General features: G+C 39.5%; 3 protein-coding genes across 5 annotated transcripts; 1 reads left to right on the top strand and 2 right to left on the bottom strand.

The window, feature by feature from the left end:
• The first annotated feature begins 4,295 nt into the window (after positions 1 to 4,295).
• On the top strand, positions 4,296 to 53,616 carry veph1 (ventricular zone expressed PH domain-containing 1). Its single transcript, XM_055226157.1, has 14 exons — positions 4,296 to 4,433; positions 5,120 to 5,338; positions 6,947 to 7,121; positions 14,430 to 14,593; positions 15,650 to 15,859; positions 18,214 to 18,434; positions 19,221 to 19,415; positions 19,538 to 19,926; positions 21,603 to 21,742; positions 22,598 to 22,732; positions 34,419 to 34,536; positions 49,325 to 49,464; positions 52,718 to 52,771; positions 53,396 to 53,616. The coding sequence occupies exons 1-14, from the start codon at positions 4,296 to 4,298 to the stop codon at positions 53,576 to 53,578; spliced, it is 2,481 nt and encodes an 826-aa protein (XP_055082132.1). The 3' UTR covers positions 53,579 to 53,616.
• Positions 8,116 to 11,082, bottom strand: ptx3a (pentraxin 3, long a). Its single transcript, XM_033977518.2, has 4 exons — positions 10,848 to 11,082; positions 9,820 to 9,979; positions 9,345 to 9,739; positions 8,116 to 8,975 (listed from the first exon to the last, which is right to left on the bottom strand). Exons 1-4 carry the CDS (start codon positions 10,987 to 10,989, stop codon positions 8,326 to 8,328), a joined length of 1,347 nt encoding a protein of 448 aa, XP_033833409.1. The 5' UTR covers positions 10,990 to 11,082; the 3' UTR covers positions 8,116 to 8,325.
• A 4,084-nt stretch (positions 53,617 to 57,700) lies between the features above and the next one.
• ccnl1a (cyclin L1a) lies at positions 57,701 to 64,210 on the bottom strand. Of its 3 annotated transcripts, XM_033976503.2 has the most exons (10): positions 63,871 to 64,210; positions 63,563 to 63,637; positions 63,166 to 63,275; positions 61,665 to 61,785; positions 61,514 to 61,578; positions 59,664 to 59,763; positions 59,484 to 59,588; positions 59,141 to 59,397; positions 58,969 to 59,067; positions 57,701 to 58,855 (listed from the first exon to the last, which is right to left on the bottom strand). In XM_033976503.2, exons 1-10 carry the CDS (start codon positions 64,108 to 64,110, stop codon positions 58,426 to 58,428), a joined length of 1,602 nt encoding a protein of 533 aa, XP_033832394.1. In that variant the 5' UTR covers positions 64,111 to 64,210; the 3' UTR covers positions 57,701 to 58,425. The 3 variants fall into 3 exon arrangements, 2 of the variants coding, with proteins under 2 accessions (XP_033832394.1, XP_033832395.1); XR_004542117.2 differs by lacking the exons at positions 57,701 to 58,855; positions 58,969 to 59,067; positions 59,141 to 59,397 and adding an exon at positions 61,108 to 61,121 and having other exon boundaries at positions 59,570 to 59,588; positions 63,871 to 64,170; XM_033976504.2 differs by lacking the exons at positions 57,701 to 58,855; positions 58,969 to 59,067; positions 59,141 to 59,397; positions 59,484 to 59,588; positions 59,664 to 59,763 and adding an exon at positions 60,405 to 61,121 and having other exon boundaries at positions 63,871 to 64,170.
• Positions 64,211 to 65,217: the final 1,007 nt, after the last annotated feature.

The following is a 65,217-nucleotide window of genomic DNA, read 5'->3' on the forward strand; positions in this document are numbered from 1 at the left end:
ACATGACATAAACTCCCATCTATTGCGCACCTGTTGCGCCCTGTGCCCTGTTGAGCCACACGATGGCGCACGCTGCAGTCGTGTCGGTCAGGGCAGAAGAGGCTCCGAGGCTCTCTGTTTGGGGAACTTGAAGCTGTGTATGAATTTGTGTTGATGTGCTGGATGTGGGAGACCGCCTGACAGGCTATTGTTACCGCCACGCCGCCTGTCCATGCGCCCTCGACCCAGGTAAGCGTCCTGACTTTGAACTGAGGCTGTACTGTAGTCTACCTTCTGAAGCACTTGAAACGCGTTGCTCGGGGACAAATACCAACCACATTCCTTAGATGTCGCGAAAGTAGAATGGATTAGGCGATATAACTGGCAAAGTCCCAAAACTCCAAATTAACTCAAAAAGAGAAAAAAGAAACAAACGCATGCAATCGCATATGGGATAGTGGAGTGTGTGCATTAAGATTAGAATTAAGATATTGCCATCAGCCTAAAACAGTTGATTAACAACCTGTGTAACACGGCAGATACACGAGAATCATTAGAGTATTCAGACAGAGAACACCGTTAAAGTAATGAGTGCTGAGTAAGAGGGGTCCCAGACGCTGTGCTCCACCTGCTGTAGCTGCAGGCGGTGTGTCTGTCCCGCTGTCTCCCGTGCTCTGTGCGCCCACTGCCCATGTTTCAGCGTAAATACCGCGGAATGTGTGAGAGCATGAGCTGCGCTTTCCGTTGCATACAGCTCACATTTGATCTGGCCATTCTCCTCTGCGTTTATCAAACAGAGAGGACTCCTCAAGGTCATCTGCTGCAAAACAGATGGCGATGTCCCGGGAAAGGGCAGGCTCGTGTTAAGTTTATGCGCATTAATCATTTTGCGTTAGGCTGTAGGTCAGATGGGCTTCCTCAAGGACTGACTACAAAACTACTCTGTGTGACTGTTGTCACTGCTCACCCACAGGTAGCCTGTAACTTCAACATCATTTACTTATTTGCTTGACATTTTCGCTGATTTAGTATTCATGTGTGAAGAAGTGCAACTACAAGGCTTTACGGGTCGTCTTTATTTTAAACCAAAAGAGATGTACACAAGCTATGTAAATGAGATATAAACCATTTAATCCATGTTTGCGGCCCAAAGCTGGTGTCACTTCATCTCTGGGACTCTGAAGTTTGAGCTGTAGACATGGAAGTAATGAATAATGAATGGATTATGGAGGGATGACTTGGTTGAGTGCAATAATACACTTTTTCTCAATGCACGTACTGTTTCACAGTGTCTAGCAAAAAGAGGCCACTTCCTCAGGCAGCATGCCATTTCTGATTATATGATAAATACAAATTACATCTACAGCATGGAAATGAGACAAGACATTACAAACATTTAGACTGTTTTGTACTAGACTGGGGCTGATTTTCAATGCAGAAGTTCTCGGTCCTCTGATGATGATGGAATGAAAAAAACAACAAAAGCAAGTTGAAGCAAAGCTCCAGTGTGTTGTTTTTTTTTATCTGGCCTGATCCTTTTGGCTGCTGTCAGAGCTGCTCTTCTTGGCTCTTTGCAAAGAGACGTGTGTAAGTGTCACAGCAGCAGTCTCACAGCCTCTGAGACTCGGAGGAGCAGTGTCTATGTTTGCCAGTCTCCTTTATTTCCCCTTCTGTCTTTACAAGCATGCATCCTCAATATGCATTTTGTTGTTTCTCTTTTGCACAGTTGCATTATTTGTGAATCCTTCTCATATATCTCAAAATAGGGTTTAAAATAAAGAGTCAAGTTAATTATATGACATGAAAATTACAGAATGAGATCAGTTATGAGGGTGGTATTGCATTTAACTGCATTTAGTCCCAAGTTGTCCTTTGAGGTCACAGCAACGGCCAGCAGGGCATCTGGAGTAAAATGGCCCAACTCCTTGTGTACCCCATCTTGGCTCATCTTGTTGGAAATTTGTCCCATCCCATCCCTAGTAACGTTTGAAAAGCAAATTTAAACTTGAGACTTCTTGAGATCTCATAACCCAGCCCCCCTACTCGCTTCACCCAAATTCCACATCGTCATTATGTGCATTCATTAGAAGCTGGAGTGAGTGAGTTTGGCAGAAAGAGCCAGAAATGCACATTACACAGACTCAGTGAGATGTCCAGAGAAAAGAGCAGAGTGTTTTGGGAGCTGCTCTTCATCTTCAGTCTGTGTGTTGGAGCAGGTGCATGCCACACAGACAGGGCTGAGTGAGCAGAGAAAGAGCGGGGAGCAGGGGACGGGAGCAGGGGACAGAGGAGGGGGCTGTGTCTTATAGGTCCTACAAAAGAGCCAGTGTTTCCTCCAGGGCTCTGTCAGACTGAGGGGCGGAGAAAAGAAACCTTCAGCCCCATCGTCCTTATGTAGCCTCCCCTCACCCACTGCCACCATCATAAATAAATACTACCATAGCATTCATGTAAACATGAGAGTTCATAGCGTGTAGTGGACGCTTTCCTGATGTGCGTGCATCTTTAAAAGCCACATTCCTGAGCTCAGTGAGCCATAGCCTGTGATTAATAGTAACCAGTGGATGGTTAAAACTCAAATTCCTCAGGATCATTGCGACTTAAGTACACTGGTCCATGGTGAACATTGAAGTACACTTGTACATAAAGTCACAGCATTGTTATGACTCTGTGAAAGTCCATTACACATTCTTAACACTAACACTTTCTGTTGATGTTGCATTCTGGCATTTTATTATTACAAAGGAATTATACAAGATTGTGATGCCTTCACGCTCTCAGTCTGCTTATCTGACACTAATTTTCCCTGAAACATGTGTCTGTGGTTGTCAGATGAAGTGTGTGAAACTAACAGAAGCACTGTCAAACATTTTAATGAATATTTCAAATTACGTTTGAAATTGGATGAATATGCTCTATATGTATTTCACATAACCCATATATTGAAAATGTGTTAGTATAGTAAAAGTTATTTCCTTGATAACTGAGCATGTAACAAAATGCTGTAGTCGCCATCAAAGGGAACAGCATTTTTCTGGCACAGTTAGTACTAAAATGAATGCTAAAACAGTGACTTCAAGATGTGTTATTAGCAGAAGAGGTATTGTACTCAGCAGCTGAAATGTGTAAATGACCAGAACAACCCTAGTGAATGTGGCCTTAGACAACACAGCACTTTCTGAGGAAGGATGGCACCATAACATTACATCAGAATGTTGAAACACAAAAATGGAGGATTACTCATTTATGGAACGTGATAGCATGGTTGAACTTAAATTAATTCAAGCATAACGTTTGCAGCACAGGATAGTGTTTAGTGCATTGGAGCTGTGTGTGGCCTTTCTTTTAGCTCTGTTTTTATGGTTGTTTCATTGTCTGAGCCTCATAAGTAAAAGAATTCCAGCTCAGTGTCCTGGTAATGGGCCTGCAGCCTGGCACAGGAGATAGCAGGTTACACCACTACTACTACTACTACTACTACTACTACTACTGTTGTTCTTTGAGAAGATGGCTGATGGTAGGAGGTAATGGAGAGAAACCAATGCCAAACTGATCTAAGGGAACACAGGCTCAGGTGTGTCTTATTATTATTATTTTATTAAAACAAAAATTTTCTGTTTTTCTTTTCTGTCTGTCTATGTACAATCCCCTGTCTGACTTCAGTGGTTCTCAAAGCGTTAATGTTTTAATGTTTAAATAAGGTTCACAGGAAAAGCGATAATGGCAGGTGAATGGTTAACATCTGAATTTGCACAACACTATCCCCATTCATAATACATTAAGGATACTATGCACTGGGCAAAGCACAGAAAATGGAATCAAAATGGAATCTTACTATGTTTTTATTTTTACTTTTTTCATTATGACCATTTTAAAATCTGGCAATACCCTCCCTCCTTTTTGTCTTTCTGTGCTTATCACATATGAACCTACTTCTGCTGTGCTCAATTTTGGTATTTCTGTTTCAAATGTCTTTCACCAATAGGCTGTTTCTGAATTTTTCCCTTATAGTGGAGTGAACCCAAGAAAATGCCCTGTCCTCCTGGGCTTTTCATACAGGCCTATGACAGAGAGAAGATGTAAGTAAACCAACACAACAAATCAATGTAAACATCAATACAGCAATAGAAAGGATTGGTCATCCCTGGATGCCTCAGTGTGAAAGGATTCTAGTCTTTCAAAGAGATACACATATTAACACAGCCTAGATATGATAGCTGAATATATGTTTTCCGTCCAGTGCTGTGGCATGATGACCATAAATGTGCTTTGTTGTCCACACCAGGCATATGCAGCCACAGTGAGGGGGACTGAGGATGCACCAGTTGTTCAGCCTGGTGCTGGGCCAGAGGGACCTGTCCAGAGCAGGGGACCTCTTCTCTTTGGAGGACGTGGACATCGAGGATTGTCTGTCTCAAGCTCTGGACCAAATTAAAGCCATCTCTTGCTCTGCTGTCAGTTTCTATCTCACATTTCACTCTTGTTTTGGTACTGCAAATGATTCCTCTGTAATAACAACAACCAATTGTTCAATTACAGGTGTTTTAATGATCAAAAATATCTTGAAGAACACCACAAAATGCTATTATTATATTAAAAATATTTTCTCCATCAGGATAATATGCACTAAATTTCATAGTACTTTCTTTTATATGTTTTGTTTTATATGTTGCCTTATATCTGTGTAATCCCTCAGTTGTCCAGATAGGTTCCATAGTGGTCCATGGGCATTTACTAGTCTATGTGCTCTTATACTTGTTCTGATATGGCTCAAGATCATTCTAGAGATATTCAGGTTCATTTCTTTCCTGTGAATGTGACTTTTTTGTGTCAATACTTGCTCAAATGAGTATACAATTTTGATACTAGTCTTAGTATCGATTAATATCTGTTTTTTGATACTTTTGACAATAGAGCTTGTGCATGATCTCGTCACATGAAATAAATATGTAGCAGTTCTGAAAATACATTAGTTTAGGATAGCCATTTGGTTGCGTCACTACTCTCAGATTCGCTGTATGGTATTTGTGCATAAAAATATAGATGCCACCTGCTAAGATTCTATCCCAACCTGGATGAACATAGAGCCTTTTTCAGATTTTGCTACCAGTCCATAACAGTTGTTCACCTTTTCTGACAGGATTATTTGACCAGCGACAATGACCAGGCCGTGGTGGAGATCTGTATCACCCGCATCACCACCGCGATAAGAGAGACAGGCTCCATAGAGAGACACAGTACTGCTCTGGTGGCCCTGTGGGAGTCCTGTCTGGAGCATAACCTCACTCCACAGCGGGAAAGCACAGAGGACACACCTCATGCTAAGATCGCTTCGGACATCACCAGCTGTATCCTGCAGGTATGACAAGAGTATACTTACAGAAGCAGGACCAAGCATTCTGAATAATACATCAACGACATGCAAAGTGAGATTTTGCATAACTCAGCCAGAGGTCTTTCAAATGTAAATGTGAATCTCCTCTCATTTTTCCCATAAGAGTTTCACTGCTAAAAGGCAGAAGCATGCTTTTTGCTTTTTACGAAGAACTAAAAATGTGTTTAATACCTCTAATAGCTGATCCTCGTGAAAAAGCATGTGCTTAAATAATGGTACTCAGATACACTCAAATGAAAGTGACTTTTTGGCATGAATCTGCTAAGCGTAGCATTTGATGGTATTATATATGGGCTCTGATGCCAACCTTAAACCTAATCATCTATGCATTAAGAAAGGCATTTTGTTGGATCGGACCACCAGAAGAACCATTTTGAAGCAACAGCCATAGACATTACTTTTTGTCCAATCAGGGACATTGTTGGATGAGAACCTGGTGGAAGAAATTGTATGACTAAGCCAGACAGTTGTTAATCATGGTTCAAGACACTTAGAGTTGACTTACTTTGCACCTGTAAACTATCCAAGAGATCGTCACCAATCAGAACCAGAGTTCATCTATGCTGCCTCGATGTGTTACCTACTAAATTTCTAAAGTCTGTGCTCAATACTTTGCTGTCACAACTCGTTTGCATAGTTAACATGTCACTTCAATCTGAAACATTCCCAAGAGCTTTGAAAATTGCGTTTATCAAGCCTCTCCTAAAGAAGAGCAGTCTTGATGCCACAATATTGAACAATCACGGACCAATCTCGAATCTGCAGTTTTTAGGCAAAGTCGAACTTGACACTTTTTTGAGGACTTTGCTTATTAACTTTCTCCAAATGAACAACTCATTTGATGTTTTCCAATTAGGTTTTAGACATGGGGAATCAGTGTTTTAAAACCTGGAACAATCTTATGGAATATGTGACACAGGTCACTACTTTGACAATGTCCAGGCTCAAAATAGTTGTGTTTAACTGCATATGACTGAAAGGTTTTTATTCTGCACTCTTCTGTTTTAATGTTAATTTTATGATGATTATTTGTGATTATTTATGTTTTGATTTGTGTGATTTTAATTATTCTGTAAAGCACTTTAAATTACTTTGTGTACAAATTGTGCTGTACAAATAAACTTGCCTTGCCTTCAATACAAGAGTGAGAGATGGGACTGAGAAACACATTTCAAGAGAGCTTAGATATTACCATCATTCTGCACTACCATCTAGTGTCAGAATATTGGTACAGCATCATAGTATGTTCCAGGAATGTAACTGCATTCTTGTAATTAACATGCAGGCTAGATTGTAATAATTTATTTTCTGTTCTAAATTTTATCCATTTTAAATTCAGTGGACATCATAAAAAAATTGGAAAGGGATTTGCTATATATATTTAAAAAAAAATCAAATTGTCCTTTTGGGGGTGCTAAAGCCCAACAGTTGTTTTTTTTTTTTTTACTTCTGTCTGCTTGTTGGACCTGCTCATGAGAGCTGTGTGATGACTGATTATAGGTTTAAAAGTCTGAAACAGAGGGCATATGAAGTACCCTATCATCATCTCCTATGATACATGTGTGTGCACAGAACTACAGCTGCCCCTCGGTGATGGCTTTAGCAGTCCCTGTGGCAGTGCGCTTCCTCCAGAGAGGGAACAAGGAGCTGAGCCGGAACATGTCCAGTTACCTCTCTCTAGCCGCCATCGCCAAAGCAGATCTCCTGTCGGACCATGCAGAGGCCATCACCCTCAGTGTGCTGGGAGGTAATACATTTACTGCACTTTGGGCTTTATACCTTTGTCTCCTGTAAGGAACTTTGCTTAGAGATGACATAAACATACAGACATAAAAACACTGCATCTTGAAATAATATATTGCAGTTCTGTAAAGCTCAGGAATTAATTTAATATAAATACAGTATTACAAAAGTGAACATGGCTTTTATGCACTAATTGACAAAATTTTCTCATTTGGATATTTCCAATGATGTATTAATATTAACAATGATGGCAGTGAACAGTTATTGGAGTTTTAGTCCCTTTATTTGAAATGTGTGACTGTAATAGAAGTGCTTTACAACAAAAATGAAGATTTTATACTATAAAGCAAGCATAACGGTAACTGTTTTAATTATGTACAACATACATTCATTTTTAACATTAAACAGAAGCTTAACATATTTACAATATATATTACAAGAAAGTTATTTAGGTTGTAAACATTGACCTCAGTTTTTTTAATTCTCTCTGACAACTTAACAGTTAAACCAAAAAACACAAACATTTGAGATTAACTTAAAAAAAGAAAAACAAACAGCTTTAATTAAATGAATACAGAGAAGCCATCTTTATAGTTATTAGTTTGGTCTTACTAGTCAGCAATGGTTAAATGGAGGCGTATTCAATACAGCAGTGATCTATCACAATGTTATTTACAATAATACCACAAGTACTTCACTGTCACCATCTACGTGTGTTTAATACCAACTGAAGAAAATCTTCAAACAATACAAATGAGACTACCCCTAAAATTAGGAATATAATACAAGATAAAAGACCATTAATGCTTTGCCTCATTATGTTTCACAATGTTTAGAGATATTATGGCTTGCCTCTCATTGTCCTGCTCCTTTAAATCCCTTTTGTATAAGCACATCTTTTTGTGTCAGTGAATTAAATCTTTGGTAAACGTTTCTCTTCTAAACCAGCATCATTGTAGAGTTGAGTTTGTTTGGGGCTTAGTCCCATTAGTGGTTACTATTAGCAGTCTCTCACAGTTTTAGTTTCCTCTGAACAGCACATGCCATTTACAGAAGCTTTGCAGCATATTGTTCATTGTAAAAGTGTTGCATACACCTTTCTTAATGTAGTTTATAGTGATATATTGTCTTCACTCTTAACGTGGCAGCTTATCGTGATGTTGCAGGAGTCACATTGATTGTAATTGTTGTGTTTGCACATGAGTCTGTTAGTGGATGAACTGAGCTCCACCATGTGGCACCATCTCACTAACACCCCATGCCACCACATTGCCCCTGTGGCCACAGCTTTGGTTGTCCAGTTGACCAAGCTGAGTAATCTCTTCTTCTGACAGCACCCTGTCCCATATATTCACTCCAGTCATCTTCCCCGCAAAAGCAAGCTTATGGTCAAAGCCCTCTTCAAAACCAGGCACCCCACGTCCACCACAGCAGCCATTCCTCTCCTGTCCCAACTGCAGCGAACCTCCTTGAGGTATGACATGTCCTTCAGCCACTCCAGGTATAACCACCGCCCTTTGACCATTCACCCAGAGGCTGGCTTTGCCCTGCTCAGAGGACCAAGCTCCACACAAGTGGATCCACTGGGAGGTTCCTCCTGGCTTCAGCACTCCACTGGCCTCCACCAGATGAGCCTCTCCCCCCACAGTGAGCTGGGCCGCGTCATGGCTGAGCAGCAGCTCAATCTCATATGGGTTCCGTCGATTTCCATATGATAACAGCACTGTTTTGTTGGAGACGGCATTTGGCTTCACCCAAAGACAGGCAGTGAAGGAGGAGAGTGATAGTGGAATCTCTGGTATAACTGAAGTGTAGATACGCCGTGAGCGCATGGGAAAGAGAAGTGCCATGTCACAACCTACAAAACACATGCATTTATTTTAATACAATGAATATTAAAAGCTTTTGTATTGAAGTAATGGAAATATAAATGATACTAGAAGAAAAATGTGCTACTCCACAGCCGTGTGTGCTAAGAGTTGCTCTACACTTGTGCTTTGTCACTACTCAGACCATCATCTCTGGTTAGAATATATTGCTATTTGACCAAGTTGAGACACCTGGACAAAGATACAGGGGGTATCATTTGTTATCACACATGTGACCTACGTATGTCAAATAGACAGAGATAATGAATGTAAGCGAAGGTTTTTTTTGGAAGCCACGTTGTGGAGGTAAAGACACAGATTGTTGAAAGGAAGCAAAAGTGAGAAGATGTATATCTTGCCTCCAGGTAAGTATCTTTGCTTCAGTGATGACAGCACCTCTTCCAGATCTGTCCTTGACTGCTGTAATGCTCCAAGTGTTGCTTCGAGATGTCCCTCTTGGGAAGCGACCTCTTGCTCCTGGTGCTGGTTTGAATGCTGCAATCCCATCTTTGAATGTGGCCCACTGAAGCAGCTGCTCTCCAGCTTCAACAGGCGAGCTGTTTGAGACTGAGCTGTGGAGAGGAGCTGCTGTAGGACTCGCTCCAGCTGGAGGTTTTCAGATTTCACATTAGTATCTTCATGTGGTTTGAGACGGTCCAGCATGCCTTTAAAATGGTTGTCCAGCTGAAGGGACACTTTTGTACCAGCTGCCTCCACTGCTGCACCACAAGAACCACCATACTGAGCTACAAATCTATTCAGTGGAACAAAGAACAATCTTGAAGCAACTACCAGTATCTTAAATCTTCAAACACAATTTTGTTGTCAACTGACCTGAGCATCTCCTGCCGTAGAGAGTCCATTTCCACCTTAATGATGTCATCGGCATACTGGAGCAGCATGTTCTCTCTCATTTGACTGTTCTCCAGCATTGAAAACATCTTGTCCCATTTGCTCAGGTCGGGTACACTGCAGGGTACTGTGCTTGGTGTGGCTGTAGACACACAAAGATGTATCAGTGTCTACTGTGAGCATAAACCAGAGAAAATAATATTGTAAAAGAGAATGAGTTCAGTGATGTGCTGAAGAGGAAAGGGGAAGAGGAAGCTCTGTGTGTTTGTGTTTAGGAGGAGGGGATTTGCCTGTTTGACTAAAACATCATGAAGAAGCTCTAAGACAAGGTGGGAGGTAGAACAGCCTAGGAGTGAATATCTTTGTCACACACTGTTCTTATTACCATCTGAGCCTCTTAAACTCTGTTACCAAACATATTCTGAAGGTACAGAGGCCCGCTGGGTTTATTTTGCCTGCCTGTCTATAAGGTTTAAATTAATTAAGGCTTCATGCATCCTGTGTGCTGAACCTTAAAACATATAAACATATTTAATTAGAACATTCAAACACTTGAGCTTGTAACAAATGACAAAATCGACATGACCTCCTAAACCTAACTCCTTCGTTTGGAACATGAAAATTACTTTTCTTGTTCTAAGATAACATTCTTCCTTTTATGTTTCCTGCCTGATCACACCACACTGCTCTTTGTACTTATTTCACTACATATGCAGCAGTTTCAGGACGCTCTATGCTTCTGATATTGTTCACAGCTGGTAGCAGTTGTCTTATTTCTGTAGTGTTGGCAAACTTTATGCTGTTTTCCAGAATAAATCATAAATCAATAGCAAATAATTAAGTATTTTTAGGTATAGTTTGATCCATCAGACTCAGTTTCGCTACATTTACACTGCTGATAGAAGCACCTGTGTCACAAACTAATACCACATGTTTCTTCTCTCTATACTATTAAAACATGCACATAGTTTACAGTAACAGTATTCATATTGATATATTCATATACTTACATTCTGTTGTCTCTGCTTCTGTGATTACATTGTAGAAAGGATCCGCATAGTTGACCTCTATATCATCTTCATAGATGGCCAGTGCTACACACAGGCACAGTGAGAGCACGTGCAGTGCACGGGCCAGTCTGCAGTGGGACATGATGCTTCTCTTGTGTGTGTGAGTTGAACAGAGTGAGAGGCGTTCTTCACTCTCTTTTCAACAGTTCGCCCCCTAACCCAGGACTCGGCCCTCCTCTTAATCACTCCCCTCCCTCTTCCTTTCCTCCCATTAAATGCTGAGCAATCCTTGGCAGGAAGCCCAGCTATGTAGAGTAGCCCAACAGTACAGAGGGGATGCTCGAGTCCTGTTTACTGTGCAGTGATGTACTGCACGTGATCAACACATACATGTCAGAGCCTTCAATAGTGGGTCTTTATATGAAACAGTGTACAGCACCAGTCAGTGCTGTACAGTTTTAACAAATTATCGTTTATACTGATTTGATTCACCAAACCTGTCCTTTTGCATTTTTCCTGTCAAATTTTTATATAGCGCTTTTCCACCTTCAAGGCACTTTACATCAATTCACAGCCACATTCATACACCGATGATACATAGACTGGGGGTGAGGTGGGTTAAGTGTCTTGCCTATTCATCTGTGGGAGCTGGAATTGCACTGTCAACCTGTGGGTCAGTGGTTCAGACCAATGATGTTGATGTATGTTGAGATCAGGAGTTGAACTTTCGTATCAGTGAACAGACACTCTACCAACTGATTTTTGGCTCATTATGAAAAGAGTGTGACTAGGCAAAGTGGGATCAGTTGTGATTTGTTTGAGTTGTTTGTATAAATGTGCCCAAAATGGTGATGGTTAAGGAATTCTTCTGAACTCCATCATGAAATTTCCAATGCAATGCAAACACGTTTGACCTGAATTGTTCTCAACTGCACTCATATAAGAAATTAAGTAATCTTCATCTGAAATTTACAGGAAATTGAGAAAGTATTTTTGAATTTCTCTCCTTGTGCAAACACTTGGCCCTCACAGGCAGAAGTATACACAGGCTTGAGCTGTGAGTGAGCCAGTGAGTAATGCGTCGTTGGAGGTAGCTGATGTCGTAATCTAAGTCCACAGCAGCTCCTGCATATCACACATGTGTGGGGGAGGGGCGGTGAACACAAACCTTTTTTTTCAGATTTTAGTCCCATGCAGAGATGTGTGAGGTTCTCCAGGTGAGTTAGGGTTTGTGTTCTGAGGACTGTTATAATCTTAATGTAGTCTTGATTTACATGGTTAAATAATTACCAGTCTTTGTTGTTCCCGGGTCTGAAATATTAGAAAATGGTACATGTTTTTATATAGCACTTTTCCACTTTCAAGGCACATAAAATGTTCATCCATTCACATTCATACACAAGTGTACAGCGACAGGACCTATGGCTCAGTGGTTGAATATTCTAGCAACTGAGCTGAGAAAACACAAACCAAATTTAGCTGGAAAGGGTGATGGGAACATTATACCTCTCGTTATCCTGTTATGAGTTTACCCAAATTTTTCCTTCTGAAGTTTGCTCGCGCAGTGGAATATGAGACAACCATCGTCTCAAATTAATAATGGATCTTTTAAATCGCCACAGGAGAATCCCAAAAATCACAATAACATATTATATTTGTCCAGGTGGTAACCACTTGGCCACATTCTTATTGTAGTTCTGGCACAGGAAATCCATTGATAGCCATCAACTTAACAATGTCCTTTTTTTAAAAGATAAGAACAAACAGTTATGAATTAGTTTCATCCATAAATTTGTTATAGACACATTGAGATGAATGATGTAGAAGTTATTTAGGTGAAAGGGGAGAATGGTTGGAGCTTTGTAGAACTTGGCTTGTGTCTCTGTGTACAGCATGATCCCATTCAAATACATCTGGCCGGCCCTTACACATTTAGGGCTGATACTTTATGATATAGAAATAAAATATGCTCATGTAACATGTGTTTCTGTTATCAGTATCATTGTTAAACTGGACAGTGTCCATCTGGAATATTTGCATTATGTTTATAGAAGTACAGGGGGTTCCCCTTGACACAAAATGCACAGAATCCTGAGGAGGTGTGCTTTCTGGGAGTGGTTTGCCCAGTGTTTAGATTTAACAGTCTTTGCACCTCTGCCCACCTGAGGTTAGCTGAGCTGCTTGATGAACGACTCGTGGGACAAATGTACATTAAACCACAGTTGGAACTTGCTATGGAAACCATGTTTTAGTTTAAACATCCCCTATAAAACACAGCTTTTGCTGAGCTCTGCATCTTCACAAGAACACTTCTTGCATAATATTCGTGTCCACATTTTACAGCATCGCAAACTTTGAACACATGAGAAGTATTGAATTTCAGTTCATACATACAGTGTTAGTTTTTGTTGGCTGTACATTTTTGTGGGTGTTTTTGTTGCCTTCTGTAAATAACATTATAATTTTCAGAAACAAGACAAGTCAAGCCATAGAGAACAAACATTACTTTCTGCACATGTTCACCTGACTGTGCACGGAAAGGTTAGCTCTATAAATTTTCCCCAGCTCCTGTACAGACCTTGTGTCCTCTAGCCTTTAACATTCCATAACAAATCTTTAAAACGTACAGGGCACATGTACTTGTTATTACCAGCTTCCCTTCTACACCTCTTTACCACTTCTGTCGGACTGTATGAATGTTTCTGCCATAATTTAGCACATCATGGTATAGCATAACACAAAAATGCACATTGAAAACCTAGCAACAAGGCATATTTCTATAGGTGCACCATCCTGATGATTTTCAACACTATAGCTACATACCAAAGGTGCACATAACTCACTGGTTTACAACTAGAGGAAATTACTACAGTAGACACAATTATTATAGTATTATCGTCAAAATTGTAATCATTCATATGGGCATTATAATCTCTTGACAATGCTACTCTGAGCTGTGTGTACTCCCCTTGAATTAAGACAGTTATTTGTGTTTTCTGCACTGAAGTACCAGGCGGTGATTCAAATCCTGCTGATAACCCAGGGAGAAGTCAGAGCTTCAAAAGAAACATGCATGTTGTTAAGGTCAGACCATAATATCGTCCCAACCCTAGAATAGAAGAAGAAACAAAACTTTGCTGTTATTCATGGGCCAGAGCTACATTAAAACAAATAAACACTTCCAGTATTACTTTACATTTTAGTTAAATTGTAAATGTGTAACTTTGTGCCCTGTTGGCTTACAGAGTTACCACTTACCACTCATTGTCAAGAATGCTTGGTTGGATTGTCATCTGTTTTTGTGACCCAAGGTATTTACTTTGAAATGTCATGAGCCAAAGTTGTGCAGAGGGAATCCTTCAGAGTTGTTTGTACATGAGTCAGCTGCCTTAGGTAATTCAGCAGCTTTTGTTGTTGTTTTATAAAGGCGTTTATTTATCCTCATGGTATCATTGTCATATTACAGCTTGATTTTTCTGGCTTGTGTTTCAGTTATCTCACTCCAGGGAACATGTGTGTTTCAGATTCCCATTTGTACTTTGAATGAAAACTCTGCTGCACTAATTAACTCTTCCCTGGCAGGTAACCACATGCTACTGCGGGTCCTGCCATCGATCTACCCCAGACAACCAGATGTCCTGCACCGTCACCTGGGCAACCTGACGGACATGATGCCAAGGCTCCAGCCACCAGAGCAGCAGCATCTGCTGAGGCTCATTCAAATGGTGGCAGAGCAGCACCCACTAGTGAGCTTTGTTTTTGTTTTTAAAACCAATGCCAGTATAAAAAAAACTGTGTTTTAAGACCATTCCTGTTAGTTAAAGAGGGTATTATGCAAAATCGATTTTTGTACCATGTTATGCCATTGCTCCCTCATCAAAAACATGCCTTTGTGATCTCTCCCAGGCCCAATTTGAACCCTCCTTAAAGATTCTATGTAATGCTCAACCCACAAGCCTACATCCTCCATGCTCGCACGTGACAATCCTCCATAAATATATAAAAACACAATGCAAAACTGCAACTTGACAAACCTGATATGATGTGCAGTAGTTTCATTATTAAACATGTTAATATGTTGTTTTTTGGTGAATATAGCATTTTCAAAACAATAAAAGGTAACATAGCGATCTAAAAAGCAGTTAATACCCCAATGAAGTAAAATACCCCCTTTTTAATGTAAACACAATAACACACCAACATGTTTAATAAAAGAATATTTCCACATGACAACTACAGGACATGTATCTGAAAATAACTGATTATTCATGTGTATAATGCAAAACATTGTGTTCTACAAAATGACAAGTTTACGCAATGGTATTAGCAACCAAGTAGTTTCCCATAAGAGTTGAGTATAGAAAATCCTGTCTTTCATAAATGGGAAAGTACTATGTAATATGAAAATCTCCAATGCTGAATAAAATACTTTTAGTTTTGGAGAAACACAGCCAGCCATCTGGAGTAGTTCAGATGATCACCCCCAGCAGCTTCATGACTGCAAATCTGTCCACTTTGACTTAGCGGAACATCTCTGTCATTCCAGCTTAACACAAGTATATGTGAGGACATGTGAGTTATTTCCGTTTCATTGTGTAACCCATGAACAACCCTACATGCATCTCTCTCTCAGTCCTGTGTATCCATTTATTTAAGCAGATGAATGAACACACTTAATGTACATTTCACATATTTTTCCTTGTAAGTATAAAACGTATTAAATAAATCCTTATAATAGCGGTGGCATTGTGCTGTCTTTAAGTCGATATAAGTGTCATATTTTGACCTGATTTGTTTTTCAGATGCTGAGCCCCCATGTCCCTGCTCTGGTCAGTTACCTTCTGGACCAATCTCTAGCAGAGGCTCTTTTGGGAACACTGGTGGATGTTTCTCAGGCCAGTCCCTCGTCATTGGTCAGCTTTCTGCCTGCACTACGGGTCATGGCTCATCAGTGCCCAAATTTTTTGGGGCACATTTCCAAAATGTATGGTGCTGTGGGCATTATTAATGAGGTACATACACACAAAGTAATTCAGTTTCTATACACAACCAGAAAGATTGACTCAGTGTAATGATGTTTTTTTTTCTGTGTTATGCAACTCTACCGCAAGTCAGTTTATAAAAGTACTTCAATCTGAGTAGTTAGTATTGATGAGAGACTGAGCACGCTTTAATTAGCTAAGTACATTTACAGAAAACTCATGACTCACTCAAACTCACTCATGTAGCTGCATGTATACAGCTGTAGAATCAGTCCAGCTCACTGATGAAAATGTTGTTTTGTGAATCTATAGAACCTCACTCAGTCTGGGTGAAAGGTCAAATCACCACCACCACCACCATTATTATAATTTACCATCTTTGAGTGATTATCTGCTTCTTATTAGTTACATGGCAACCTAACAAACGTATGCTGTCATAGGACCCTAAGGCTGCAGTGACCCCAGTGGGTGGATATGGCAGTATCATACACTTATTATGGTTGCGTCTTACTCTAGGCTCTACAAGAACACTCCAATGACATTTAAAGAAAAAGAAAAATTCTTAACAATGAACTGCATTAAGAGTAGGGGGCCAAATAGACATGCCTAATTTATCAGGAGTACCATCAACACTAATAATGCTTTGGATTATTTTAACATCCTCAAAAGCTCCTTCCCCTCAATCTTCTTGTCAAAAAAGTTGCCAACGATTGCATTTGCCCACTCGTGCACATGCTCACACATGCACACACAGTTGTGTCCTGCCTTTCCTCACATTGGAACCATTTTAGAAAATAAGTTGCTGTTTTCTGGGAAATGCCTCCACGAGGCCTCCTGGCGATGGCAGCACAGAGTGCCTCCTCTGGCTTAGAATTTGTTCCATTTTCCCACTTACTCGATTTTAATATGATTACACAACTGCATTTACCCCTTAAGGGAATTAATCTGTATAGTTTTTCAAGTCACAATACCAACCAGTATCTTGGTTAAGATTGACCACATGGGTATAGACACGAGGCTAATATATTAAAATTTTAATAACAGATGTAAACAACTGTGTGTTAGTTTCAATGTAGTTAGCTCCTACCTTCAGACAGATATAAGGCATTGTACTACGTATTCACTCCAAAAATGTTGGCCAGTTGAGAACTGAATTCTCTTTTTGCAATTTTAATAAGCAAATATTTCATATTTATGGGGCAAATGTTTTTGATGTCTTCTGACATTAAAGTTCCAATTTGTAACTTTTCTGATGGGATGTCCGCCACCTTCACCACAAAGATGTTATTGCTTTGCCTGGAATGCCATTAAATTTTTAATTAAAATTTTTATCTGAAATTATCTGTTCCAAAATATAGCACTTAATTCAATACCCATATTGTCTCTCAGTAAAAGTCCAGTGTACAGCAGAGAAGATACATAAATAAACCATAATCTCACTTGATAATCAGTTAAAGTGCAAAACTCCCAAATATATCTCTGGCTTGTGAAAGTATATTTGAATGTTTACAGTTGTGGTATCATTCACGCTAAAGTAGCAGACTGAAACATGTCCAAACTACCACATTCTTGTCTCCTTCTGTCTGAGCTCTCCACACGTTTCTTTTCCCCTCTTTCCCCCATTCATCATCCACACACATCTTTGCTCCCAAAACATAGCCAGTCCAAGATCTCAAATCAACAGAGAAGCTGTTCTTTTTTACTCTAATAGCTTCTTGGCATTACATTGCTTTATTTTCTGCTTAACAAAGGAGAGTTTTTTTTTTTATTATTTGTTCACTTTCATTTTTCTGAAGTTATTCAAATTATTTCATGGGCGGTATGCTTTAGTTAAAAAAAAAAAAAAAAGCTAAGCTATTGTTCAATATATTATAAATGGAACATTAATTATTTTTTGTGTCAATATTTGTGGTATTTTTCTTTGTAGTAGTGGGACATGTCTGGTAATATGCAATACCATATATGCAATATGAGATTTGAGCTGTAGAGGTTTGAATTATGAACTAAAATTACACAAACTAACTCCTTAAGCGTTGCATTCTGGTGTTGATTTATCCAGCTCCAATATTTAACAATATTGTACATTTAGAATACTTTTTTGGGAATAATTATTTTTATGGTCTGATTTTAATATTATTGTTTATCGTTAGACTGATTACAGCAATATCTCACACTACTCTTTTTTCCTGTTTTGCTAAAGACTAATTGCATTGTAACTGTATTTTTGTGACTCATGTGATTCACAACCCAAATTTATACAAAAGTACTTTAACATCTGCAAAAATATGTCATTTACAGTTGATAAAATACAATGAAACACCAAAACTTGAGAAATGAATTAATAATAGTAAAGTAACCAGGAGCTGCATTCCTCCTATGTGTAGTCCCAGGCCCACAGCTCATTGGTCTTCCTGGTGTCCCTCCTGGGGAGCCTGGAGCACAGTTTTCACCATACTGTGCTGCAGGAGATCAGAGCTTTGAGTGACCGCTACCCCCTGCTGCTGGGAGGCTGTGGCAAAGACATCTACAGGATGAGCAACTCCTTCACTGCCATGGCCCGGGTGCTGGGGAAGCGGCTGGAGGACAGTACTGCATTACACTGCAGGTCAGAGCTTGTCTAATGACATTAGTTCTGCTGTGTGTTCAGTCCATCAATTCAATAGATGCCACTGAACCCAAGGGCCATTCTGCAATCAGGGAATGCATACATTTAGACCATAGACTGTATACATAAATGGACGACTAACACGCTAGCCACCATGTTTCAAATAGAAGGGGAGCAAGGACACACTTCTGGCAATTCATTTTACACTGAAAAATGTCACCCCTCTCTGTCACTGCTGCAGTCAGCCTTGTCATTTTGGTCTTAAAAGGTTCATATTAATTTGCTCTATTTCACTGTTGTCCATAAATCAAGATACAAACACTATTAACAGACAAAATAGACGTCTTCTTTCCCCAAGGGTGCTCCTGGTTGCTCCCGCTAGCGTTAGCAACAGGTTTGATCGACAGTGTTACTAAGCACCCACCCAAGCTATAATGCTTATGGAGTTGCGACTTCGGAATTCCAAATATAAAACCCGGCTCCAAATTCACCCCTGTAACTGCTTGCCTCAATGAGCCTTATTTGACTAGAACCGAATGCTATGGGTGATGTCACACTCACTTAATCCACTTCTTTATATAGTCTATGATTTGGACCCAAGAAATATAGTAATCTAGTCCTAGTCCTTAAATGCTGGCTTAAAAATAGACCTATACAAATTATACATTATAGTAGAAAATTATAAATAATAGAAAGAAACAGCAATCCTATTGGTAAATTGTAATTACTTGAGCAACCAAAGTGTTTTGCTTAAAGACTTGAAATGCCTCATCTCACTTGTTCCAGGGTAAACAAAGAAGGACAGCCGTTTCCTTGTGGGTCATCTCCAGGACCAGGACAGCAGTTGGAGGTGAATGTCCAGGGTTTTGGTGTAAAACCGGGGTCAGAGGTCACAGAGGGGGGAGACACTCCGGGGCCCCAGCGACGCTACAGCCTGAGCCAAGCACTACGAGACGAGCGGCATGAGATGAGATTTAACAGGTCCATATCTACTAGTATTACACACTGATAGACTGGACCATTTTGACCACATTCCTCTCATTAATCAATCTGAGCAATGTGCAGCCATGTATGCATTCATCATATTGTTTGTTATTTGACAGATCAAAGAGTCTTGCCCTCCATATTGTGCGTTCCCGCTCCATAAGTTCCGACACGGGGGAGGACAGCACTGACCCAGAGCTCCACCTGGACACTGTTTGTTTGTTAAGTTCAGACTCCGGAGCAGAAGCAACTTTGAGCTCTGAGAACACATCCACACCCGGCAATCAGGACTCCCTACAGTCTCCAGAGGTGACCAAGGTAACCGAGGCAACAGGCAGAGACATGTGTGAGGCTGTGACAGGACAAAGCACAGAGGATGAGGCTCCGAAAGATGAGCCAGAGAAAGATAGACTGTTCATTCATCTAAGAGACAACATGGATCTCATCAGGGAGTTCTGCCAGGACACCATGAGGAGGATTCCCATCCCAGAGGAGTGCAGCATTGAAGGTGAAGTTTCTGTACCTGATTATTACATATGTAGTTGAGTCAAATTTGGCCCCAGCTCTGATGGTAAAAAAAAAGATCACTGCATGTTGTCTGCATCTAATGATAAAGTGCATTATCATCTGAGAACCAGGAAGTGCACTGTTAGCATTACCATGATGGCAAAACTCCACTCTGGCCTCTGAAAGTTGTGAGCTTATAAAGTCATTTCAGTGAATACTTAGGATGCTAGAAATGCATGCAATGCAAGTGAAGAACAACTTTGGACAGCTTCAAAGTGTTTAAAATGAACTAGTTCTGTTTTTTAGCATTTTTAACATCAGGTAGAGTGCTTTCAGAAAGTGTACCTTGATGACTATTGATGTTTATATTCACAATATGGTATTGTCATTAAAAACTTATATTTTAGAGTTACACTTATCTGCCTATCTAGAAGTTCAATAGTTCAAATTAAAATGTAAACCTTTTATGTGTTTTTAAACTATATAATCTCTCATTTCCCTCCTTTATAAATGGGATTCATTTATTTAAATGAGAGTTTAATGAGTGGAGCCTTATTTACATTTTCAATTAGTTTCTCTCTATTGCATGCCACTTACTGCATTGTGACTATGGCTAGAGAGATGAGGGTTTTTAAATAATTGAAATTGACTGATGTAGGGTAGAACAAAAGTCTCTACACATGGCTGCAGAGCTTTCACTTTCATAACACATTACAGCAGATATAAATAGTGCAGATGGGATTGATCTGTTTTCATAGTGTAAGCCCCTCTACAGTGAGCCACGCCCAGTGAATTAACAAGCTCATTTATCTCACCACATTAACAATTACAACTCTCAGAGAGGCCAGGGGAATTTGAGTAACAAAGGAGGATGTTATTGTTCTGCCTTTTGACCTCAACTCATTTGAGCTGAGAGCCTGTCCCACTTAAACTTAAACAATTCCTCTAACCTCTGGTAGCTTGTTCAACTTGGATATAGTATAATAATAAAAATCCTATCTGTCTTCTTTATTAATTCAGTTATAGCTTCGGTGTTATATTTTAAATTATGGCCCACAGTGATTCAACCTCAAGCACATGATACCACCATGATGTCATCAAGCTGCTGGATGACCCTTACATGAGCGTGCAGCGAGGTGTCGAGGGAACGGGTTTACAAATAACAGAGCAGAAGAACGCGTTAGCTCACACGTTTGTGGATGTCAAAAGCTGTAGCATTCAAGTCACTCTAATGAGGACACTTAAGATTTAAAAGGATAGTGCACTATTATGATAATCTAAAGCTTTTGAACATTTTTTTTTCTGAAAATTAGGAAAAAATGTGTATTTAAAGTATTTACTTCACTATGGGATATTTGTGTGCACCAGTAAATTGATTTATCTGTATTAAAACTGCTGAAAGATATTTACACAACAATAAAATATAAACATGAATATTATTATCATTTTATTATTTTTAATGTGGAAAAAAACTTGTGTGCTTGGCAGACAGTTTGGAGTTTGTGGGAGACATTGGTGTCCTTGCATGCTACAAAATCCCTGTGTGTTAGGGCTAAGGTTACCCAAGTCCATATGTGCATGGGGGAAAACACAGTGTCATAGATAAAGCAGAATATGATGGTGATTTGTAATGCAAGCCTGGCCTATCTAACACTCACTCTCTGCCTTGTGCAACAGATTCAAATCGAGGATGTGTTGCCAAGTTGTCCTTTTCCTGCCCTCTGAAAGGTCACTACTGTCTGTACACCAAGTCCTGCTTCAGCCTGACAAGCCGACAGCCGCACCAGTGGATACACATCATGTTGCTACATCTACAGGTGACACAGACAGCAACCTAGTAGTTACACATTACAAAAATACAAATATTAGCAATGTTATAATAATTGTTTCCCATGTATTTCAGCAAAATGTCTTTGCCCCAGTACAAATATATTATATTGGCAGCTCTTCAAGTCTGCTGAGTGCTGTCTGTGTCTAATTAAAAAGTGCGTTATTGTCCAATAATCAGGAAGTGCTTCCCAGCATGTTAGCTAGCTAGCGTGTTTTGCTATCTTTACCGTCAGAACAAAACTCTGCACTGGTGCCTGAGAGTTGTGAAAAGCACTTGTGAACTCATCATGGTGGCTAATTAGAATGTTTGGAATGCATAAGGTAAATCTGAACCACTGCAAACTATTTAAAATGTTATGTTTTTCACGTTTTAAGACAAAAAACAGGTACAACAACTTTAAGGTTAATGGTATACTTGTTAGCCTTCCTCGTGGGTAAATTTGTCTTTTGGATTTGACCCTTCCATCAGTGCAGCTGGGAAAATCAGGAGCAGTGGACCCATCTCCAAGTCTTAACTTAGGCTTGGCCAGGACTCAGCTGCAAGATTTACCCATTGTGCATGTTTTAGGTTGATGGGGAAACTTGCAAGAAGAAAGGGAGACACATACAAACTCTGCGCAGAAAGTTCCAGGTGGCATGGGAATCGAACCTGGAACTTTCTGGCTATGAGGCGAGAGTGCTAGCTATTACGGTCTCACAATATCTTCATGAACACAAGATATTAAATTGTATGCCCTCCCTACATGTGCACTTAAGCCAGGAGGGTCTACACAGTGTAGCCAAGGCAAATGAATTGTAATTGTTAAACACTTTCAGTTGTTTTGTTTTTCTTCTTTTTTCAGAGTATGTCGAATGCTCCTCTGTGCTCCAAACATGAGTGTGTGCAGAGACTTGCAGCTCTTTGGGAGAAGACCAAACTTAAAGGGGCTCACAGCTTCACCCTGGCTATGACACAACACAGCACTCTGCATAGAAAGGTACATCCCCTGAGTGCTTCCCAGTACCACATGTATTCATTGTAAATGCGAAACAGGAGTGATGGTGCTGTCGTCATTTCTTTCCCAGTAAAGACGTTTTTTATTTGAAATGGCGTATTTATATACAAAATTACTGATGTAATAAAATGTATAGTGGTTAGTGGTTTGTGCACACAGTTTTGGTAGAGATTGAACACAATTCATTTAAAAGACAACATCCATATGTTAAAGGCGAATGTCACTTTTCTGGTGGAGTGCCTGACACCCGCTTGGACATACGGCACCAAGCCAACTTACAGGACAGGTCTGTGGATAGGTGACTTGGCTTATGTTTTTAATGTATTTGAGTAATAAAACCAACTGTAAATGACCAAATGCCAATTAGAGAACATTTCATGCCATACTGTTGAATATTCAAGGCAAAGAAATAACATCTCCATGGAGGCAGACTCCTCACTGAAAAAGTTACATAGTGCACTTTTAAATATTGACTGACTTGTGAGAACTTTCAGCCATTTAAAACCATATGAATTTTTGGCCATGACTTGGTTGTTGCAGTCCAATTTAAAATGAGTCTATGGTGATCAAAGTTTATATTATTATCTTACCTACCGGTATTTCTCCACCATATTCAGCTTTGAGCTTGTGGACAAGAGCAGAACAATGTAATTTCTGACATCTTGTTTATGCCTGATGTGTGTATAAATGTTTGTGTCTCTGCACTTCTCTTCGTGTGGGGAAGGTTTACCCTCACTGGCCCTCTGTAATGTGACAAGCTAAGTGGTCTCTAGGAAATAATTAGAGTCACTAAGAAAATACAGCTGTAGTTTGTCTGGGTCTGAACGTGCACTGGAGCTACAAGGAGCCTCAGTGCAGGCCCTCATTCATCCACATAACGCAATCATTTACACTGGGTATTCAGGGGACAGCAGCATGGAGCCTAATGTTTCTAATTCAAATGTTGTGTCACCAGAATGTAGACAAACGTGAAGTAAAGCAAAATACATTTTTAAGATTTATTGACATAACATCACATAACGAAAAATAAGAAACCATTTTGAATTCCCAGGGTATAATTTGTTTGCCTTTTTATTACAAAGAATGAAAAAAAATTTTTTTTCTAGTCTCAAAATTGCATTTGAGTCAAAAATTTGCGGCTGATTATGTAACCATTTATCTGTAGATAAAATGAAAAACTATTGATAGGTCAACATTGCTGTAAGTATTTGATCTGTAAACATGAAAATACTGTTTATCAAAATCTTCTAACAAATTAACAAATCATGTAAAATACAATTGTAAAAGTCTTTATTACCAGGCTCTAATATCACTTACCATATTTTATGGACTATACGTTGCTCCGGAGTATAAGTCGCACCAGCGAAAAAATGCATAATAATGAAGAAAAACGTCGCACTGGACTATAAGTCGCATTTTTTGGGGAAATTTATTTTACAAAATCCGAGACAAAGAACAGACATTTTATCTTTAAAGGCAAATTATAAAAATAACAATAAAATAGAGAACAACAGGCTGAATGGCAGTACAGCATGCTAATGTAACACATGGACAACAAACTGAATATGTGTCTGGTATGTTTACGTAAGATATTAATAGATAATCAGAAAACTATGCTAATGTAACATATGCAGGCTTGTCGACAAGCATGAGAGACACGAGAGTTCTTTTCACTGATATTTACTGTTGTCTTACTACACAGTTCACACCGTAGAACTAACAAACACATAAAATATAACATAAGCTCTGGCTCATATTACGTATACACACAAAACTGCACATGAACACTTGGAAAATATACATACCACTTTGGCCTGCTAGTAAACAAACCGAAAACGTTATATTTTACTTTTCAATTGTTTCTTAAATAGTGCTCTGTCAGGTAAGACTTCGCATTAGCGTAAAAAGCTGAATTGAAAAACAGGAAGTAGTTTTTGCTCCCTTAAACTAGATTTATGATAAACATTTACATTATTGTTCCAAATGAAAAATTTTCACCTTTATGGTCTTATAACTGAAGGGGAAATTAAATATGAAATGTATAAAAGAAAACAATTCAAGTACATTTTCTTACAGGTATTACAAACACTCCAGCGCCATCTATTGGTCAAACAAGTGAACACTAACATGTATAATCAACTGTTACATAACACATTTATTTTTTCGGTCATTACCCAGAGCTCATGACCACAGGTGAGGGTAGGAATATAGCTTGACTGGTAAATCGAGAGCTTTGCCTTTCGACTCCTTCTTTACCACGACGATCTGATACAGCGACCACATCACTGCGAACGCTGCACCGATCTGCCTGTCAATCTCGCTCCATCCTTCCCTTACTCGTGAACAAGACCCTCTCCACCCACCCGAAAAGGGCAAGCCACCTTTTTCCAATCGAGAATCATGGCCTTGGATTTGGAAGAGCTGATTTTGATCCCAGCTGCTTCACACTCGGCTACAAACCGCCCCAGTGCCTGCTGCAGATCCTGGCTCAAAGAAGCCATCAGGACATCATCCGCAAACAGCAGCGATGAGATCCTGTGGTTCCCAAACCAGACCCCCTGACTGAGCCTAGAAATTCTGTCCATAACTATAATGAACAGAACTTTTGACAAAGGGCAGCCTTGGCGAACACTGGGAACAGGTATGACGTACTACCGGCAATGCGAACACAGCTCCTTCTCTGGTCATACAGGGACCGGACAGCCCTTAGCAAAGAGCCTATGCTCCCGGAGCACCACCCAAAAGACACCACGAAGGACATGATCGAATGCCTTCTCCAGATCCACAAAGCACATGTGGACTGGTTGGGCGAACTCCCATGAACCCTTGAGCACCCACTGGAGAGTGTAGAGCTGGTCCAGTGTTCTGCGACCAGGACGAAAACCACACTGCTCCTCCTGAATCCGAGGTTCGACTATCGGTCGGATTCTCCTCTCCAGTACCATGGAATAGACCTTACCAGGAAGGCTGAAGAGTGTGATTCCCCTGTAATTGGAACATACCCGCTGATCACCCTTCTTATACAGAGGGACCACCAACCCGGTCTGCCAGTCCAGAGGTACCATCCCCGACCGCCACGCGATGTTGCAGAGACGTGTCAGCCAAGACAACCTCACAGCATCCACAGACTTGAGGTACTTGGGACGGATCTCATTCACCCCTGGGGCCTTGCCATCGAGGACCTTGCGACCACCTCAGTGACTTCAGTCAGGGTGATGCCTGCACTGTTTTGGTGGAGCACTGCTTCCCCCTCCTGAGGCTGCTTTAGCCTCAGAATTTCTTTGAGGCTGTCGATAGTCCTCCTCCATGGCCTTCTCGAACTCCTCCCAACCCCGCGTTTTTGCCACTGTGACAGCACGAGCATGCTTGCCCCTCCGGTACTCGTCAGCTACCTCAGGAGTCCCACGAGCCAACAAGGCTTGATAGGACTCCTTCAGCCTGACGGCATCCCTTACTTCCGGTGTCCACCACCGGGTTCCGGGGTTCCCGCTGCAACAAGCACCGCACTGGCAATAGAGGCAGAGAACATGGCCCACTCGGAAGCCATGTCCCCAGCCTCCCCCGGGATCTGGGAGAAGCTTTCCCGGAGGTGCGAGTTGAAGACCCCCTCCGCCAGCAGATCCAACTCATCACCAGGTGGTGATCGGTTGACAGCTCTGCCCCTCTCTTCATCTGAGTGTCCAAGATACATGGCTGGAGGTCACGACAACAAAGTCGATCATCGACCTCTGACCTAGGGTCTCCTGGTGCCAAGTGCACTGGACACCCTTGTGCTCGAACATGGTGTTCATTATGGATAAACTGGCTAACACAGAAGTCCAACAACAGAACACCACTTGGATTCAGATCAGGGAGGCCGTTCTTCCTGATCACGCCCCTCCAAGGGTCACTGTCATTACCCACATGGGTCCCCCAGGAGAACAACGGAGTCCCCGGTTGGTGCACTGTCTAGTACCCTCCTCCAGGGACTCCAAGAAGGCTGGGTACTCTGCCCTACTGTTTGGCCCATAGGCCTTCACAACAGTGAGAGACCTGTCCCAAACCCAAAGGCGCCAGGATGTGACCTTCTCATTTACCAGGGTGAACTCCACCACGAGGAGGCTGAGCTGTGGGGCAATAAGGAAGCCCACACCAGCTTTTAGATATAAGTTGCATCCGAGTATAAGTCACATCCCCGTCCAAACTATGAAAAAAGTTCGACTTATAGTCCGGAAAATACAGTACATGTATCTCAGTAGTTATCATATTAACCAAATCCTCCTTGACTTGCTTTATGTTGGTTCATTCCATTATATGCCATTAAACTTACTTCCATGGAGATAAGTAGGTGAGGTTAGAGATCAGATCTGTGGAAAAAATGTATAACATTCTTATGGAGTCAAACAAGTGGAGGCCTCCCCATCAGAAAAGTTACTTATAGTTACTTCTTGCTCCTTTAAAGGTGCTATAGTCATTTGATCCTCACAGTTGCGGTTTCATACCTGGATGTGTGACACAGAATGACAGTTGCAGTGTAACATGAAGTACTTCTAGCTTGGGTTTAAATCCTGGTTACCATCTTTGTGAATGAGGCTCAAGCACACTTCCTGATTTACTCTGTGTCACGGGTAAAGTAAACCTCCCACTGCACAGATGGGACTGCTCACAGGCAGATTTTTACAAAAACAAGTCCCTTTTTTTGGATGTCTATTTATTTGAGATTCTGTGCTGGGCATTTTCTATACCAGCCTGTTACACTGAGATTTTCCAGACATGTAAAGCACCAGGGAGTGTCACTTTAGCAATTAGTTATACTTAAAAGTAGATGTATTTTGTTGTGACTTAAAGGTTAAGGAATGGTGCATTACAAACCCAGTGCTACCCCTCAAGTGGTCTTATACTACTATAGTCTTATTCTATCTAAAATAAAATTTAAAAAAGTTTGATTATTGGCCAGAAATATAATATTTGGTACCACTTTATAATAGCTACACCTTATTTAGTCTGAATAAACCATAAAAAAGACTGAATTCATAATTAACCAGTAGTTTATTAAGAATAATTCAAGTTCAGTAACTGTTTAAAGGAACTGTATGTAGCCTGCTCTCTTACTGTTTTAAAAAAAGTTGTTACAATCACAAGTGAATCTGTGTTGCCAGTGCCTGAACCTGCATATAGAGGACTCACACAAGTTTTTCTCATTCTCAGTTTATGGACTGCATGTACTGCAGCAGAGGCCTTGATTAAGCATTGGCTACAGGTGCTGGAGTTCAGTGAGGATTCAGATCAGAGAGAGTCTTTTTAAGTTTAAACCAAGTGGATTTTAGCGTTGAAACTGGCAACCCAAGTGAAACACTCATGTGAGGCCCTTGACAATCATCTTGACAACCAAAACACCAAATTATAATATAAACAATCTGCCCATCATGTCCAGTGTTTTTGTAGTCTAGAATAGATGAGCATCATAACTGATGAGTGTAGTAATGAAGTAGTTACTATGCCTGAATCATTCTTAATAAACTTCTTCAAATGTGTTCATTATGAATGCAGTCTTTGTTTGTGCTTGTCGTGTAATTATTATAGTTACACAAACCTTCCCTCACTGATTAGTCATGTTGTTTTATAGAAGATTAACTAATAAAAATGCTCTTTATTTTACAAAAAAATCCAAATAGGTCACCATGTGTCTTTCATCGGCTCTCTGTAGATGCATTCTGTCTTTTGAACATAAAATCCCAGATTGATCAGGAAATGAAAAACTGATGGTGCAGGAAGAGGAAAAGGCTAAAGCTGTTAAAAATATGACTCAGAGATCAGCAGTTATCTGCGCTGGCCGTGTGATTTAAGAAGAGGCTATAAAGCTTTACATGACTTCAGAAATGTAAAGGACTTAAGGTTGTCCATGTCTTTGTTTAGCGTTCTAATGGCAAACAGATCTTTTTACTGTAAATTGCGGTTGAGTAGAGTGTAGAGTAAACTGAGAGAAACCAAACCTCTGCGGTGTCATGAAAAGTTGAAAATAATTCGCCCTCGTTGTCTGTGTAGTGTCAACAATGACGGCTTTTGTTGATACAGCAGTGAAAGTGCAAAGTACTTTCTATTCAGTTAGTGGGCTGAACTTAAAGATGCTCTGTGCAAAGAACTGTAGTTTTTGTGGTGGTGTAACTGGTTTGCCTGGAATGATCTGTAATATAGCATTAAACCTATCCATTTCTATGGAGACAATCGGGTAACCAGGCTAAGGTGTAGGCATAGACTGTAGATATAAATGGACAATGAACACAGTTAACCTTAAACATGTGCGTGCTTCCGGCTCCATCGACAATTCACTTTACATTGAAAAACTGTCATCCCTCTTTCCATAATTGCTGCTGTCAGACTTGTCATTTTAGTCTTGTTGTCTTGTTCCTATTAACCCACTCTACTTGATCCTGGTGTTTTTATTTCACTATTGTGTTTGTAAATCAAGATATGAACATTAATAACTGAAAAATCGGGTGCCTTCTTTTCCCAAGGTTGCTCTCACTAGCATTAGCAACAGGTTTGATTGGCAGCGTTGCTAAGAGCCTGCTCCCTGCTAAACCAATGGTGTGGGTGGGTGGGGGGTATTACCTTCAACAGCCTCGCTCCTGATTGGCTCTTTGGTTGCTATGATACTCGCGGCCAGAATTCCAAATATGGTACTCGGCTCCAAATTTGTCTCATAACTTTTTACAGTTCATCACACTCCCTTAGTCCACTTCTATATACAGTCTCTGGTTGCAGAGATCTGTGGAGATGCGACTCCACTCACAGTAATGCATGTGTTTTCCAAGGTATTCAAGATATTTTGAGCAATAAAAACAACTGTAATTGAATAAATACAGAGCCATAAGTTTAATTCCATATTGTGGAACATTCCAAGAAAAAAGTTACATCTTCATAAGACTAGCTTGGTAGCTGGGCTGGTTGGATTGAGTAATTCTTGTTTTGGTAGATGTCAGTGTATTAAATATATTAATGCGTAGTAACAACAGACGCATAACTGTGACACACGGGTGATATCATGTCAAATTGAACACAATTCAAATAATAAAATGCATGGCAAAATTTCAAACTGGGAGTGAGAATTCTGTTGCCTCCATAGCCTCTGGTGTGTTACTCTTTTAACCTTTTTATCTTGATCGGATTATGATCTCCAAACAGTGACAGAGATGGAGAGGGGGCAAAGAGAGGTTACATAGGGATATACTGATACCCCCAACTATTTTTCATAATTTGAAATAAGCCCCTCTTCCTTGTGCATGATTCAGATATGGAAGCATGTTCACATCTTCAGCCAGTTGTTGGCCAGTTGTCATATTTTTCTTAGATCTGTTGATGTTTAGATCTGTTAATGTTGTTCATTACGAGCCTTAACCTGTAGATAGAGGACTCATGTAAGTATTTTTTTCATTCTCAGTATGGGAACACCAATACTCCAGGAGAGGCACTGATTAATGATTAGGTGCAGGTGCTGGGATTTAGAGAGTGAGGATTCAGATCAGATCATTTAGGTTTTAACCAACTGATTTCAGTATTGAAACTGGCAGCCCAAATGAGAGACTCATGCTTGTTCAGCTTTCTGACTGGATAATTGTCTTGGGAACCAAAACACTGAATTACAACATAAACAACTTGGCCACCATCATGTCCAATGTTTTTGTAATTAAGAACAAATCAACATTATAATTGTTATCACTAAAAGCTATATCTGATTTGAACACGTTTACCTCATATCTGATGTATAGTTAGGTCATGTGTGGAATTAAAAATCCAAATCTTACATACAGTTCTTTTTAACATTGTGTCAATACCAGTGAATAAATATAAAATCTATTATATTATCTTTCATTGAAGTTGAAGATTCAGCTCATTTTAGGTTTTCTTGAGCAAGGAAAGTCACTGTGTGAGTGTCAATTCTGTCACTTTTCACAACACTTAATTTCATATGAATACTGATTATTTATTTGTAGAATCAATCAATATAACTTTATAAGAGTGGCAATTTAAGCACATTGAACATTTAAAATATGGAATAACTCAAACAAAGGTCAGGCAGGGTCAGCACATCCTGTGTTAGAGCAGAGTAACAGCCCCCAGGACAAAAGTGCCCCTCCTCTGTGTCCTGCAGCATCACAGCCATGTCCAGGGGGAGCCAGGTGAACTCTGGAGATACAACAGGAATGCATAGACCAATAAATGTGACTACATTGCTTTCTTATCCAGTTTGTAATAAAACAGGGTTGTGGATGAGTTTGTAATAAATTCAAATTATATCATTTGGGGAAAAAAAAATCAAAATCCACCCTTATCGGCCTAAAAATATCAGCAGAGCTGATCGGCTATCAGTTTCTCTAGATACAAAACAATCTATATCAGCATCAGCCGACAACCCATATCAGTCAATCTTTACTTCTAGGCCTCACCCTTAAACTGTTCTCCTATTTGAGTTATTATCCCCTTGAAGAATCCAAGCTGAAACATTTAAGCCCCATCATTTCACACTGTCCCTCATCGTCCGTGAGTTTCTTTGACTGTGTGCTGTGAGCTGAATGCAGCACAATATTAATGTTCATGTGAGGTGCAGATAGGCTGGGTGCTCACTCACACATGGTCCTTGTTTCTCTGTATCCTCAGGCACAGACCTTTCACCTCCATTATTTCACGTTTGACAACATGCAGAAAGTGCTGATGTATAGAGCTATGTGAATGCACATCTACTGTTTCAGCCATACCTGAGAATGTTGTATATTTGTGTGTGCATCCTTGGTCATTAACTTTACCAGCTGAAAGCTGCAGGTCAATAGGCCAAATACACTAGTAGCGTAGTGATTAGAGCTACCTGTTGTTGTAAGTCCCTCCCCCTGGCTGTTTTAACTTGGCTCTAGTGTGAAATATTATTTTGTTCTTAAATAGATCTTTGTAAATGGCACAGGGCTTGAGTGGCTGTGTAGATCAGAGTAAAGGTAAGCTGTAGTAATCCAGCTATGTGGCTGGGGCTTTCAAAGTATTTAAACTGTGGACAAAGTTGTGGGAGATTCAGTGTCGGACAGAAGCTAAACACTGTAAAATGGTCCTGTGCTGCTGTGTAAAATGTAAAGTAGGCTCTCAAGTGCAGCACTCCAACAAGGAAATGGCTCAGTTTGGTACAAAGATAAAGATGATTGATCTATGACTAAGAATGCAGTGTCACATACCTGTGTTGGAAAGTGGTGTGTGTGTTATTGGTGGTGGTCAGAGGGGCTGATGGTGCAGATTAACAGCCTTGCTTACCATCACAGAGTATAGAGCCAATGAATAATGACTACAGTCTAGCTCTTTGAGAGGCTTTGACAAGCCTGTAAAGCACATTCTAAGCATTATGAAAATGACTAATAATCGTAGTTTTGTATAGTTTGTTAGAGCAGTCAGATTCACTGACTCACAGGTTGGCGGTGTGATTCCAGCTTCCACACATGAATAAAGTCATTGTGTCTTTTGGCAAGACACTTAACCCCAGTCTCTGTGTACACTGGTGCATGAATGTGTGTGAATGGGTGAGTGATTCCTTGACCATGACCATTTACCAATAGTTTGTTGCTGGAGTATAAATATATATATATATATATATATATATATATATATATATATATATATATATATATCTTCCACATTGTGTCACTGAGGCGACTGAATGTCATCTATCATCTACTTAAAGATCTTGGGCTGTCCCCAAACAGCCAAAGATAAATATGTATTATCTGAAGGGCTTAAGTGTCACTGGGAGTGTGTTTGGATGTGCCTAACTCTTACCATGTGCTGAGGTCTGCTGGGGATTCTAAAGGAGCGCTGGGTTTCCATGGCTTTGTTGTGGCTCTCACTGACACTGTGCTGTGATGTACGGTCAAGCTGCTGAAAGCACCACAAAACAAAAGCTCCCTAATCACTCACCTGCCCCAAGATATGTGCAGCACCATTCCTCTGCTCTGCGGCCAATATATAAGGCTCAGCTGTAGGGTCACTGAGTCATAGATATAACTGCAATAACACCAAATTTTTTTTTAATGTTTTTATTAGGGTGAGACACAATTTCCACAAGACGAAATGTTGAAATAATTTACAATAAACTATGTGGTTCATTTCCCAGTTTTGGTTTCAGAATTTTGAATTTAATTTAATTTAATATTTTTAGAATGCTATTTAGAATGTTGACTTATCAGGACGTGTAATACCACTGCATGCCAAAATATTACAACTCTGAAAGCCAGTACACCCAAAAAGTCTCGATTTATTTGTGAAAAGGAAAAGAAAATCTCACTCATTTACACAATTTATATGGCAGTTTGTGGATTATCTATTTACCGGTATGTGGGATGAGGGAAAAGGGCTGTGCAGGACAACCAAAATAGGGTGGTCCCTGGTGGCATTCACTCTCAGCACTCTTCCTGTTTATTGTTAAACTACTCTTTAAAGCTAGTTTTTTATGTGTTTGTTTGTTTTATAAGCTACCCCACGGTGACTTTAATGCAGAACATTTGTTGTGAAGTTGGGAAATCTTTCAACAAAATAGATAATAAAATAAAAATCTTACAAACATGGGTGCGATACTTGGACCTCAACCAAGACACTTCCAGGCCAATTATCATAATATTACCGTCTGAATATTGTCATCAGGATTCTTTTGGTTGTTTTTTGCACACTCCCTAGTTTTTAGATTATGGATGACTCTTTCCATGTGTATTCCTAAACCTTTTATCCCGACAGTACTTGTAAGTTTGTAATTTAGTACATTTTAGTTTGTCATTTAAACTATTACTCTTTTATAAAATTTTAAAAACTCAAGTCTGTCATGTAGCAGCAGTGGATGTATTGCACAATATCACACTCACAGTTGATGAAACAGAGTTCACTGATTACAAATAATGAACCATGATAATACTAAGCTAGGGGGAACATATTTAAATTGTGTGGGTTTTTTTCAAATCTTCACAACAATGGGCTGATTTATGATACTCCATTAAAACGTACTGTAGTTATTTATTTAGAAAATGTAAAATTATTTACTTAGACCATAATTCTAATTCTAAACCTAATGTTTGATGTTTTTGCAACTTTTGGGCTCACATTTATATTTATAGAGCAATTTCTCAACTCTTAATCAAATGGAAGTTGTGTAATTCAATCTCCATAGTTTTTTACACAGGCGAATAAAATGTTCAGTTTGACATAAATGGGTTACACATGTGGTTTTAAAGGCCTTGTCTCTTATAGGATTGTCAAAAGTATCGAAAATCAAATACTATTCGATAAAAATAGTATCGAAACTAGATAGTTATTTGAGCAAGTATCAATACTAAAAAAAGTCACATTCAAAGCACATAAATTAACCATTCCTGAATAGCTTTAGAGTGATCTTTAGCTGTATCAGAACAAGTATAAGACTACATACATTAGTGTATATGCTCGTGGACCACTAACCTACCTGAACAACTGAGGGATTGCACAAATATAAGACCACATGGTAATATAAAAGAAAGTACTACGATTTAATGCTGACAATGACTTCTATTGTTCTATTGTCTAAATAAAATATATTTTTATTATCACTGTTGTATCGGAGTCGGTACTGAGTATTGAGTATATTCCTAGTATGACAACAATAGTATGCTGTCTGTTCCTCTTTCTACAGGACTTGGACAGTCTCCAGACCCAGCTGGAGGAGGTGCGCTTCTTTGACCTCTTTGGCTTCAGTGAGGAGCACCGGGGATGGCTGTGCTTCATGTGTAACAACCCAGAAAAGGCCACGGGTACATGACACCACTAACACTGTACACTCACACACACTCTATGGTTTATTTATTTATTTTTACTTCCCTGTCAACTGTCTCCCCTAAGAATCATTTGAAACCAGAGTGGTGGTCTGTATAGTGTAGTGTTTTCTTGTATTTCAACCAGGACTGACTTAAACTGATGCCTATAGTAAAACAGGGAAGAATGATGGATTTGTGAGTAGAAACTAGTGGAGGTAAAGGGCAGGCTGCGGTGAGTGTAGGGTCGAAAATCAGATACTAGTCAATACCAAAACTAGTATCGAAACTAGAAACTCATTTGTGCAAGTACTGATACCAAAATTCCCATTCACAAGACAAAAATTAACCTTTCCTGAATGATCTTGAACATACCTGGATGACTGAGGGATTACACTGCTATAAGACCACATGGTAATATAAAAGGGAGTATTATGACTTAATGTCGAATATCACATTCTATTTTCTAAAGAGTTTTTTTTTTCTAATTATCATTGTGATATCGGAATGGGTATTGAGTCCTATCTATTCCTTAGTATCAAAACTGACAAATATAGTATCGTTACTAGGTGGCTGATGACTCTGCTGCAATAATATTTGAGAAAAGACTGAAATGGGATAAAGTAATTAACAAATAAAAGACAACCTTGTTTGTAGAGGTCTAAAAAGAACATTCTCTTAGCTAAATAACAGCCTTTGCAATTTGATATTTGCATCAACTCAAATTGCGATTTTGACAGATGACAGAGTAAGTAAAGAGTATTTCTGGTTGGATTTGGTGTGTCAACTTCCAATGCCGTGTTTTTGATCCTTTAATCTAATCCATTGTGATAGTGGCCCACACGCAGATGCTCACACATGTGATTGAAAGCTTATCTCAGGTGCTGTGAGCTCGCGGGGGGTAGAGTCAACGGCCGATGTGCGGATGTTTTTACTCTAAACGCCTCAGAGGGAAATGAGGTTTCTCAGAACAGCTCCTCTGTAGAGACTCTTATATGTCTGATGGCCTGGATCTGAATGTTAGTGTGATGAGGGCTGACATATAAAGCCACACTGGACTCAGCTCTGAGCAGTTTACTTTGGACCTGTGCACCTCATGAGGTCACTGATCAAGCCACTTGCCCAACATTATTATGCTTTTGAAGAGTGTTTTCATTTAGTTATTAGAGTTTGTTTAATAGTTGAATCCTCTTGTGACAAAGGATGTTATGGCCCTTTTGCTCTCCATCTGTAAAGTGCTTTGAGTGCCTTGACACTGGAAAAGAGCTATATTAAAATGTGACCTTTTAGTATTTACCATCTGTGGTATCACAAACCTGCAGACAGAAGGGAGAAATAAGAACTCTGGCCACACAGCTGAGACTCTTTTTTTTTAGGCAGCCATGTTTAAAATACAAACTATGGGATGTAGGGCATTTAGCCAATTAATCAGGCGTCTTAGTTGACCAAAATATTAGTTGACTTTTTTATTTAGATTACAAAGAATTATATGCAGAAAGGACAAGGTAGGGAGTGGATTATGTAAAGATTTAGGAGTGAAGATTTGTTTTTGCAAGAACTCACAGTTGTAGTATTTTCAGTGCAGCTACATGGTCAGGTCATTGTGATAATGTATTATTTGAGAGCTTTTGCCATGCCTCCCTTTTAGTTAAAAATTGATTGGCAGTTGACCAAGGGATTTCGTTAGCCCTCATAGATGCCTCAATATTGCAAGAACATAGCTTATCCTATAGCTGATGTTGGAAGAGTGGAGTGAGTCAGATATCCCAAAAAGTCCAAAAAGTCTTAAATTAAACGTGACTCATTTGGGTCTGTATTTCACATACTGTAGTAGTTGGATATTCAGAGGTTGAGTTGCACAATATTATCCTAAAGCCCTTGAGACACCAGGTATAACCGTGAGCTCTACTTAGCCTCACATAGAGACACCGCTGAGGTTAGTTCACACAGCACACTGAGGGTACTTTTTCACTTTGATTTATAGCTCCTCATATGTTTCCCCACCTTCGACGACAGGCCTTATAAATACACATGTGAGTGATGGGATGGGTGTTGTTATCAGTTATATAAGAACGAGCGGGCTGCTGTGTGATAAATGAAAAGTGAAGAGCCCGAAGAGGAAAGTCTTGCGTAATGAGCACGTTTAAACCTCTTTATCCTTCAGAGACATGCTGCGTAATGGCACTTAATGAGAACCCAGCATGAGGAGAGGCAGGACTAGGGCATGGCCATCAGATGTAGTGAAACTCTAGATTTATTTGTGCTTTTAAATTGGCTAATTAGCGCGCAGAGGATTTAGACGGGTTTATGGATCCAAGTACATCTCCTAATGGGCAAATGTTTTAGTCACAGCCTCTTCCTTCCATTTAAAGCAACACGTTAGACTACACGTTTCATTAACATCATTCAATTTAGGATTCAACCACAGATTTCGCCTTGTTTATCTTAGTTTGACAAATTTGGTGAAGTTTATAATTTTATTTTCTGTTTGGACATGGGAAGCAGATGTGTCATAAGTAATTCTATAACTGTCACCTAGCAAGAAACAGTGTTTAATGTGTTTAAAGCCACAGTATGTAACTTTTTAGCCAAATCCAGACTTAAAGTACTCTTGTTTGGTCTCCTACTTGTTTCCATGGACATTTTGTTCCTTAGGCTATAATCTTCCACAGTATGCCAGATAACTGCTCTATCTCCATGGATAATGTTCTGAAGTATGGTTTTCAATCTATTTCCATGGACTAATGCAGGTGACGTGCCAACTCCAGAAAGTTACAAACTGTACATTTTAAAATATTCTTTATGCACACATTTTCCCTTCGTTTTGGATGGATTTTTGTGTATTGATGACACACTAACTTTTTCAACCTTCACCAACTGCTACTTGACTTGTTAAATTCTGATACATATTTACCACAGGTACTATCCCACCAAACCCAGTCAGAATTTGAGAAGCACTTTTTACTTCTCACCATTGCCTCCATATTCAGACAAGTTAACACTCACCCATGTACTAGAATAAACACAAACTAGAATATAAATGTTTAACTGGCTCATTTCTTTCTGCTCTTTGAGGGGGGTAGGCCGATGTGACGGCTGAGAATTGATTAGCTCACACTGATGCCAGTGTTTCAACATTACTGGGTTTTATGGCAGAAATCCTGGTGTATTCACAGGCCACATTGGACGCTGCCTGTTTACAAAAGCATGGTTCTGGTTGCCTCAGATGGCCCCGCTGATCCGTCATCTGGCCAAAAGTGTGCTATAAACTGTAAATTGGAGAGGCTTTATCCAAAAGTCCCTAAACTTGACACAAACAACACACTCTATGGAACTTAGTAGTCATAGTATCCAAACTAAAGTAATACAATGAGATTATTTGATGCATGATTTATGAGTTAATGAGACGGTTTTTCACATGACATCACTACATTTTAACATCTGAGCTAGAGGACTCAATCCTATGGTAGAATCTGTTGTTTAAAGGGCCCATATTATGCTGCTTTCTGATCTATGTTTTAATGTTGTTTCCTCATCACAAAGATACCCAGAATTGTGTTCAGTTTCATTCACATATGTTTAACACACAAATCTTGCATATTTATTTATTCTTCTCTCAAACAGAAAAAAACTCTGTTCCACCTTGTGATGTCATGTGGTAACACAGGGAGTGCTCTATTGTGTTTTTAAACTCCATACACCTTCAGTAGAATCATTTGGATAATTTCCGCCCTTGAATTTCCAGTCTAATAAGCAGAAGGTAAAAAGTAACAATTAACTTGAAAACTACTGCTTCATGACATCACAAGGTGGAACAGAGCATTTTGAGCTCTGGGGTTATTCAAACATTTGTGAATGAAATTAAACACAACTCCAGGTATGTTTTTGATTGTAGATTTGTTGACTGGATTTATTGTTAATGTCTCTGTAATTGAAGAGCCACATGTTGCTTTGTATACTGTTACAAATGTCAGCATCTACTCTGTCAGTATAAATAAACAAAAGTGAAATTTGAATCTTTCCATAATAGCTTCAAAAAGTGGTATCATTATTCAACCCAAAAAATGTGATTGTTGTCCGCTGAAAAGACTTTCAATCATAAGATTAATATGGCAAGTTTGTGGAGCCAATCCCAAACAAATAATGGTAAGATTCAACATTAGCGAGTTTTCATTTCGGACAAAAAATGTATATTTCTCCTCTCGTTTAGGCCCCTGTGCTGTATCAGAGGTTATGCCATCAACAATTTTTAGAACACGAGTGCCACCTATACCCAAAAATATCCCATAGTTCTTGGTACTTTTTGTTGTTATCAAGACTATATTTTCTAACATGCTTTCACCCAGCCCCTGGCCAAACAGCTGCACAGACTCAAGCCACCTGCATCACTAGTGGCAATAGACCCTGGAAAAAGACAGTAGATAACGAGCAAGTACATTGCGTTTCACCATTAAGTTTAGCTGACTCGCTGATAAGAGCCAGCACTAGTCAACATGGTCTGACCACACACACATATTCAGTTTCAATTATGAATGCAGATCCAGGGAGGTTGTAAATATTGCTTCATGTCAGCTGTCACCATCTTGGTCATTTTGCCTCGGAAATGTCTGCTTCTGTCTGACAGCCTGCAGATAAATACTTGGGATAGGTGGATTCCAAAACAAACAATGAAATGGGCTCCTTTGTTACAGCAGATTTGTTTTTACAATATGCTTACCAAAGCACTTAGCATGTACAAGGGCTGAAATCTGTTTCATTAGTAGAGCCTCTGCAGAACTTCCACAGTCAACATTTAAAGGGACTGTACTCAGATTTATAACAGGTTTTACAGTCACAACTGATGCTGGGTTGTCAGTGCGGTAAGATGCTTGGTTACCCTACATATAGAGAACACATACAAGAGTTCTCAGTTTATGAAAGGTCTATGCCTCATATGAAACCTCAGAACTTCCAGAATTCACTCCCTGAGCTGCAAAGGCTGCATTAGCACTGATTATGGATTGGCTGCAGATGCTATGGTTTAGGTAGTTATGATTCAGACAAACTGGATTTCAGCCTCGAACCTGGCAACCCAAATGAATCTAATGTGAGGCTCTTTCTGCTTCCTAATTGGAAAATTGTCTTGATAACCAAAACACAAAATTAAAACAGAAGAAACTTGGCCACCATCATGTCCAATGTTTCTGTAATTAAGGACAAATCAGCTTTACAGTTGTTCCCAGTAAAATGTATATTTAATTTGAACATGTTTACCTCATATTTGGGAACACAGATAGGTCATTCATGCAAAGTCTCATTTATGTTTTTTTAAGTCGCTCTAGGCAGCAATTAGCCATAATCTCTGTCTACTTTCCCAGAATCATTGAACCTTAATATGTACCTTGCATGTACTTCCCTGTATGACTATTGCCAAAACTGCAGCAAAAATATTTGCGTGCTGGTTCAGTGTCGAGTAACATGTAATTGTGTGTCCGTTTGGCGTTTGTGTTAAGTACGTGACCCCTGTGCGACCTTGAGCCTCAGGGCAACGTGCTCTTGTCATTCTCTAGGCGTGAACCCTGTGTCCTCCTCAAACAACCCAGAGAGCACTTTAAACCAGCTGTGTCTTTTATGGTGTTTTCTACAAATACTGTACTTTCCCCCTTAGTCGACAGTTTGATTTGTAATAACTCAAAATACTGTGTAATGAGTGGGTTATGATGACATTTACTTTGTGATGACTTGTTCTTTATTTTACAATTCACACAAGGCAAAAAAGGATTCTGTTTAGGATCTATAATGTCACTAAAGATAGCCTAGGTCAGTGTTGGGGACTCTTGGGGGTACACGAGCACTTGAGGTACTTGGAATGATTCAGATTTAAAGAGGAGGGTTTTATGCAGAATAGATTTTTTTTTTTACTGTTATAATGTTCCCTCATCAAAAACATGCCTGAAGAGATTTTGGATGTCATCCGTGTATGTTTGAGTAATTTTGCGAGCTCTTTTGGGCCCTGTTCGAACCCTCCTTACGGTTAAGATTGCTCCCGCATGAGAATTCTCCATAAATATTGAAAAACATGATACAAAACTGTACACAATGTCTTGACAAACCTGATTTGATGTGTAGTCATTTCATTAGCAGGATGCATGCTGATTGTGTTGTGATAGTGCTCTGAAGGAAGAATGACTTAGTGTCGAAAGCAAAGGGAGATGAGACCCAGAGCGTCAAAAACAAAAGTTATAAAACATGTTAATACATTCTTTTTATATACAGCTTTCTCAAAACAAAAGGTAACATGGTGATTTAAATATGTTATGTGTTACCCCATAGAATTATAGAATATTGAATAGCAATTGACTTTAAAATGTTCTTAGTAATGTTTCTGTTGCTGTAATGTTTACATAAATATTGTTAAAATTAAAAAAATAAACAAAAAGCACTGTTACATGATATATTGGGGGTACTAAAGAGTATGAGACAACACTTTGGGGGTGTGCAAGACAAGCATCACAAATCAGCTTCATTAAAATCACACTATGTAACTTTTCCAGTCAAAGGTTCGCCCTGTCTCCATGGAAATTGTATTGCTTTATTGCGCATAGTACTATGGAATTTGTGAAACCTTTCTCCATGGAGATAGGTGACCACCAGGCCAAGTTACAGGTCAGATGTGTGGAGAGTTTATTTCATTTATTTTATTTTATTTTTTGCAAGATAAACAACTATAATTGAATAAATGCACAATAGATATGTTTATTGATATACACTGGAACATTACAGTCAAAACAATATAATCTCTGTGGAGACAAGCAGCTGGTTGACCCTCCACCAGAAAAGTTACACAGTGTGCCTTTAATCCAACTTTGAATGGATAGTACATGCGTACAAAGCCCATAATCAAAAAGCAACAACTCAATAAAATGGCATTAACACTTCAACAAAGAGTCAACAGTTACAATACCTCCAATACCTTTCCAGACTCCTTTTACTACCAAAACAAACTAAAGCTAATAATGAATTCAAATTACACAATCAAATTAAAACATCTTAACTTTGACCTAAACAAGCTTGGACACATGACGCTATCCAAAGCCCTAATCTTATCTAAAATAATTAAAGCAACACATGTCAACTTTAGGGTCTACTTCCATTGTTCTGTAATCAGCACACAGTTTGTTCATGTTGGCTTTCATACAGAGACATTTTCTAAATCAAATTGCATGTTTACTTTGGATACAGTTTTACTAAAATTCTTGCTGTTCACCACAAATGTATATTGGCAGATGTAATGGTCCGAGAGCAGAGCTATTATAAGTGAGAACGTGTGATGTTTGGAAGCTTGCCCACGTCTATAACTCAGTGACCGTAAGTGCATCTGGATAGATTACAGTAAATGACAATAAGATTCTACATACTGAAGTTCTTAATGTTCATGATGCTAATGTTTAATGCAGTATATTGTATGTACCCTCAGAGCCTTGTTACAGTTACAGCAGGGCTAAGTAGCTGCTTATGTTCTTAATGAGAGAAAGTTGAGGTATTTTCCGTATTAAAACTAAGGTGCAGGGAGGTGGTTGTTAGTGTTGGTTTTTATGCCACCGTTGGCTTTTACCACTGGAATGTCTTTGAAGTGTGCAGCGTAATGTGCTGGTGCTTGAACTGTAAGTCTCTGAAGCGTGCCATAATTGTCCCTGCATCTTAATGACTATGTTCACTACAGAACACAGTGACACCGAGAGCTGCTGCTGCTGTTGTTGGGTGTTGACATGTTGACTGCTGTTGTTTGGGTGTTGACACGTGCGGCTGTTGTTATTTGGGTGTTGACACATGCGGCTGTTGTTGTTTGGGTGTTGACACGTGCAGCTGTTGTTGTTTGGGTGTTGACACGTGGGACTGCTGTTGTTGTTTGGGTGTTGACACGTGCGGCTGTTGTTGTTTGGGTGTTGACACGTGCGGCTGTTGTTGTTTGGGTGTTGACACGTGTGGCTGTTGTTTGGGTGTTGACACGTGTGGCTGCTGTTGTTATTTGGGCTGCTGTTGTTGGTGTTTTTTGGTGTTGACACGTGTGGCTGCAGCTGTTGTTGTTTGGTGTTAACATGTGTGGCTGCGGTTGTTGTTTGGTGTTGTTTCTGCTGTTTCCTTTTGTGTTTATGGTTAAAGACCACAGTCTGACAGTGATCACAGAGACAGTGTTACTGTTAGTCAACAGTGATGTTACAGCAGAAAATACAGCTCAAGGAACTGTCTTCTTAAAATAGGGACTTAATCTGTCACTATGACACCATTAGGTTCAGTACCATATTTGAGTAAATGCTACAGGCTTTTAGTCCAATATTCATATTCATATACACTCCTCAGTCACACATGGTGGTAAAGCTTCATTAGTTCTCACAGCTGCCCTGGGGCTAATTGAAATAGATATGGCTTTTATTCTGCTCCAGTGGCATTTTGATCAGCAGTCATATAGTCACATATGAGGCACCTGACACAGGTGAAGTATCTTGTCCTCAACTGAGCATCAAAGCATTTAGAAGCCTAAAATAACTACAACAGCTTTGGCCCAAGGTTAATGGAATTTTAGGTCTTACCACAAATATTATGTTTTAATTAACCTTGGTTGATATTTGACTTACTTATAAATAATTTAAATCAGCAAATTATTGTCATGTCATAGAACATACAAAAAGTACCATGTGCCACAGTACATTTGTGAGTAGTTTTATTGTAATCTTTTACACAACAGATGTACCAGTCCCATAATGACAATTGTGAAATTATGACTACTTTTCTCAGGCAGCAAAGCATAGATATATCCATTGAAAATGACAGCAAGCATAAAATACTTTGTGTGTAATGCGATCCTTTCTGGGCAAATGGTACACTTGTCACTCTTGAGCCAATAACTACAAGCAGTCACCACATACTCTGAGCGATTACAGCTTTTACTTTTAAGTGTATGTTTTTCATATTTGGTTGGCATCTGACCTTATAGGCTGCACAGCTGTTTCACGGTGGATTTCATATTTTAAAACGTTATGATTTAACATTGCAGTTTTAGTACCTGACAAAATATTTGCAGTGAACAGGGCCCTGGTGAGATTGTGATAGATGGTTGTTTGCACACATCTACTGCTCCACTAATTGGCTGACGTCAGCGAGTCTCTGCAGAGGCTGTGAGGAGCCGCCAGGGCCTGAGGGTGAGGAGAGCAGTGCCTTTTCCAGGTGTCTACATCAAAGCAAACAGCCAGCACTACACATGATTTATTATTAATCACGCTTGTTTATTTCTGAGAAAAACTGACAAATATTTAACACAATAAACACATTGAGGATGAGGTTTTACACAGAAAAAAGAAGCAGTTATCTCTCTTGCCTCACTGCAGCAAAGTGCTAGATTGAGTTCTTGAACTATGCCTGTGTGGAGTAGGGCTGTTAATAGTATCAGAAATCAGATACTTATCAATACTAAAACTAGTATCGAAACTAGATACGAAAACTAGAACCTTTCCTGTATAGCTTTAGAATGATCTTGAGCTGTATCAGACCAAGTATAAGACCACATAGACTAGTATACTCCCATGGACCACTATGGAACCTACCTGTATTGCACAGATATATTGCCACATGGTAATATAAAAGAAAGTACTATTATGTGTTGAGTGTTTGTGTTTTTTTAAATTATTATGGTCAAAATCTAGTTTGAAATTTTTGTATTATATCAACACGAGAGTCAAGTGGTGCTAGCATAGGGAAAAGAATGAAACAAACAAATTTGTGCCATGGCTTAAAGATGAATTTGGATGAATGGGACTTAATGAAGAAAAGAGATGCTGCACTCAAAAAATGTATTAAATCTAGACTGACTACAGATAATCAGATATTTAAAAATCTGAGAAATAAATTCACCTCTCAACTAAGCCATTTTTTATTAACTTAATAAAAGAGGCAAAAGGAAATAATAAAGTATTATGGAACAGTAAGAACAAACACTTCCGGAAAGGAAAAAGCAGTTGCAATGATCTTCAGTTCAAAGTGGATGGTGTTGTTCAAAATGAATCTAGCCATTGCCACATTATTTTAATGCATATTTTATCAATTCAGTTTCCAAACTGGCTCAACCCTGTCCTATGTCTTTTTATTTTTTCTGAATCTCCTCCATCTAATGCACCCACTTTCAGATTGACACCAGTTAATGATACAAAAGTGGAAACATTCATCACAAGACTGAAGGGCTCCACAGTGTCTTTCTAAAACAACATAAAATAGCTTTAAATAACTGCCATTGTCATGCCTTTGCACAAGTCAGGAGATAAGTAAGAGGTCAGTAACTATGGGTCCAGAAGTATACTCGCTGACATCTCTAAGGTCTATGAGAAGGTTGTAGCTGGGCTCGCCCAACATCTAGCTGAAGTGATTATTAAATGCACGGTAATTTGGTTTCAGGAGAAATTTCCATGGAAACAGCTTGTTGCTTCTTCCCTGAAGAAATTATATAGTTGGAGCTGTCTTCCTTGACTTGGACAAGGCATTTGACACTGTTAGCCACAGTATTCTTCTCAATAAATTGGACATTTTGGATTATCACAACCTACAATTGACATTGTACCTTAGGCGGAGACATCAATGTGTGAGCACAAACAACACCTTCTCCTCTCTCCAAAGCTGCACAATAGGCTTTTTAGTCTAGACATAAGACCTCCCCTCAGTGTGTGACGTCAACATAACTATGTCTGCTGATGACACTGCCATGTTCACTACATGCCCCCCCCCCCCCAGTATCTCCAAACGTAAGACCACACCCAACAAATCAGCCTTTTCCTCTGTTGCTGTGAGTCATTACAATAATTTGCCAACAGAGATTCTAACCTGACAAGTGTGTACACAGCAGGGATGAATGTGATTTGAATGATCAGTAGAATGTGTGTGTGTGTGTGTGTATGGGGGTGTGTGTGGGTGTGCGTCTGTATGTGGGGGTGTATGTGCGTGTGTACGTGTGTGTGCATATGTTGGACCTTAATGGAGGTGGGAGGGACTAAGGGGAGCAGATAAGAGTGCATATGATTATGTGTTTGGCTGTTTTTTGAATAATATTTGAAGAATGTGACCCTAGGTAATATCTGTTTCATTTATTTCTGGTTTATTTATATAAATTGAATCCGTATTTTCAGTATTTTCGGCAAACTGCTCAGGGACTCAGGTGTAAATTAGCGATCATGGTATAACTTGGCACCAGCATCTCTCCTATGACTATTGTCCTGTTAATGTATTGTTGTACACTGCCCCTGTACAAATACAAAGCATACCATACCACTGGTGCCTTATTAACCAAAAATACCATGTGCAATATGCTAATCTCCTGGCTATGTACTCTTGGGTACTCTAAATCTTATTTCAATATCTGAAGGCTTCATTGTGGTTTCTGGTTGTTCCCTAACATTTGAGATAAAAAATAAAACACAAATTGTAAAACTTATACAAACCACTCACCAATGATATTTCAGAACATGTTTGTGGAGTTGGCAGGCTTTGCACATAGTCAAATCATACTGAAACCAAGAATTTCACAATTCCTTCACATTGTCCAGTAAGTTACCATTCTCTGTTTGTCCAGCTTTATGAAATCCATCAGTGTTTAAGGTCATTGTGACGTAACCAGCTGGACAAAAGAAACTTCAAATTTAGCTTTGCTTTTTTGGAGTATAGATTGAATGTAATTTATTGAATCTTTTCAAATTCACATGTCTTTGCCCTTACGGTCATTCGAGTCACATGAATAATCACAATTATCCATTAACCAAATCATCTGGACATTCCTAAGTGAGACAGTATAATGTGATTTTAGAGAGCTTTACATTACATAGATCATTTCACTGAGATTAAAGAGGGGCATAATACACGCTATGGGGTATTAATTGATACAGACATAACATATTTTCATTTATCTTGAGCCCAATGAGAGTATTAGATCTTGTATTAAAAGTTCCCATATCAAAATTCAACAAACAAGTGAGATATACAGTCTATCTAGTAGTCCCTTATAAACACATTTTATACAGTGTAGTTCTCTTCTAACAGATAGCAACCAACTTTTTCATAGAGTGAACAATAATCGGTTTCAGATCCATCACTTGTTATGAGTGCATGTAAAGATTTCAAAGTAGAGGCTGAAGACTACATGTATATTATATTTCCATAATCCAGTACAGAAAGAAAGGTTGCTGGAAAAATTTCTTTTCTGTAATACAAGACTTATTTCTTTAATGAAATGATAATTTTTTTTTTAAACTGTTACATAATTCCGAGATTTTTAAAGATTTTACATATTCTTCAAGCTAAAACACAAGATATTTATAGGTGGTTATTCTTTCAATCAATGCCCCCTTTACTGTATAAAGCTTTGTAGCTTGCACATCGCTTAAATGTATTTTAGAACAAATCATATACTCTGCATCACATCGGATTTGAGAAGTTGAAGCCTATTGTTTTATATCATGTTTTTGTATACTTACGGAAAATGATCGTGCTGTAGCATGGATGACATCAGCTTGTGGGAGGAGAATTTGACAGAGAGACATTGAGACATCACAAGATCACGCAATTATTCATGGATTATTTTTAAAACCTCTTCAGGCATGTTTTTGATGAGGGAAACAACGTTATAACAGTAGAAAGCTCCAAAAAGACAATTTTGCATAATATCAACCTTGAAGGATGAATCATATGGAGAGGACACACACATTTCTCCATAAGTCCATTCAGTTACTTATTACTGTTAATAATAACTTATCTTCCTTCTTGTTGCACCACAATTAAGTCATTTAATATATAATACCCATTGACTGACTCACTTTTACTACTTTCCTCCTACACACCCACACTTACTCAGCAGACTACTCACATCTTACTCACAGCTCATAGTCCACAATCAGACTCTGTTTTGTGTCGGAAATCCTTGTAAACCAACAGATAAGACACATCTTTGTAAGTTGGAAGAGGATAAAAGTGCATCGGTCAAGTATATTTACCCACACTCCCAACACAAAGAGTATGTTTCCAATCAGGCAGTGCAGGAGTCCCCCACAATCCCCGGCGCACATGAGAGAAACAAGATGCCTTTTGTTCACTGGACTGGCAAAAAGCTAGCATCAAGATAATGTTTGCTAGTTTGACCTGCATTTGCATGTAATGTTGAACGTATGTCAAAAACTACAGGGAAAGGGAAAAAAATGCTGCAGGAAAAGTGTTAGCTGTAAAGTGGCTGAAAAATGTCCAAGTATATAATTGTATTTGAACTGTATGTGCCTATAGAATGTCGTGTTGTCATTTTAGATCAGCTACAGTGTATAAAAGATTTGGTTTCATTCCCACAGCCGTCACTTTTCATTTTCTCTTTTGTGAAGTTTGGGTTCAGTTGAAACTTTGTTAATAACTTTTTAATGACAAATGTGTTAAATGACAGCCTGCTGTTTTTGTATGGAGGTAAAGTTGAGTTAATCGCTATATCAATAAGTGTGATAGATAAGGCTTTATACAGTGCGACTGTCTCGAGTGACAAACTGAAAGCTCCAAAGTCTGGTCTTGAGCCAGCAACTCTAGGATCCAAAGGAGTGTGGTGTATCCACTACACTACACAACATGGACTGTTGGTTTCAAGTTGTTTTTTCCGCTAACACGATCAATATAAGGGGAGATATATATATATATATATATATATATATATATATATATATATATATATATATATATATATATATATATATATATATATATATATATATATATATATCTGTAGAGGAGGGAACCTTGCAGCTTGTTTAAATAATAGAAAAAAAGAATAAGAATAAGCCAGCCATATTAATACAATTATTATATCAGTGCAACCACAAAAGAACATGCCTTCACCTTTTACCTCATTATTTTCTGATTTCTTACATCTCAAAAAAGTATAAACGTATTATTTGCTGAATAAGTTATTTGTCCTGATTTGAGACCGTTTCAGTCCTGGTGTGGACTTGATTTGGTCCTGTTATAGTCTTATTGGTTTAGTCAGATTGTCCAGTTTTAGTTCCAGTCCCTAGTGAACACCCTTTTAATAGCATGGTCCAACAAGACTCATAGTCTTACTGGAAATATCCCTTTCTATTAACATCTGTGGAACAAGCCTATTGGTGATTCTTCTAGAATATTATGAAATCATAACGCTGAGTTTTTTTCTGCTGATTACATTGTACTTGGCAAGGAAATATCCAAAAGATAAATTCACAAGTGTTGAAGCTGATCATTTCTATTATTGACTAAACCCAATAACTCACTGTATGACAACGCAAATCTGCATTTGAACTATTTTCATTTTATCTGCCCCCAGCTCTATTAAGTATTATTATCTTATAGAATGCTTTGGTGTCAAAAAACAAGCAATAAGCTGTTTGTTAGTTTACAAAACTTAATTCATCAAGTTAATATAGCTACAAGTTCACTCTGTCCCTTACCAGTCATTATAAAAATTCCACAATTGGTTCTGTCTTGGCCCATCTCATTACTACTATGATGAAAATGGTGGAAATCCAGTGTCATCTGCAGAATCCATTAATTCATTAAGTTAATATTAATTGCATCACAAAAATGATTGAGAATCACACTGGCATTTTGGTTTAAACTTGACCAACTATACCTGTCTTTCATGGGACTTTGCACAACTATTTTCACCATCACTATTAACAAAGGTGTGTCCCTTCAGAGCCACTGTAGGTACTCGCAGATGTCATTTCTATCATTTATCCATCTGACATATTTTTTTTTCTTTCAGTTGTGAATCAGGATGGACAGCCACTGATAGAAGGTAAACTAAAGGAGAAACAGATCAGATGGAGATTTATCAAGCGCTGGAAGACACGCTATTTCACTCTGGCTGGGAACCAACTCCTCTTCCGCAAGGGGAGCAAATCAGTAAGTAAGCAAGCAAGCCAAAGCTAACATGCTATTCATCTATCCTTCTATTTACCTATCTAACATCTCATGTGGAGAGTCAGTCACCTGCTTCATGTAAATGTTATTTCCCAAGCTGGAATGTTCCACAGTATGGCATTAAACCTGTCTGTCTTGCATTTATTCTATCCCAGGTGTTTTTATTGCCAAAAAAATAGCCAGAAAAGCAGGCTCTCCTCTCGGCGGATCTGACCTGTAACTTGCGTCACCTGTTTGGGGACAAAACAGGTTAATGCCCTACTGTGCAACATTCCAGGCAAGCAGACACCCCCCCCCCCCTCCACCATAAAAGTGCATCTTTAAATGACTAACTTGATAGTCAAAGTGCTCCTGTTAGATCTTTTTAATAGCATTTTCAATTTGATAGTAATTTCAGTTGATGACATAGATAGAGTTATTCCATTTTGAACTCACCACTACTTCCTGTATTTTATTACTTTTTTAGTACAACTTATTTTTACACAAACTGACACTATTTATCAACTACGAGTTCACACTGTCCCTTACCAGTCATTATAAAAAGTCCACAATTGGTTCTGTCTTGGCCCATCTCATTACTACTATGATGAAAATGGTGGAAATCCAGTGTCATCTGGAGAATCCATCTTGCTCTAACCCCGGTCCGTGGGGGGGCTCAGGGGGACTCCCAAGGCCAGTCCATGAGTCACGCTCCCCATCACTTAAATCAAAGCAGATACCGTTACACAAGTAGCAAGCACAAGGACAATGCTACATAATGAATTTCCCTATTATTACTCAACAATAGTCTTTTTACAGAGGCCACGAGTTTAGTGCCTCCTCCATGAGTTGCACGTAACAGAGTTTTAGGAATTTGAGAGCGGGCCCGTAGTTTTAGGGTTTGCAGATGATAATAGGACAGATTCTCCATTGTTTCACAGCACCACTTTGTTGTACTGTGTAGCTGAATGAGCCCGTTAACTGGGACCAGACGTATAGCGCTAAACAAAGGCCCGATCCGGACTACTTTTGGCACTGGCTTCTTACGGGAAACAGAGGATAGAAGGGTTTTTGTAAATACGGTTTGTTTATGTGGCAGAACAAACAAACCAGTCCAAATGAATCAATCACAGACGCGGTACGTTTTTATAATGGTTTGGCCTTATGCAACTTTTAATACATGATTAGTTATGGACGTCCACTCGGCTCAAGTCCACTGTATAGAAGACATAACGGGATGAGGGTGTGGCAAATCACCGTAGATCGTAGTAGAGTAGCCAAAAATTATACTCAAATGAGAGTCCCATCACTTTAAAGGTACAGTGTGTAACTTTCTGGAGGTGGCATGCCATGTTACAATACGAAGGAACAACATATATAGCGCTCGTCAAGGCAAAATAAGAGTCAGGCTTCTGAGATGCAAGCCAGCTCAGAGTAACAATACATATTTTTCAGTGCAATAAATACAACCAAAATGAAAAAAAACATGCTTTTATTTTATTTTTAGTTAAATGTCACATACTGTGGCTTTAAGTAGAAGTGCATTACAAACTAGAGGACCAAGAAATGACCCAGGTAAGAGTAAAAAAGGTATTTGGGGAAATTACTGCTCAAGTAGTAACTATAAGACGGGACTGTAAGACTACCTGGCTGGGCATAACATCAGATACATCATTTTACAAAAAACATATTTTGAGAAAATGTTAAATATTCCATTAATTCCAAAGGATAGACACAAAAATGAGAAAAATTAAATCACATCTGAAAGAGCGGGTCAAGAAACACAAATGTTCAAATCATTTCATATTGTGAACATAAAGCTTTTGTCACTTATAGACTTAGTCACAGTGATAATCTCTACTCACATAAGAGTACTGTTACATTGTCATATATGTTGCTCAAGTAGGACTAAAGGTATAGTATTGGAAAATAAATGTACAATTGTATTGAAATTTCAGTCAAGTAAATGTAACTGAGTACTACTCAGCTCTGCTCAAATCTCATCACATTTAAGAGTCAGCTATAAGTTAAACACAGATGTGATGATTACGATTTTCATTTAATGCAACCAAAGAGTGATAGGAATAGAGCTGTTCTCCCTGTGAGGAGTTCAGACAAAGTTAAGGCTGAGGAAAGTACATTATAAAGCCACTATATATCATTTGTACAGGTGGGGGTGCATGTAGATGTTATTTGGCACATTGGAGTAGTAACTTTGCCAATGCTGAATTTAAACAATGTAATCAGGAGAGACAGACATAATATAAGTGAGGTGTGATGAATAGATTACCAAGAGGACAAACTTTCACCACATAGTGAAAAGAGAGAACGACGATTTCTGGGGGGAAAAAATATCATTGCACATTTTACACTCTGGTAGTGGAGCAGAAATTGAGAGGCTGAGGGGGTGGAGGGTTCTGCTGCTGCAGTGGTGTTTGTTTAGTGGAGGGTTGCAGCACATAGCTCAAATAGCAGGGAGGTGATTGGTTGACAATTAGAAGAAAGCAGGCTGTGATTACTTGACCATATTCCTGAGTTTCATCTTCCTATTATATGCAACAATTTGAGGACTTTGTCCCATTCAAAATATATATTTTGTTTTGAATTGTCAGTTGCTATGGTCACTGTCCTAAAGTTTCATCATTCTGAAACCCATGAATAGACAGAGAAGTAATATTAAGGTAGAAATTATGAAGAAATATTTGGCTAAGAATTTTCAGTAACACTTAGGAACAATTACACCATAATTAGCCTTAATATATATTTTTTTATTAATACATTTCAAGGGCATGCAAAACTGGATACACTGGTGTCACAAATGCACTTTAATATACTCACACCTGTTTTAATGTTTGAAATTGACCTATGCAGTAATTGATTTTGTTTTTTTTATTTGTATTTTTCTGTATTTTAAACAGGGCAACGATGAAAAGGAAAGTCTGAATGCTCTCATTGGGCTCTCCCTGTATAAATAAAGAAATGAATAAATAAAGAAAGAAAGACTTAATAATGGGCACAAGTTTATCGAGAATGATTGAGGTGTGATTACATACTTAACCATGGCCCTAGCTCCTAACCCTGTAATGAAACACTGAGCCTGAATTGCTCTTGAGAAACATTATGAATGAAGTCTTTGTTCATGCTTTTATAAAGTGTTACCAGTGTTGCTCAATTTTAGTGATATTAACCTTGTCCTAAGTCAGGTCTGAATAAATATTTAACTTGAATCTTGTTGTTTTGTCTTGTTGTTTTATAGAAAGATGAGATGGATGACATTCCCATTGAGCTGAGCAAGGTCCAAAGTGTTAAGGTGATGGTAGACTGCCTCACACCTACAACATGAAACATGGATACTACAGCGTTGGATGTGGTGGCTCAATAAGATTTTTTATTTTATTTTTTTTCATTTGTAAATGTAATAAACCTATTTCAATTGTATTTAATCCCAATGCCAGGGACATTGTGCTCATACCATCTGAGCCAAACCACACATTTTCAAAACAGCTTCTCTATTGACCAAACCTCTTGAGCCATTTGAAAAGCACTGAATCCAATTTCATATCTGGAGTTTTGACTGGATCCGTGTCAAACAAATCAGACTTTAAACACTATGGGCCAGAAGTAAATACCAATACCAGTAAATACTGTACTGTACATTTAAAATGAAAGGCTTTTGTACATAAGTAAGAAATATATTTAAAATGTACATTAAATCTTAAAACTCAAGATGTGTCTGATTAAAGGGATGAGAGTTTTGAGTCAAACAAGATTAACTGAAGGAAACCAGGAAGATTAATGAAATCACAGAGATTAACATTGTTTTAAAAAAAATCTGCTAAGGAATGATGTCCTCTTGGAAGGAGACAGGAGACAGTTTTCTTGTATTGGAAAATGCACAAAATGTCTATGTAGTGATGATCTTCTCGTCCCGCAGGTGGTAGCAAGGAAGCGTCGTGACAGGGGTCTACCACGGGCCTTTGAGATCTTCACAGACAGTAAGACATACGTGCTCAAAGCTCAGGACGAGAAGCACGCAGAGGAGTGGCTGCAATGCATCAATGTGGCTGTGGCCCAAGCCCGAGAGCGTGAGAACCGTGAGGCCACCACGTACCTCTGAGTTAAACCTGACAACACTATGAACACTATCGCCATGGCAACAAGACAAGTGAGGCAGCGATAATAGAGTGGTATGCAAGCACAGGGTCAGGATTAGGGCGCACAACTCAAAGGTGCACTATGTAACTTTTCTAGTTTTTTTCTCCATGGAGATATTTGCTTTGTCTGCTACCACAGTATGACATTAAACCAATTTATTTGACATTTATTCATATACAGGTGCTTTCATTGCTCAGAAATAACATACATTCTCATACAGCTGGAGTCGCCTTTCCACCTGGCCTGGTGGAGTCACGGGTGGAGGTGGAAAAACCTCCACCAGAAAAGTTATGTAGTGCCCCTTTAATTTTCAAATGCAGTATTTGATTTTGTTTCTTACTGTGGACGTTGAATTAGCCGAGCGATCATGTAGTGATATTTTCTGCAGCTCTAGACACAATAACCATGGACCATCTTCAGCATTTAATCTGAAAGTTGCACAATAAGAATATGATGAAAGACACATTTGTGAGGTGCACAATGGAAGGTTTTAATCAAAAGCCAACAACCAAAAAGCATCCCTACCACCAGCAGCACCACCAGCAATACTGAGGCGGAGGAAAGATGGTGCTGCGCTTTAATGATGCGTGATGATGAAGCAATAGAGACAGTGGGGCCGACCTCGCAACAATAACAACAGCCCTGTTTCCTCTGCGCAGGAAGGATGAACGTGTAATGGGCTGCAGATGTCCCACCACACCACCCCATACCAGCACACATGTAGCACTGGCACTACCGCTCAGCTCCAGTGTAAACAACATGAAAACAAATGAGCAAATCTCTGCGGAAAAAATGTCGGACTTCCATGACTCATAAACTCAAGCCCACCAGAGAGCACTGTCCCAGCCCAACTCTCACATTTCCCCTCTTTTGCAATCTAACTACCACGCTGGCTATTTTTGGGGCTCAACATCTGAAGCAATCCTCTGTGTATTTTACAACAAGCTTAGTCATGGCAGTGCACTTGGATGTCAGATTTCTGAAGAAACACAGAGGTTAAATTAGTGGTTTCCTTGTGGGCTTCCAATCGGTGCCAGTTTCAACATATTGAATCAAGACAATTGAGTGAAAGATAGTGTTTGGACATCCAAGGACCATAGGTGATCTGTAGAGCTGGAGCCAGGCACAGAACGGCTCTACCAGTCATGGCTAAAGTTACAACGCAGGGTATTTTCTGTTGTTTAAATTGGATTTGATTAAGTGAAAAGTCTACAAACTGTTACAATTGAACCAGACAGTGTTTAGATGGACATAACTTGACTAACTGTAGCCTACGGCAGCTCACATAAGGGGCACTCAACTTCACTTTAGACCTCAAAAGGTCTATTTAAAAAGACATAGGCCTAAGTAATAAAAAGGTCTTATGTTTCTCAGTAAACAAAATTCTCCCAAAAATTACTAAATTATTTTTTTTCAACATTAAAGGTGAACTGTGTAACTTTTATGGTGAAAACCTGTAACCTGGCCAATGCCAAATTGATATTTGTAGCACTTTGAACTGAATTCTACTCTCATAATTATATTATGGCTTTCACTGAAAGCGTTCAGAACGTTCAAACATTAATCTGATTGGTCAAAGCGTCACAACCTGAGGAATCAAACTTTTGTTAAATCCAGTTGAGAAAAAAGCCCAAACATGATTTTGTGTCACAAATGCTCAAAGTGCTTCCCGCTGCATGTTTTTCAATATTTCTGCTAAAATAGGTCAAAGTAGGTCTTTTGGTGTCGCTATGTTTGTTTTGGTTTGCTTGGGAGCTTCACCTTTGACTTCCACCTAAATCACAATGCTGTGTGCTCGTTCGTTGGTCCACTGTCGGGCCACCAGCCGCTGGGCCCTGTCACACCAGCAAGAGCCTGCTAGGATGGATTTTCATGAGAACTCATCTTGATGAGCAAGGTTGTACTGCCTGCTTGTCTATGGTAATTGCATTGCTTTGCCTGGAATGTTCCACATTATGGCATTCAACTTATCTATGTACATGGAGACAAGCTGGTGATGCCACCAGGACGTGTTATAAGTCAGATGTGTGACTCATGTGTTTTTAAAGTATTTGTGAGCAGTGAAACCAAGTGTAATTGAATAAATGCACATTAGATAAGTGTAATACTTTACTGTGGAACATTCAGTGCCAAGCCATACCCTAACTAAAGTCATAAAGTAATCTCCCTATCACCGAGAGGGTTACATACAATGCACTTTCAGGTTTCTATGCAAGGTGCAAATCCAAATTGTGTTTCTTTTGACCTGGCTCTCATGTGCCGCTGCCATTATTTTACTAACAGTTTTTTTTTCAGAAGAATCCCAAAATGAAGTGGTGGTTTTAATACTAACTTGACTAGTCCTGTATTTGACAAGTGGTGGTCTGAATATTAACCCCAGCCCATGACTTGTGGCTGTAGTTGGTCACATAGTAGACTAAACATGCTCTTTCCCAGTGGCTTAGGTTTCTATGTTTGGCTTTAGTGACGGTGGCTGAGATTACCCCCTGCACAGTCTAACCCACATCTGCCACTTCACATCACAGTATTTACACGTTCACCAATTAGTTCTTTTTTTACATGAATAACCTACATGTATGTGACCTATGAGAGGTGAAATTACCCCAAACACTGTGCTCAATCTAAATAATTTTATCTTACAAAAATGTAATGTTGATTTAGTGCAGAATTGCCTTTCAACATTCATATCCCAAAGTTTAAAGACCTATTGTGCTTGTGTCTATAGTTGATCGACAAAATAGCTTCTTAATAATAGTGATTAAAGATTGCTCAAATGTGCACAAATCACTCCAAATACTACTTCTTCGGGTGAGTAAATGGTGAGGGGAAACAACTATATCATAGTTAAAAGAGATGAAATGTTGATTTTACAACACAGATCACTTTAAAAGTTTTGAATGTACTATGAGGCTGCCATCTTAGCCTAGTTTCTTTCTTTGGGACTGATACATTAGAGGCTGGCAGCTATTGTTTTGAGTATTTTTTCACTGTGCTGATACTGTTAATATGATGACAGTGAAGAGTGGTCACCTGCTAGCATACCTAATAGAAAGCACAATAGCTTAAATATGTTCATTATAAGTAGAAAATGAATCGTTGCACTTTCAATAATAGACATGTGAAATAGGTGTTTTCCATGTTGTTGTGTAATGTATCTGCAGTCATAGTGAAGAACTACTGTTAGAGTAGATGTGATTTTTACAAGCACACAAGACAGTAGGCCTATAGCATATTTATTTTAAATGCTAAAACAATAACCAATAGTTGTTTTCACTGTCATGGCTGATGTCATTTCCACTGTATTAATACAAATTAAATATGCTGTATTTTATTGTAACTGGCTTTTCCCCCTTCTTTTGTGTTTGTTTAGATGCCGATTCTTTGGATAAAGGAATTGTCAGTAGTTTTATATGCCCAGGTGTCCTTCTGAGAGTAGGTCAGTTCACCGTCATGTAATTCTGCATTTAAGAAATTTGTGCTACATTACCAGATATTCAAGATTTGCATTTAAAAAAAAAACAAAAAAAAACTTGTGCATGATCCATGCTTTGACAAATAGGCCTTAAAGACTACTACAGACCATCTCCAGTGACGTCCCAAAGGTCTATAGAGGGTCTTGTGTTACCCCCACCCATGGCTCTAACACTGAACAGTTGGACAGCAAACATGAAACACTCACAAAGAGTAGGCTACATTTAAAAGTATTCCATATGTGTACAGAAGATTCCATCTTTTTCCCAGTCTGTATAGAGCTGATCTGATATAGCCACAAACCCTTTCACACATAAACGCTGACATCACACTGTATATAGGAAACATGTCTGGCTTTTAGTGGCATGCTTCTCAAGATAGATAAGTCATAAAAGAAATGTGTTACATTAGAAGCCACCAAAAAGAAACGACAGATTAGCGCTCAACAGCCCCATCTGGTGGACAGTAACTTAAACCTCCCTCCTCCGTTTATTAACCACGTGTAGGCAACGCTAGTCAAGAGTTGAAATTCTGGACGACTCGAGTCAGTAGCCTTACTTGGCAACTAAAATATATTGTATTCAGTTTAAATTAAAAAACCCAAAAATATGCATTTTCCAATTACATAACTTTTTTATTACTCAATAAAAATGCGACATAAACACATGCAGACTAAAACCAGTGTTACAAACTGACATCTGCTCTAAAATATTTTAGTCTGCTTCCCCCATTGTAAAAAAATGGAAGTTTGCCTTTGAAAACTGCTGTACAGAGTCCTAACACAAATATGATTACCGCCCCTCTGCAGTCACTCCATGTGCAAACATTGATCATTCCTTAAAGACAATCTTTATTTTACATTTTTAATTTAACTCGACACAAACCATTTGCTTTTAAAAATTAAAGCATTCACATTGTGCCAGTAGCCATCACCTCTTATATCTTTACAGATCCTGAGGGGCTAAAGAAACATATTTACAGTGTAACTTTACATGTTAAACCAGAAATACAAGGGTGGGAAAATCGATGAGAAAATGTAGGAAAAAAGTTTATATCTCTGGGACTGATGTGATGTCTGATTAAGCCATAACTCCAATATCCATCATGTATTCCATACAAGTCCCATTTTCAGTTCTTCGCAAAACGAGATTAGATTGCAATACTGGGTTTTAATTGCACATGCATCTACCATCTTAATGTCATCCATTTAAATTTACTTTACTCTTCCATTTCTAAAGAACTGAGTCTTGACCTCGTACATGTGCATTGAAGGTTGGACAGTCGAGATGCCCCAGCAGCCCCAGAGCTCATGTCTGTGTGTGGATACATGTGTATGTGTCAGCGGCGGTGGCGACCGTGCCCTGAGTGGCTGCTGCTACCGCTGCTGTGGTGTTTACTCTTGTGGCCACGCTCTCTCTCCCTGTCATAGGAACGAGACCTCTCCCTCTCTCTGCGCTCTCTGTGACTGCTACTGCGCTCGTGCTTGTGTTTCTTGGAGAGGTCAAAGCGCTCTCGGTCTCTGTCCCTGTCCCGCTCTCTGTCCCGCTCCATTTTGATGGGAGTGCGGGAGCGCGACCGCTTCCTCTTGTGACCGGAGCCACTGTTGCTGTGTCGCCCACTGCTTTTTGAGTCACTATTGTGATGAGCGGACTTGGACTTAAGGTGGGGCAGTAGAGGGGAAGGGGGGTGTCGTCGTGGTGAAGGACTTCGGCTGTGAGAACGGGAGCGAGACCGAGAACTGTAGGTCCCTGAGCGGCTGCGTCTGTAACTGAACAAGAAACAAACCGTTTACTGTACCTGTGGGCAAGAAATACACTTGCTGAAGACTGAACGAGATCATCAGGATTTAGCTAAATGACCGCTTCAACATGAATGACTTACTGTCGCCGTGGAGACCGGGATCTCGACCTGGATCGCGTTCTTGATCGAGATCGACTTCCACTCCTACTGTTCCTTCCAATCTTTGCTTCTCTTCTCAGCCTGAACAAAACAAAGATAAACATTTAAACAACTGTTTGAAATAACTTTAATTCTAATGCAGTGATGAGCTTACCCGTTGTGTGGACTTTTGGAGACCTGGTTCCGAGTGTCTGGCTCTTTCTTGAGAGTTTTAAGGGTCTGGGAGTTGGGGGACTTGTCGTCCACTTTGACAGTGACATTAGGAGATGAGGGCTTGGAGGCCGGAGAGAAGCCTCCGGCTGATGTCAGGGCAGGGGTCCCATCAGGGTTCAGGCCTTTGGCCTTGAGCTTGGCCTCTGCTAAGAACACCTTCCTCTTCTCCACCTCCTTCTCCAGCTGCTCCAGGTTGGGCTAAACAAAAATGGTTTGGATAGTTAGTATGGTAATCATGTTTAAGGAAGAGGGGGCGACTATCTACATCTCCGATGTGGTATTACCTTTTTCCTGGTATAGAGTTTTAATGTGGTGATGCAGATCTCTTTGATTTCCTCTTCAGTGGCTCCAAACAACAGGTACCAGTGAGGTCTGGAGGGCAGTGGAATCTGGAGCCAGGAGACAATGGTTTAGTGTCACAGTAAATACACAGCAGTGAGTTTAGGGAGCGTGCGTGAACCTACCTGCAGAGCACGGGCTGCGAGGAATATACAGGCACAAGCAATGGTCTCAGCTTGGAACCGGACAAATACATTGGTCCTCAGGCTGTCATTCATGTAGTTCCTGGAATAACAAAAGCGCATAGAAAAAAACCCATAGCATCTTCTCAAAGATGACAGAAGACTCCAAATGTGATACTTGTCTGCAGTTAGAGGCAGTTGTTTAAAATTAAAATTATATTAAAAATGCCATATTTCTGATACTCAAACCGTAACTGTATTAACTGATGAAAGACTCAAGAATTTTCCTCTCCATTTTGAACTAACCTCTAACAGCAGCCCCTCAAACATTAAATGTGTTAAATGTTTAATTCATATTCAAATTAAACAGGCAGCTTTATAAATAGGAAACAAGGGTTTAGGATTAACTTTGTCCATTTCTCCCTGGGGTTTCCATGGCTGGTCACATAAAGGCATGAGGACAGACGGTGCCGACAGCATAGAACAGAATGACCATCTTGGCTCATGCATTTGAGTTGGAAGCATGCATCGACATGTACAATACTGAACTAAAACAATCTGCCTTTCTTGGCATTGGAGGGACGATGTATGTGGTGACATGCAAAATGAGTACTATTTACTTAGGACAAATGTAAGCTTTACACTAAATGTGGCATTGGAATAATTGTAGAGATAAAAAAAAATGAAAAAGGCCAAACTAATCATTTTATAGGCTTTGAAATCATTTACAATTAATATGCCTCATCAAAAAGTTGCTCATAGTCAACCATTTTTGTCACAAAATGAGAAACAGATGAGATGGTAACCATACAAGATTCCATGTATGCAAAAAATAAAAATAATGAATGCACAAATGCAGACTTGTTACACAGAAGGGAGAAAGCATTTGTTCATGCTATGTTGTTCGGGTCAGCCACATTACCCTCTCACTTTATGACATGTGATCAACGAGCCAAGGAATCGTCTAACTGCCCTCTGGGTGGGTACATGCATTGGGTACTAAGAGTTGGAGCTAAGCTAGCTCTATAATAAACACGCCCGATGAAGTCTGACTTCTTTGAGTCATGGGTCCTTCGAGGCAAAATCTGAACTGGATGAGCCTGCAAAACAGACATGTCTGAAACCACATAAGAGGGGCAAGACAGTATGCCAATGGTAAAGATGCTTCAATGTACTCTACTCTCACTAGGGACTAATCTTACCTGCACAAATTATAGCCTAGCTGTGGCTAACATCTCATTCAAATAATTAGTAGCAAGACCAAAATACAAATCCTTTCAAGACACCCATAAGAAAACAAGATGACGTTGGCAGTTGGGAAAGGCCCGCCCCCTTCAGAGAATCTCAGCATTGGGATTGGCTGTCAGCAGAGCCAGCCAATGGGGGGAGCTTCCTGGGGTCATGTGGTTGGAGGAGGCAGAGTTCAGAGGTTCTTTATGTGACTTACCAGCATGGACTACCCTTTAATCAAAGAGTAGAGAAAAAGGACAAAGTTAAACCAAGTTCTACTTATAGTGGACACATCACAAGACTCAAGTTAAGCCATGTAAGGGCAGACAGTAGTGCAACAGGTTTGCCATCACACTCATTTGTCCATGAGAAGAGGGGAGATGTCAGACATGGGCCAAACATGGTTCAGCTCCAGATGTGTAACTGTGCTGAGAGTTGCACATACTTGAGTTATCTGGCAGGTGCAGTTTATATCACTGACCCTGGCAGAACATCCCAAGTGCCAACAGACACGCATCTGAATCTGCCCAAGTCCATCTTTAGCCCAGGTCTTAGTAGCTTATTTGCAGACGTGACAGGTTATTTCTGTGAGAATGAGCAAAAGGGTATAAAGAGACACCTACCAGGCGGTCTGCACCAGCGTTTGGTTCTTTTCACATTCCAGAACTTGAATGTACATGACGATAATCTGACAAAAACAAAGATGGAACAAATTGTTATGAATGTGCATGTGTTTTGTTTAACAAACACCATGTAAATAAAGCAGAGACTTACCTTGTGCGGATGCTTAACGTGAACACAGAATCCCAGCTCCTTCAGGACACGCCTTTCTGCTTTGATCACTAGGTTTTTGGTATTTATGTAGTTCTGATCAAGTATCAGAGGTGTGGGAGTCCTGGTTTGTGAAGGAACCAAAATAAATATTGTTTCCTTTTTTTTGTTTTTTAACAAAAATGAAATAAAAGTCAGAAAAAGAAAGTGCTCTTTTGTAAGCATGCACTCCTTTTTCCTTTTCAACCAACTCAAGGAAATATGCTAGCAAGTCTGACAGTGGGGTTGTGGACTCCTGTGGTTCAGAAAGCAATGTGTAGAAATGAACAACCTCAGTGCTCCATCACCATGTGCCACAGCTTTAACAGAAATGGTTTTCAACATTCTCCATCTCACAACAAGCTCAATCCTGTTCTGATCCTGCTAAGTGGGTATGCAAATTGGTCAAAGTTTCTATTCTTGTCTAAGGCAAATCTTTTGACTCACGTGTCACATGATTATTTATACAGACATACACAACTTAACCTCGTCAAATCAGATGCAGTCATCTTCCAAAACATAGAATAAACTGGGACACTAGTAAGTGTAACTAAAATGACACCATGTCCTCCACTTTCTTCTCTCCTTCAGACTAGAGATTAGCACATGCACAAAACATTATGTAAATGAAATAAACTATTTTAGACAATTGTGCAGCTCTTATTCAACGTTTCAACAATAGAAACTGCAGCATGCAGGATCAAAACTACTCCAACACTAACTTTCTGTTAAACATTTCTGTAAAAGCCATGGACAACAGTTTGTGAATTGGACTTTGTTCAAATGCAAAGACAAACTGCATGGTGAGGGGCAGCCAGAGGAAAGAAAAAACTACTTTACCCAATGGTCCGTGGGTGGTCGGACAGAAACCCCAAGCTTTAGAACGAACCACAGGAGTCCTCAAAGCGCCCCCGGGGACCGAGACCTTCGGCCAACCTGTCATCCCCGATCCCAGGAGCCCGCGGTGCCTCGGACCACGGGCGTCTCCCACAGGAGAGGGGTGGGCCGGGCCTGGGGGAGGAGACAGCCTTGCCTCATGGTTGTCATGCCGACTGCTTCAGCTTACGTACCATTCCACATCACCCAGGCTTTGGTAAATGTAGCTGGTCGCTGTTAGTTGGTTGCAAAGGAAAAAAGAATCCAAGTTAATGCCAGGGTCTGGACTGGACACGAACATTTTAAATCAAGACAGAGGCACAAACAGCTGTTGAACTTGTGCCCGTCTTGTAATGTTATAGGTATTCAAGTTTTTGAACAAGATGTGTTAAACACCACATCAGTTGAGAACCAAATAGTCAAAAATACACACTTCAGAGACTATCATGTGGAAACTGAAAAGTGTTTAGAGTACATGGATCAACAGAAGAGCACTTTCACATTCAAAAAACAATGCAAATTCAGACTATATAAACAAAATACCACTGCCATGTGATAATTACATCAAACGGGGTATACATGTACTTACTTTTTGGCTCTTATCTGTCTCAAATGGTGAAACACGTTGATTACATCTCGTATTCGGCGGGGAGCTTCTTCAATCTTGGACGCCAGGTTAATACAAGCCATTGCCACAATCTGAAGAACAAAGTTACGAGGAATAGTTACGCTGAGAGCAAGCAGGCGATGGCTGTGAATCTTACACATTCACATATCCATCTGGATCTATAAAGTCCATGTACATGCATATAAATAATGAAATTAGCACGAAATGCATTAAAACGTTTATTGTTTTCTTCTCCATGTGCGTCATAAGAGTAGAACACGAGCAGCTTTGCGTGAGAACATGGCTTCCGCCTGCAACGCAACCACGACGTTCGGCTAAGCTATGCTAACAATGATTGTCGGTAGCGGAGCAAACTTACCTCGAAACTGTGTTTCACGAAGGATTTGGAGTAGAAGAACCGATGGAAGAGAACTTGGCCAGTTGCCATGGCGACCTGTCGAACAAAATGAGTAAATCACGTTAAACGCAGTTCGTTAATTTGATTATGCTAACCTTGTACAATGAATCCGCCATTTTCTTTACCACGCCAACATCTCAAGCTAACAGAAGCTAATTGCTAATAAATAGGCCTCATAAGGTAAAGGACTAAAATGCAGGGCGTTGTGGTTCCGTTTACTTTTCAGTTAAGATATTAGGATCGTGTGAATAAAATCTAACGTTATATACCTGTGGTAACCTGAGCAGAATCCCTGCAGACTGGATGAGCTCACATCCTAATATTCGAAGGTCGGTCTCCGTGCTCAGGTCGAGGCCATCGAGCATAGATGGCGTCGGGGAGAGCCTTTCCTCGGGTATGAGAGAGTTGTCGATGGTGAGGTACACCTCCGAGTACATTTTATCGCCGATGAGAATACCATCATTGTTTGTTGATGCGTTGGACGATACAGAGAGGGGACCTGCGGCCATCTTCACCCGGACAACAGCGATTACAGCAGACGCCTGATCTGCCTGGCGGTTTCACAGAGGAAGCGCAAACTCTGCGCAGAGCATGCAACGTGCTGACGTCATCATACACACTCACAAGCCTGTGTACATCCACGCGAGAATATAGTTCTTACATTTCAAGAGAAACTGAAATATTAGATATATGTGATGTAAACGCACAGCTCGTCAGATAAATGACACATGCGTTAGGTAAGTTTTAAACAGGATTAACACTAGCTGAGTCACCACCTGCAGTATAAAGGATTAAAAACGCTGGAGAACAATGTGCAAAAATCTACGAGGATAACATCAGTGGAAAGAGTGGTATAAAGAGGGACAGCATTCTCAGATGCACCATCTTTCTGTTGACTTGTTGCCCGACAGAGAAAGAAGCGCCGGGAACACCGGTGATGTCTTTTACGGGAAATCCCAGACTGGTCACGACTACTCCGTCGGAACATATTCCTACGCCAATTTAAAAATGAAATCATCAATGAAGTAAGAGCGTGAAGTCCCACTCAAAGGGCCAAGTAAAAGCCCAAACTGATCGAATTCTTTTAGCTTTTGCGTGTGATATGATTATGGAAATGAATGCAGAGTGAAAATATTTATTAGCATATATCTCATAGCCTGCACACAAGCCTACACACCAAGCTGTGGCAAAAAACAAACAAACTGATTAACCCTTGACAACAAAATACCAAATGACAATTCATGGGGTTCAGCTCCCTTTTTACGGGCGACATTTTGAGGACTTTTTACCGTTTAAAATATCTACTATTTTGTTTTAAATGGTTAATTGGCAACAGTTCAACTTTGTCATGATTCTGAAATCCATGGATAGCCTGCTCTGGTGAAATGTAGGTCTAAGTGAGCATAAAATAGGTGAGGCAAACAACTAAACTGACAAGTTTGGTTTAGGTAGGAAACAACTCAAAATATTTAAATATTTCAACTTCAGGCAATGACTACAAAGGGCCAGAAGATGTCACTGAAGCTCTACATTCTGGTAGACCTAGGCTACGAGTTAATGATTGCAGAACTTGCCATTGCCGCTTGGAGACGTCAGAAGCAGTTTAAAAAATACTA

The sequence above is a fragment of the Periophthalmus magnuspinnatus genome, chromosome 13 (genome assembly GCF_009829125.3).
Source record: "Periophthalmus magnuspinnatus isolate fPerMag1 chromosome 13, fPerMag1.2.pri, whole genome shotgun sequence".
Classification (NCBI taxonomy): Eukaryota; Metazoa; Chordata; class Actinopteri; order Gobiiformes; family Gobiidae; genus Periophthalmus; species Periophthalmus magnuspinnatus.

What these genes read in the sequence shown, in the direction of transcription:
- ccnl1a (XM_033976503.2), bottom strand. Translation starts at nt 64,110, where the DNA reads ATGGCCGCAGGTCCCCTCTCTGTATCGTCCAACGCATCAACAAACAAT. An exon ending in ACGTTAAGCATCCGCACAAG is followed by an intron (nt 61,579 to 61,664) that starts GTAAGTCTCTGC and finishes TGTTTTTGTCAG; the next exon opens with ATTATCGTCATGTACATTCA. An exon ending in TCCAAAAGTCCACACAACGG is followed by an intron (nt 59,068 to 59,140) that starts GTAAGCTCATCA and finishes TGTTTTGTTCAG; the next exon opens with GCTGAGAAGAGAAGCAAAGA.
- ptx3a (XM_033977518.2), bottom strand. Translation starts at nt 10,989, where the DNA reads ATGTCCCACTGCAGACTGGCCCGTGCACTGCACGTGCTCTCACTGTGC. An exon ending in CTACGGCAGGAGATGCTCAG is followed by an intron (nt 9,740 to 9,819) that starts GTCAGTTGACAA and finishes TCCACTGAATAG; the next exon opens with ATTTGTAGCTCAGTATGGTG. An exon ending in GCAAAGATACTTACCTGGAG is followed by an intron (nt 8,976 to 9,344) that starts GCAAGATATACA and finishes TGTGTTTTGTAG; the next exon opens with GTTGTGACATGGCACTTCTC.
- veph1 (XM_055226157.1), top strand. Translation starts at nt 4,296, where the DNA reads ATGCACCAGTTGTTCAGCCTGGTGCTGGGCCAGAGGGACCTGTCCAGA. An exon ending in TGGCAGAGCAGCACCCACTA is followed by an intron (nt 14,594 to 15,649) that starts GTGAGCTTTGTT and finishes TTTGTTTTTCAG; the next exon opens with ATGCTGAGCCCCCATGTCCC. An exon ending in AGTACTGCATTACACTGCAG is followed by an intron (nt 18,435 to 19,220) that starts GTCAGAGCTTGT and finishes CACTTGTTCCAG; the next exon opens with GGTAAACAAAGAAGGACAGC.